The 69781-nt window shown below is 49.3% G+C and overlaps 3 protein-coding genes across 6 annotated transcripts; 1 reads left to right on the forward strand and 2 right to left on the reverse strand.

The window, feature by feature from the left end:
• The first annotated feature begins 13489 nt into the window (after positions 1-13489).
• Positions 13490-24252, forward strand: ILVBL (ilvB acetolactate synthase like). 4 transcript variants are annotated; one of them, XM_030820581.1, is made up of 16 exons: positions 13490-13633; positions 14204-14348; positions 15699-15900; positions 16032-16159; positions 16245-16383; positions 16471-16582; positions 19205-19304; positions 19755-19852; positions 19968-20104; positions 21280-21414; positions 22709-22823; positions 22910-23079; positions 23160-23230; positions 23310-23381; positions 23560-23665; positions 23799-24252. In XM_030820581.1, the coding sequence occupies exons 2-16, from the start codon at positions 14214-14216 to the stop codon at positions 23975-23977; spliced, it is 1899 nt and encodes a 632-aa protein (XP_030676441.1). In that variant the 5' UTR covers positions 13490-13633; positions 14204-14213; the 3' UTR covers positions 23978-24252. The 4 variants fall into 4 exon arrangements, with proteins under 4 accessions (XP_030676441.1, XP_030676442.1, XP_030676443.1 ...); XM_030820582.1 differs by having other exon boundaries at positions 13529-13909; XM_030820583.1 differs by having other exon boundaries at positions 13529-13905.
• SYDE1 (synapse defective Rho GTPase homolog 1) lies at positions 24248-31899 on the reverse strand. The gene is made up of 8 exons (XM_030820579.1): positions 31748-31899; positions 29875-30216; positions 28935-29579; positions 28549-28763; positions 27843-27969; positions 27458-27618; positions 26680-26905; positions 24248-25654 (listed from the first exon to the last, which is right to left on the reverse strand). The coding sequence occupies exons 1-8, from the start codon at positions 31833-31835 to the stop codon at positions 25251-25253; spliced, it is 2208 nt and encodes a 735-aa protein (XP_030676439.1). The 5' UTR covers positions 31836-31899; the 3' UTR covers positions 24248-25250.
• A 21024-nt stretch (positions 31900-52923) lies between these two features.
• LOC100589326 (olfactory receptor 1I1) lies at positions 52924-54153 on the reverse strand. Its single transcript, XM_030821858.1, has one exon. It carries the CDS (start codon positions 54140-54142, stop codon positions 53006-53008), a length of 1137 nt encoding a protein of 378 aa, XP_030677718.1. The 5' UTR covers positions 54143-54153; the 3' UTR covers positions 52924-53005.
• Between the last annotated feature and the right edge of the window lie 15628 nt (positions 54154-69781).

Here is a 69781-nt window from a genome sequence, read left to right on the forward strand (position 1 = left end):
GCCCTAAAATACAGAAGAGGAGACAGTATGGCAGGAAACCTCTAAGATGGCTCCCAGTGATCCCACCTCCTGGTACTCATGACCTCATATAATTTCCTTCTCTTGAGTAACTTGCTTCTGACCAATAGAATATCAAAATGTTGAGTGGATGCCATTTCCATGACTGTGTTACACAGATCCTGGCATCCTTCTTGGCAGCAAAATCTCTCTCTTGCTGGCTTTGATGAAGCCAACAGCCTATTTGGAGAGGCAAGAAACTGAGCGTAGCCTACAGCCAACATCCAGTGAGGAACAGTGGCCCTTAGTCCAACAGTTTTCAAGTAACTTAATTCATGCTAAAACCACATAAATAAACTAGAAAAAGGGTCCTTACCCACTTGCGCCTTCAGATAAGACCACAGCTCTGGCCAACCTTTTGATTGCAGCCTGTGAGTAGCTGTGCCCCAACTAAGATTCCTGATCTATAGACACTTTGAGATAATAAACCTGTGTGGGTTTTTTTTTTTTAAATGGAGTCTCACTCTGTCACTCATGCTAGAGTGCAGTGGTGCGATCTCGGCTCACTGCAACCACCACCTCCTGGTTCAAGTGATTCTCCTGCCTCAGCCCCCTGAGTAGCTGGGATTACAGGTGTGTGCCAACATACCCAGATAATTTTTGTTTTTTTAGTAAAGACGGGGTTTTATCAGGGGTTTCCACTTTTGCGTCTTCCTCATTTTCTCTTGCTGCTGCCATGTAAGAAGTGCCTTTTGCCTCCTGTTGTGATTCTGAGACCTCCCCAGCCATTGGAACTGTAAGTCCAATTAAACCTCTTTTTCTTCCCAATCTCAGATATGTCTTTAATAATAGTGTGAGAACAGACTAATACAGGTGGTTCCTCAAAAAGTTAAAAATAGATTTAGCATATGATCTAGCAATTCTACTTCTGGGTGTACATCCAAAAAACCTGAAAGCAAGATCTTGAAGAGATATTTGTACACCCATATTCAGAGCAATATTGTTCACAATAGCCAAAAAAGTTGGAAGCAACCCAAGTGCCCTTCAGTGGATGGATGAATAATCAAAACATGGTATAGCACATACCACCATACAACAGAATATTATTCATTCTTAAGAAGAAGGAAATTCTGACACAACATGGATGAGCCTGGAGGATAGTATGCTAAGTGAGATAAGCCAATAACAAAATAAGAAGTACTGTATAATTCTACTTCTATGAGGTACTCAGATAATTCAACTTCTGTGAGGTACCTAGAGCATTCAAATTCATAGAGACAGAAAGTAGAACACTAGCTGTCATGGCCTAAGGGAGATGAGAATGGAGAGTGAGTGTTTAATGGGTATGGAGTTTCACTTCTGCAAGATGGAAAAGTCCTGATAATGTGTGGTGGTCATGGTTACACAACAGTGTGAATGTATGTAATGCCAGTGAGCTGTAGACTTAAAAATGACTCTACTGGTAGTGGTTTATGTTATGTGTATTTTGCCACAATTAAAAATAAAAATTAAGTTAAAAGAGATATGCAATGAAAGGCAGCCAGTTAGCAACATTGAGTTGGCGAGAGAAGAGTTTATTTGTCTCGTAGATATCTTGGTTCTGAAATATCTAAATCACCTCCCTAAACAGGCAGAGCTAGATGAACTGGTGCCACTGCATACAATGTACATGCACCTCCTTCTTCTCATACACGGACCATCCCTATCCAAGAGACATAGCCTAATGATTCATCCAATCGCTGGTCTGGTTTGAAATATAACATTCCTCCACTGAGCTCTGGTATGGTTTCTCACGGTCTGGTGGCCTACAAACTTAAAAAGCTCCCCCTGGTCTACATGCAGTATAAGTGGTAAAACCATAGTAAAACAAACAAACAAACAAACAAACAAACAAACAACACTTCTGCCCCCAATTTCCCAAACAATAAAAAACCTCCACTTCAATGGAAACGTGGGAAGCACACAAAAGTCAATGAACTGCAACATGAAATTTTCATTATGCAGAAATTAACTAGGTGTGCAGTGGTTCCTGCTTGTAATCCCAGCACTTTGGGAAACTGAGGTTGGAGGATTACTTGAGGCCATGAGTTTGAGACCAGCCTGGGCAACATAGTGAGACCCCATCTCCACAAAAAAACAAAACATTATCTGGGTGTGGTGGCGTGTGCCTGTGGTCCCGGCTACTCAGAAGGCTGAGATGGGAGGATTGCTTGGGCCCAGGAGATTGAGACTGCAGTGAGCTATGATCGTGCCACTGTACTCCGGCCTGGGCGACAGAGAAAGACCCAGTCTGTAAAAAACAAAACAAAACAAATACAAATTTTATTAGGCAGAAATTGTGAAGACTCCTTGAAGGGCGGCCTTGCCAGAGAGTAAGTGCTTAGTCCGTTGTCCTCCATGGTCCTTGGTTTTGCCCCCAGTGGGGCCCTTAATTGTCTTCTATGCCCCAGAGCCATTTCTGAAGCTTTCTCATTTCTTGCTGGTACAGTTTTGAGGGGGTTCATGATTCAAATTTGGGGGATTTTTTTTTTTTTGAGACAGGGTCTTTCTCTGTCACTTAGGCTGGACTGCAGTGATGTGAATATGGCTCACTACAGCCTCAACCTTGTGGGCTCAAGGGATCCTCCTACCTCAGGCTCCCATGTATCTGGGACCACAGACATGCACCCCCATGCTCGGCTAATTTGTTTTATTTTTTGCAGAGATTGGGTCTCACTTTGTTGCCTAGGCCAGTTCTCAAACTCCTGGGCTCAATTGATTCCCCTGCCTTTGCTTCCCAAAGTGCTGGGATTATAGGCATGAGCCATTGCTCATGGCCAAGATTGTTATTTTATTTTTCCGAGATGGAGTCTCCATCTGTTACCCAGACTGGAGTGCAGGGGCACAATCTCGGCTCACTGCAATCTCTGCCTCCCGGGTTCAAGCGATTCTCCTGCCTCAGCCTCCCAAGTAGCTGGGATTATAGGCATGTGCCATCACGCCAGGCTAATTTTTGTATTTTTAGTAGAGATGGGTTTTCACTACTCGGCCAGGCTGGTCTTGAACTCCTGATCTCAAGTAATCCACCCGCCTCAGCCTCCCAAAGTGCTAGGATTACAGGCATGAGCCATTGCTCCCCACCAAGATTTTTTTTTTTTAATGTCAAATAATCACAGTCAAAAGACTGTGCCAAAGCAGTCCAGACTTATAGTTTCTTTGACAATGCAGATCTCAAAAATTTAGTAGACTTTCCATCTTCTTGTCTCCAGGCAGGCCCACATGCAAGGAGCAAGAGCCAATTATCAATATCTTCTCTGGCATAGTTCTTAAACCTTAACTCTGTCCTCCTTTATTTCCTAGCCTCTATGCCTGAACCTTGGTACTCTCTTATCTTTTTTTTTTTCTTTCTTTCTTTCTTTTTTTTTTTGAGATGGAGTTTCCCTCTTGTTGCCCAGGCTGGAGTGCAACGGCATGATCTCGGCTCACTGCAACCTTCACCACCCAGGTTCAAGCCATTCTCTTGCCTCAGCCTCCTGAGTAGCTGGGATTACAGGCACGCACCACCACACCCAGCTAATTTTTGTATTCTTAGTAGAGATGGGGTTTCACCATGTTGGCCACCACGCCTGGCGATATTCTCTCATGTTAGTGACAGCTACTCTTAGCTTTTTGAAAGGCAGAGTTTGGAGGGGAGGCAGTACTCTTGCTTCTGGGCTGACTCTTACAGTCTAGAAGAGACTGCCAAGTGGGAAGCGGCTGAGAACCCGCTGCCTCATCAGAGCCATCTTGCATGGATGCTTCATTTTGTGGGTACAGGAGGTGTTTTGCTTTGAAGCCCTGTGAGGCCCTGAATCACCACAGTCAGTTCATTTCAATTGTAGCCTGAATGGAGAAAGAGCCTCCCTTGATATAATTCTTTTTTTTTTTTTGGAAACAGTCTCGCTCTCTGGCCCAGGATGGAGGGCAGTGGCGCAATCTCAGCTCACTGCAACTTCCGCCTCCCAGGTTCAAGTGATTCTCCTGCCTCAGCCTCCTGAGTATCTGGGACTACAGGCGCCCACTGCCATGCCTGGCTAATTTTTTGTATTTTAGTAGAGACAGTGTTTCACAGTGTTGCCCAGGCTGGTCTCGAACTCCTGAGCTCAGGCAATCCGCCCACCTTGGCCTCCCAAAGTGCTGGGATTATAGGCGTGAGGCACCACACCCAGCCTCATTGATATAATTCTATTCCTTTCCATCTCCACTTCTACAGTACATCTCTCTCTTTATTAATAGTAGTCAGAAGTAGTCAACACACACACACAAATAGTCTGGGCTCTTCCAATGACATCTCCAAAGCTTGGAGACTCCATCGGTGCCTGCTCTGTCATTCAAGACATCACAATTTTACCTAGTGGTCTGCCATAATGTAACATAGATCACCAGATCCTCACCTTGTATCTGTGTCTTCATGACCTGCTGTCTGATGGTCAAGTTAATGCCTTATAGTTCAGGTTTTTATTACAGCAGAACCCCAGTTCTGGTTCTTAGTAGGGCAAAACCCCACATCTGGTACTTATTAGGGCAAAACCCCACTCTTGGTGCTAACTTTTATTTTAAATTATTGTACAGTATGAGCTGCTGTAACAATGAGACCCTAAAATAGAGTAGTTTAACCTGGATAGAAGTTATATCTTGCTCACGTACAGGTCTGGAGGTGGGTAGTTTAGGGCTGGTAAAGTGCTTTCCTTAAATCATAGCTTCCATGTCTGAGTCCAAAGTTGCTTCTTTAGCTCCAACCATACTGTTTTTTTGAGACAAGGGTCTTGCTGTGTCACTGAGGCTGGAGTGCAGTGGCATGATCTCAGCTCACTTTAACCTCCGCCTCCCAGGTTCAAGTGATTCTCGTGCCTCAGTCTCCCGAGTAGCTGGGACTACAGGCGCATGCCACCATGACTGGCTAATTTTTGTATTTTTAGTAGAGATAGGGTTTCTCCATGTTGGCCAGGCTGATCTTGAACTCCTGGCCTCAAGTGATCCACTCACCTCGGCCTCCCAAAGTGCTGGGATTACAGGTGTGAGCCGCTGTGCCCAGCCTAACCACACATTTTTATCCCAGGCTATAGGAGAAACTTAAAGGCTCAAAGGAACATATACATTTCCTTTAAAGGGCACGATGGGCCGAGTGTGGTGGCTCATGCCTGTAATCCCAGCCCTTTGGGAGGCCGAGGTGGGTGGGATCGCCTGAGGTCAGGAGTTCGAGACGAGCCTGGCCAACATGGCGAAACCCTGTCTCTACTAAAAATACAAAAACTAGCCAGACATGGTTGTGGGTGCCTGTAATCCCAGCTACTCAGGAGGCTGAGGCAGGATAATTACTTGAATCCAGAAGGCGGATGTTGTAGTGAGCCAAGATCGTGCCATTGCACTCCAGCCTGGGTGACAAGAGTGAAACTCCACCTCAAAAAAAAAAAAAAAAAGTATGACATAGTGGACTTTGGGGTACTTATTATACCCAATGGAGTACTATTTAGCCATACAAAATGAGATCCTGTCATTTGCAGCAATTTAGATGGAACTGGCATATTCTCACTTATTTGTGGGAGCTAAAATTAAAACAATTGAACTCTTGGAGATAGAGAGTAGAAGGATGGTTACCAGAGGCTGGGAAGGGTAGTGGGGGGTGGGGCAGAAGTGGGGATGGTTAATGGATACAAAAAAAATCTTGTGTTCCCCATAAATAGATATACCTACTATGTACGCACAAAAATTAGAAACTAAAAAAAAAAAAAAAAAGTTACATCAGTGCAGCATGGGAAGTAAAAAAAAAAATGAAAAGAAAAGAAATGTGTCTAATATCAAACAGCAACTGAAAGGCAAAATTAGGATTCAGCCCCAATACTCTTCACAATCTTAGCCAATTCACTGGGAGCCAAGATCCTGTGGTTAGTACTAAAAAAAAAAAAAAAAAAAAAAACCAAACCCAAAGGAAATGAGGGATAAGAGAAAGGAAAGGAAAGGGAGACAGGAGCAAAGATCTCCTTCCCAGGTAGTCTGATGGGAGCCTCAAGAGAAAAATAAAGGTTTTTTTGTTTTGTTTTGTTTTGTTTTTTTTGAGACAGAGTTTCACCCTTGTTGCCGTGGAGTGCAATGGCGCAATCCCAGCTCGTTGCTATCTCCGCCTCCCAGGTTCAAGCGATTCTGCTGCCTCAGCTTCCTGAGTAGCTGGGATTATAGGCACCCACCACCACACTCAGCTAATTTTTTGTATTTTTTAGTAGAGATGGGGTTTCACTATGTTGGCCAGGCTGGTCTCGAACTCCTGACCTCAGGCGATCCACCCGCCTCAGCCTCCTAAAGTGCTGGGATTACAGGTGTGAGCCACCGCGCCCGACTGAGAAAAATAAAGTTTTAGAACAATTTCTAGATTCTGTGTATTCATGATTAGCTAATATAACTTTCTCTCTAGGAAGGAAATAATTATTACTAAGGGAACAATAATTCTTATACCGTGTTCCATTAGGCATGACTAAAGAGGTCCATATTTTGGAGGATGACTCTCTTCTCTGCCAATAATAATTGCCTCTCTTTTTATAATACATAAAGTATAATATCAAATAAATGCTTATTACATTGCTGAGTAGTATTCCATGGAATGGATGTGCCATAGGACATTTAACCATTCACTTCTCGAGGAATATTTTGTTTTTTCCAGTTTTTGGCTATTACCAAAAAGCTTCTGTGGGGTCAGCTCATCCCAGGATGTTGGATTTCAATTTCAATTTTTCTTTTTTTCGAGACAGAGTCTTGCTCTGTCACCCAGGCTGGAGTGCAGTGGCGTGATCTCAGCCCATTGCAACCTCTGCCTCCCAGGTTTAAGCGAATCTCCTGCCTCAGCCTCTTGAGTTGCTGGGATTACAGGCGCGTGCCATCAGGCCTGGATAATTTTTGTATTTTTGGTAGAGACAGGGTTTCACCACGTTGGTCAGGCTGGTGTCAAACTCCTAACTTCAAGTGATCTGCCTGCCTCGGCTTTCCAAAGTGCTGGGATTACAGGCGTGAGCTCCTGTGCCTGGCCTCACTTTTTCTTTTTTTGAGAAAAGGTCTTGCTCTGTTGTCCAGGCTGGAGTGCAGTGGTGTGATCACAGCTCACTACAGCCTCAAACTCCTGGGCTCAAGCAACATCTCAGCCTCCCAAGTAGCTGGGACTACAGGTGTGCACCACCACACCTGGCTAATTTTAAATTTTTTTGTAGAAACGGAGTCTTTCTAAGTTGCTCAGGCTGGTCTCAAACTCTTAAGTGATCCTCCTTCCTTGGCTCCCCCAAAGTGTTGGGATTACAGGCATGAGCACCCAGCCTCATTTTCAATCTTAAGGGGCATGTTAAGCACATTGAGAGTTGTGTAGGATGACTCCATTTTTCTTTTTAAATTTTGGGAACCTGTTCATTTATAAATTACTAACAACTCCTTTAGTAATGTTTTTGTGGTTTCTGTGGATTGTTAATTTTCCCCAGTGGTGAGAGCTTGTTGGTTTTCATTTATTTGCTTGAGTGGATGGAAATACCGGTTCTATCACTCCCTGTTAGGCATTACCTCCCACAGGTGTGGAGCCAGGTATGACTCACACCTCATGACCATGGTTGGAAGCCTACGTGATGCTGTCCTTGGCTCAAGGAGATGAGCCAGGATTAGGGGCCTGCATCAGTTTAGAAGGAGCTCTAAGTGCCTTAGGAGCCTTCTTGAAGGCTGTAGGAGCATTTAGAAACACAGAGATTTCATGCCCACCGGGAAGAGTCAGGAAATCTGGGAACCAGTTTAGTTCTGAACCACTTGCTGAGACTTGCAGAGATCACCCTCCTCTGTGTCTCACGAGTCATCAAAGAGAGGAATTGACATTGATGATCGCTTCCCTCTGTGACATTTCCAGACTCTATACTTACTTCGAAACTCATAAAAATAAGCATTGACAAGGATATGAGGGTGTGGTAAGTGCATTACTTCCCCAGACTTGAAACACTTAACAGTAGCGTTTCCTGCGAGTAACATCAAAGACGCCTTTGAATTGCACAGGCAGAAATTGAGTCCCTTTTGGCTAATATCCGGAATCTACAATGAACTCAAACAAATTTACAAGAAAAAAACAAACAACCCCATCAAAAGGTGGGCAAAGGACATGAACAGACACTTCTCAAAAGAAGACATTTATGCAGCCAAAAAACACATGAAGAAATGCTCATCATCACTAGCCATCAGAGAAATGCAAATCAAAACCACAGTGAGATACCATCTCACACCAGTTAGAATGGCCATCATTAAAAAAACAGGAAACAACAGGTGCTGGAGAGGATGTGGAGAAATAGGAACACTTTTACACTGTTGGTGGGACTGTAAACTAGTTCAACCATTGTGGAAGTCAGTGTGGCGATTCCTCAGGGATCTAGAACTAGAAATACCATTTGACCCAGCCATCCCATTACTGGGTATATACCCAAAGGACTATAAATCATGCTGCTATAAAGACACACGCACACGTATGTTTATTGCGGCACTATTCACAATAGCAAAGAGTTGGAACCAACCCAAATGTCCAAAAACGATAGACTGGATTAAGAAAATGTGGCACATATACACCATGGAATATTATGCAGCCATAAAAAATGATGAGTTCATGTCCTTTGTAGGGACATGGATGAAACTGGAAAACATCATTCTCAGTAAACTATCGCAAGGACAAAAAACCAAACACCGCATGTTCTCACTCATAGGTGGGAATTGAACAATGAGAACTCATGGACACAGGAAGGGGAACATCACACTCCGGGGACTGTTGTGGGGTGGGGGGAGGGGGGAGGGACAGCATTAGGAGATATACCTAATGCTAAATGACGAGTTAATGGGTGCAGGAAATCAACATGGCACATGGATACATATGTAACAAACCTGCACATTGTGCACATGTACCCTAAAACCTAAAGTATAATAAAAAATAAATAAATAAATAATGAAAAGAATAATCTTTAAAATTTGTAAAGTACACTAAAAAACTGCATAGAAGAATGTCATTTGGCCAGAAACATGAATGCTCTTTACACACACAACGTTCCTTGTCCTGTCTTACACAATATTACTACAGAATTACTGAGAAGAGATATATTTGTATATACCCTAAGAAATGTAAAATAAGTTAGAGGGAGAGTTAATGGCAGTGACATTTCTCATGGTATGAAAAAAATAAATTGCTTGAATACAAGGAAACCCTAATAAAATGTTTTCCTTAGGTTAATAATCAGAAATATGCAAAAAAAAAAAAAAAAAAAAAAAAGAAATTGAGTCCCTTTTCCAGTTGTCTTTCAAACCTTCTGGTTACTTCAAGGGATCACTTTGGTTTGGTGCCAGTGTGTCTTTAAACAATTCTATTTATTTATGGACAGTATGTGTGTGCATATAAGTATCTATTTATTTACACATATATGTATAAAATTATATGTATGTAATTTTAGTTTTTAAAGGATCATGCAGTAAAATTGAAATTTTTAGAGTTCAGTTCAATGAAAATTCTAACATAGGTAACCACTATCATAATTAGAATTTTAACACATGCAGCCACCATAATACAAAACAGTTCTATCACCCCCAAAACCTTCTATACTACCCCCTTTATTCTAACACCCTTCCCTAACCCCTGGCAACACTGATCTTTCCTCCCATAGTATGGTTTTGTCACTTTTGGAGACTATCATATAAATGGATCATATGGATGGTAGATTTGAAATTGGCTTCTTTCTTTTTGTTTTGAGATGGAGTTTTGCTCTTGTTGCTCAGGCTGGAGTGCAATGGCACGATCTTGGCTCACTGCACTCTGTCTCCTGGGTTCAAGTGATCCTCCTGCCCCAGCCTCCTGAGTAGCTGGGATTACAGGCACCCACCACTACACCTGGCTAAATTTTTATATTTTTTGTAGAGATGGGGTTTCACCATGTTGGTCAGGGTGGTCTCGAACTCCTGACCTCAGGTCATCCACCCACCTTGGCCTTCTAAAGTGCTGGGATTACAGGCATGAGCCCCACCCCCGGCCAAGATTGGCTTCTTTCAATCAGGCTACTTATTTTGAGATTCGTCCAAAGTGTCGTGTGTTTCTCTGCTTTTCTGTTTTGCTGTATTTTATGTTTTTAGCAAGACAGAGGGTCTTGCTCTGTCTCCCAGACTGGAGTGCAGTTGCACAATCATGGCTCACTGCAGCCTCAAACTCCTGGGCTCAAGAGATCTTCCTACCTCAGCCTCCAGTATCTGGGACTACAGCTGCATGCCACCATGCCTGGCTAGTTATTTATATATGTATGTGTATATATATATATATATATTTTTTTTTTTTTTTTTGAGATGGAGTCTCGCTTTGTTACCCAGGCTGGAGTACAATGCCACGATCTCAGCTCACTGCAACCGCTGCATCCTGGGTTCAAGCGATTCTCCTGCCTCAGCCTCCTGAGCAGCTGGGATTACAGGCACCCACTACCACACCCGGCTAATTTTTTATATTTTTAGTAGAGCGGGGTTTCACCATGTTGGTCAGGCTGGTCTCGAACACCTGACCTCAGGTGATCCACCCGCTCAGCCTCCCAAAGTGCTGGGATTACAAGCGTGAGCCACTGCAACTGGCCTGTCGTGTTTTAGTAGTTTGCCCTCTTTATTGCTGAGCAGTGTTTCATGGTATGGGTGAATCGCAGTTTGTTTAACCATTCCTCTCTTAAGGGGTATTTTGCTTTTTTGTTTTTTGTTATTTTTTCCAGTTTTCAGCTATTGCAGATAAAGCTCCTATGAATAATCACGTGCAGATTGTGTGTGGTTGCATATTGTTCAAAATCCTCTCTGGCTTTCCAATTCACTTAGAATAAAATTTGCAGTCCTCATGCAGTCTGTCAAATCACACCTGTCTGGACTTTGTCCAGCCTTTGATAGCGTCTCCTCCCTGCCTCCTCTGCTCTCTTTCTTCCAGCTATCCTGGCTTTCCTGAACTTTCTCTGCACATGCAAAGCCCATCCCATTTGTAATGAGTTGAATGGCAGACCCTAAAATGTACATTCAGAACCTGCAAATGTGACCTAACTTGGAAAATGTGTTTTTGCAGAAGTAGTTAAGTGAGGGGTCTCAAGATGAGCCTATCCTGGATGAGGGTGGTCCCTAAATGCAATGACAAGTGTCCTTATAAGACATAGAGGAGGAGGGCCGGGCGCGGTGGCTCACGCCTGTAATCCCAGCACTTCCGGAGGCCGAGGCAGGCGAATTGCCTGAGGTCAGGAGTTCGAACCACTCTGGTGAATATGGCGAAACCCCGTCTCTACTAAAAATACAAAAAATTTAGCCGAGTGTTGTGGCGTGTGCCTGTAATCCCAGCTACTCAGGAGGCTGAGGCAGGAGAATTGCCTGAACCCAGGAGGTGGAGGTTGCAGTGAGCCGAGATCGCGCCACTGCACTCCAGCCTGGGTGACGGAGTGAGACTCCGTCTCAAGAAAAAAAAAAAAAAAGATATAGAAGGAGATGCAGGCACAGGGAATAAGGCCGTCTGAAGATATACGCAGAAATTGGAGTGACGCAGCCATAAGCCAAAGAATGCCTGGAGCCTCTTGAAGTTGGAGAAGGTAAGCATCCTCCCCAAAGATCTTGAAAGAGTGTATGGCCCTGCTGATGCCTCCACGCTGAATTTCTGGCCTCCAGAAGTGTAAGAGAATTAACTCCTGTTGTTTCAAGCCACCCAATTTGTGGTAATGTGTTATGGCCATCAAAGGAAATTAATAAAACACCTCAGGGCCTTTGCATGTGCCATCTCCTCTACCTGGATTACTCTTTCTCCAGATCCTTGTGGGGCCCATGTCCTCACTTCCTCCTGGTCTCTCTGCTCAACTGTCACCTCCTTAGAGAGTCCTCCTGCTGGTCCTAAGAGAGGCCCTTACTGTATCCCTCTAACTCAATAATTTGTTGCACTTCTCTTTAACTATCAATCAATTTAGATACATGGTATTTGTTGCCTCCCCTGCCCCACCCCCACCCCCACCTCTTTTTTTTTAGAGACAGGGTCTTGCTCTGTTGCCCCAGCTGGAGTGCAGTGGCACAATCACAGCTCACTGTAGCCACAACCTCTTGGGTTCAAGCAATCCTCCCTTCTCAGCCTCCCAAGCAACAGGGATAACAAGCACGTGCCACCATACTCAGCTAATTTTTTTTGTTTTTGTTTTTTAATTTTTTTAGGCAGAGTCTTGCTCTGTTGCCCAGGCTGGAGTGCAATGGCGTGATCTCAGCTCACCGCAACCTCCGCCTCCCGGGTTCAAGTGATTCTCCTGGCTAAGTTTGTTTGTTTCTTTGTTTTTTTGAGAGACTGGGTCTCACTTTTTGGCCCCGGTTGGTCTCAAATTCCTGGCCTCAAGCGATCCTCCTGTCTTGGCCTCCCAAAGTGCTGGGATTACACACATGGGCCACCATGCCAGGCTTGTTTCCCTTTTTAAAAAAATCACTTGTCCTCTGTGTATATTTGTTTCAGGGACTGTTGAATAATCCAGCTTTCGGCTGAGAAGCTTTTTGGACATTTGCCTAGTGACAATCTTCCTTTATCTGGGGAGAGATTGGTCAGATAATTAGTCTTAGAGCATGTTAAAGCTTTGTCTCCCAAGAAAGAATTTACATCTATTACAACACCTTTCTCTCTCTCTCTGGAAAATTGTATCCTTGTTATTAAGACTTGTTTTTTTTCCTTTTTAGCTTTACAGAAAAGCTGCAAAGATAGCAAGATAATTTTTGTCTACTCTTTATCCAGCTTCCCTGAATGTTAACATCTACCATAATACATTTACTGAAACAAAAAGATTAACACTGGTTCATTACTATTAACTCCAGACTTTATTTGGATTTCACCAGCTTTATCCACAAATTTGTCCTTTTTTTGATTCCTGGATCCAGTCCAGGGTACTATATTGAATTTAGTTGTCACAGCTCCTTTCCCTCCTCTATGTGGCAGTGCCTCAGTCTTTCTTTGTTTTTCATGACCTTGACAGTTTTCGAGAGGTCTGGTTAGGCATTTTGTAGAATGTGACTCAATTTGAGTTTCTTTTGCTTGCTACTATACCTATTATACAAAAAATATACACATATATATATACATGCACAAATATTTATAGTGTGGAAAATATACGTAACATAAAATTTACCATTTTTTAAGTATTATTATTATTTTGTGAGACATGGTCTGGCTCTATCGCCCAGGCTAGAGTGCAGTGGTACGGCCCCGCTGGTGTGGAAAGCGAGCTGTCTTCGGAGGGCCTGAACCTACGGGCTTGCACTGTGGGGCCAATGGAAGGCTGAGGAAGGTGGGCCCCCAAAGGTCTGGGCTCCTGAAGCCGCTGAGGGGCGTGGCCTCCTGGTTTTAAAACAATAAAATGGGTGTGAGGCCTGCAGTGCGAGCCAATGAAAGGCGAGGGGAGGCGGGGTCTATGAGCGAGGCGGCCAGTAGAGGCAAGACTTTCGGGTGACCCCGGAGCGTGGCTCCGACTGTGCGCATGCGCATCGGGCCGGACTACGGGGCGCCGCTGAGCCAAGTGGGCGACCCGGGCACGGCCAAGCTCCCGGGTCACGTGACACAGAGGGGGCCGAATTCTGCTGGAGGCAGCGCCATATCCTGGAGGTGAGGGTGAATAGCCTCGGGGGTCGAGCTAGTGTGGGAGAACCACATCCTGATGCGATGTGACCTCGAACCAGCCTGGCCCGGGGTCGAGGGTCAGGCTCGGGCCCGTGCGCTCTTTAAGGGAGAGGCGTGGCTTGCGTGGAGGGTCGTGCCTGCTAACCCGGGGGCGTGACCTCGTGCCTCTTGGTGACGTAACGTGGGGCGGGCTCACTACTGGCGCTGAGATTTGGGGTCCGGTTGTGGAAAGAGAGGCGGGGCGTCTGCCTATCCATTGACAGGTAGGTAAGTGGAGGATAACTGTGTGTTGCTGTCGTCGCCACCTTGACCTGTGGTGGCTAGTTTGGGTGGGAGTGGTGGTGATGTAAAGGACTGGGGCTTGACCTTGTCACAGAGAGGCATGGCTTCACCGCGAGCCCAGGCGCACAAAGGGCGTGGTCTGGCAGGGTTGAGGGCGTGGCCGCACAGAAACTGGCGGCAAGGGGCGTGGCCCTGGATCCGGCTGCGAGCAGGGGCGCGATTTCTTCCGGATAGGTTCCCTGTCGCGCTCAAGTCTGGGAAGTGCCCTTTCTCTCTTAGGTACCACCTCATGGAGACCCCCGCGGCCGCCGCCCCCGCCGGGAGCTTATTCCCCTCCTTCCTGCTCCTGGCCTGCGGGACGCTGGTGGCCGCGTTGCTGGGCGCCGCTCACCGCCTGGGGCTCTTCTATCAGCTGCTGCACAAGGTGCGGGGCACAGAATGGGAGGTGGGCTGGGGACAGTCAAAGAGGAAGGGGCCTCGTGATGCTGCTTCCAGCTCACTCATTGTGCAGGGTGGGAAAGCGAGCCCCGACTAGTCCAGAGGGACTGATAAGAGGTTCTGTCCAGGGCCCTGTCTCCATTGCCACGCTGTGTATGGGGGCCTGGACTTTGCCACTGGTGAGAGAGAACACGGAAGCTGCCGCTGCTGGGGCACTCGCACCCCACCTACCTCCTTCCCTAGTGACTCTTTTCACAGAACAGATGGACAGCACTCTGATTGTGCTCCCTAACCTGGATGGGATAAATGGGGCAGAGGGCAGGTACCAGCGAGGGGGTGGCAGTGACAGTTTCGTAACAGTTGTCCTCTGCTGAGCTCAGCACTGTAGACTTTCTTACCTACCCCTTACCTTTCCCTTGAAAGTAGGTGCTGTTCTTTCTGTCTTCATTTTCTGCAAGAGGAAGCTGAGGCTCAGAGAGATTGTGTGGTGGTTTGGAATAGGTGACATGTTTGGAGAGAGCTGACCCCACAGGCCTCCCCCTGAACTCCTTGCACCTCTGTTTGAAATTTACCCCTTCCCCAGACCCCCTCCTCAACCCTTTCTCTCCTAGCAGGGACCAAGCTTGACCTCTCCCTCTCCAAACCCTTCTCTACTCCTTCCTCTGCTAGCCAGGAGTGATGCCACTGAGCTTCAGGACTTGCGAGATTTAAAGCAAGCCTTGGATGTGCAGGGCTGTGAGGCAGCTAGAGTTGGGAGACCTCGGCAGTCTGTGCCAGCAGCTCACTCCCATGCCAGGCACATGGTGGCTGGCAGCCTGTCAACTAAGCCCTGGGCCTGTTTAGCGTCCATCAGGAGGGCATCAGGGAGGCTGGGATCAGGAGCCTAGCTGCCAGGCTCTGCAGGGATACTGGAGGACAGGCAGGAGTCACAGCAGATGGCTCCCTGCCATCTGCTCTGCGTGCATTGTGTCCCTGGCCAAACCCTCTAGGTTATATAACCCTCTCCTCTCTCCCTGATTGCCCTGCCATCCTGGAGACAGGCAGTGTAACAGTGGGGCACTTAAGAGCGTGGGTTCTATTGGACTTTCAGTCTTACTTGGGCAAATCTCGATGTCCTCAGCTGTAAGAGGGATGTAATGACAGGGGGATCTGATAAGATGTTATGCCTTGCTTTGAGCCTGGCATGTAGTATAATATATGCCTAACCAAGACCAAGCTTCTCTTGACCTCTCACCCTGCTCCTGCCCCCTTACCTGGGGCAGGGGGATTGCCCCCTTTCCCAGCTGCCCTCTGCCCTGGCCTTTAACTTTATTGCTCCACCTGTCCTTGGGCCCAGGTGGACAAGACAAGTGTCCGGCATGGCGGAGAGAACGTGGCCGCTGTGCTGAGGGCCCATGGCGTGCGGTTCATCTTCACACTGGTCGGTGGGCACATTTCCCCGCTGCTGGTGGCCTGTGAGAAACTGGGCATCCGTGTGGTGGACACACGCCATGAGGTCACGGCCGTCTTTGCTGCTGATGCTATGGCCCGCCTGTCCGGTGAGGGCATTGCAGAGAGGGCTGGGGACTGGTTGGAGTGTGGGATAGAGTGTCTGTGAGGGTAGGGGTTTTTCAGAGGTGGGAGAATGGCCAAGAGAGTGGACATGGCTGTGATGGGCTCTGTGTTCCAGGAACGGTGGGCGTGGCGGCAGTGACAGCAGGCCCTGGCCTCACCAACACGGTGACTGCGGTGAAGAATGCTCAGATGGCTCAGTCCCCAGTCCTGCTTCTGGGTGGGGCCGCCAGCACTCTGCTGCAGGTACCCAGTCCTTGGGGGCTGGTGGGGGCCTAGGGGGGCTTGAAGGGCTCATGTGGTTACCCTGCCACACCTCTGTCTTTGCCAGAACCGGGGTGCGCTCCAGGCTGTTGATCAGCTGTCCCTTTTCCGGCCACTCTGTAAGTTCTGTGTGTCCGTGCGGAGGGTGCGGGACATCGTGCCCACCCTGAGGGCCGCGATGGCTGCCGCCCAGTCGGGCACCCCAGGTAGGTGGAGGATGGTGATGCTGAGCAGTGCTGGGGCTGAGGGGCTGGGGATATGTTGCGGACTCAGCGTCCTCCCTGCCCCTGCAGGTCCGGTGTTTGTGGAGCTGCCCGTTGACGTGCTGTACCCCTACTTCATGGTCCAGAAGGAGATGGTGCCAGCCAAGGCACCCAAGGGCCTCGTGGGCCGAGTGGTCTCCTGGTGAATAGCCCCACCCCTGCCATTCCCTCCTCTATCCCCTTTCTCTCCTGCAGCTTCCAGCCCATGCCCATCCTCCTTTGATTCACATGTGGACTGGGAGGAGACAGCTGGGGGGAGAGCATTCCAGGTAGAAGGAACAGCATGTGCAAAGGTCCTGAGGCAGGAATGAATTGGGTGGGTGGGGAAAGCAAGGTGGCCCTCGTGGAGGCAGCAAAGGGGAGAGGCTCAGGACAGCCTTTCTCCTCCTCCATCATCTCTTCTTCTTCCTCTTCCTTGTCCCTCTTCCTTCCTCTTCTCCCTTCCCCCCACCCACCTTTCCCATCGTCCTCTCCATTTTCCTCCTCCTAAAGGATGATCCTTGAACCTTGGAAGGGAGGTTCATTCTTACATTTACAGAGGAGGAAGCTCAGAAAGGTGAAGTCACTTGCCCAAAGTCACACAGCTAAGAAGTGGCAGAGCCCAGGCCGGGCACAGTGGCTCTCACTTGTAATCCCAGCACATTGGGAGGCCGAGGTGGGCAGATCACGGGGTCAGGAGATCGAAGCCATCCTGGCTAACATGGTGAAACCCCATTTCTACTAAAAATACAAAAAAAAAAAAAAAAAAAAAATTAGCCGGGTGTGATGGCGGGTGCCTGTAGTCCCAGCTACTCGGGAGGCTGAGGCAGGAGAATGGCGTGAACCTGGGAGGCGGAGCTTGCAGTGAGCAAAGATCGCGCCACTACACTCCAGCCTGGGTGACAGAGCGAGACTCCCTCTCAAGAAAAAAGAAAAAAAAAGAAGTGGCAGATCCCAGACTCGAGCCCTCTCCTTCCTCCTCCTTTCCTTCCCTCACATTTTTGTCCTTTTCTTTTCTTTTTTTTTTTTTTTTTGAAACAGATTCTTAGTTCTGTTGCCCAGGCTGGAGTGCAGTGGCACGATCTCGGCTCACTGCAACTCTGCCTCCTGGGTTCAAGCGATTATCCTGCCTCAGCCTCCCAAGTAGCTGGGACTACAGGTGCCCGCCACCACACCTGGCTAATATTTGTATTTTTAGTAGAGACGAGGTTTCACCATGTTGGCCAGGCTGGTCTCAAACTCTTAACCTCAAGTGATCCACCCTCCTTGGCCTCTCAAACATTACAGACATGAGCCACCCCGCCTGGCCTGTTCTCCTCCTCTTCCTCCTTTCCTTTCTCCTCCTCCTCTTCCTCTTCTTCCTCCTTCTCTCCCTTCCCCTCAGTCCCTTCCCTTTGCCTGTCCTTGGCCCTTCCTTTCCATACATTTAGCGAGCGGCAGCCATGTGCCAGGTTCCAGGACAGGCACGGGGCATCATCAGTGGACAAGGTAGTCAGGCTCCTGTACTCTGGATGTGTGTGAAGCGCCTGAGGGTCAGCTCAGGCAGTAGTGATTTTGTTCTATGGCCTCTTTATTTTTTTGAGACGGAGTCTCGCTTTGTCCCCCAGGTTGGAGCGCAGTAGTGCGATCTCGGCTCACTGCAACCTCCACCTCCCGGGTTCAAGTGATTCTCCTGCCTCAGCCCCCCGAGTAGCTGGGAATACAGGTGCAGTCCACCATGCCCAGCTAATTTTTGTATTTTTAGTAGAGATGAGGTTTCACCATTTTGGCCATGTAGCCTCATTCTTAATGCACTTTGCCCCCTGGCTTCCCAGTCAGTCCCTCCCCTTGTTCTCCTCCTTGCCCCTCTCTCTTGGGCTGCCTCTCACGAGGCTATCTCTTATCTTGCCTTTTTTGTTTTGTTTTGTTTTGAGACAGGGCCTCACTCTATCACCCAGGCTGGAGTGCAGTGGTACAATCATAGCTCACCACAGCCTTGAACTCCTGGCCTCGAGCAATCCTCCCGCCTCAGCCTCCCTTGCCTTTTCTTTACTTGTGGGGCTTCCCACGGTTCCATCCTTGGCTGCTTCTGTGCTGTCTTGGCCTGTCCTTAACGGTGAAAGCAGAGGCTTCTGACTCTGAGCTCCGACTGTTTCCTGCCAATGCCCATGTGTCTGTCTTTGGCTGGATAGAGCACCCCCTGAGGGCAGGGCTGGGCAGGATCTATCCTTGTGTCTCCAGGGCCCTGCACAGGTCCTTCAGGAAGGTTGGGGCCCTGGGGCCCAGTGAGCAAGGAGACCGAGAAGGCCCTGTTTGAAGCAGGAGAGGACAGTGTTCAGAACTCCTATGGATCGAGTGTTATGCAAAGCGCCTCATGACCTAAATGGACAGATCCTTGAACCTGGGGAGGGAGGTTCATATTTACATTGACAGAGGCAGAAGCTCAGAAGGGTGAAGTCACTTGTCTTAAGTTGCACAGCTAGGAATTAACAGAGCCAGGACGTGAGTTCACATCTGTTGGACCCACAGGCTTAATCCTGGCATGCTGAGCCTACGTTCCTTGCTTCTGGGGGGCTACATGGAGTTGGGGTGGACCCCAGAGGCTACCGAGGGCAAACAGGCAGTTGAAGACCTCGCCACTAGGGTTCATCTGTCCCTGAGGTGTCACTCATCCACCCCATCCCCATGCCACTTTACTCTTGGCTTTTCTCCTGGCCCCTTTCCCGGCCCCTCTCCTCGCTCAGATCCTGGAATCCTTGTAGTTAGTTAATTCTGGCAACTTGGTTCTTTCCCCTCCCTTTTGCAGGTATTTAGAGAATTACCTGGCCAACCTCTTTGCAGGAGCCTGGGAGCCTCAGCCCGAGGGACCGCTGCCCCTGGACATCCCCCAGGCTTCCCCGCAGCAGGTGAATTGCCTCTCTTTTGTGTCTGAGGACCCTACCCAGCAGGGCCCCCGACCCTCTCCCTGAGTCAGTATTGGGGCCTTAATCTTGCGTGCTCATGGCGACTCAAGGGCAGCCCTTTGGCTGGACGCTGTGGCTCACAGCGGTAATTCCAACACTTAGGGAGGCCGAGGCAGGCGGATCACTTGAGGCCAGGAGTTCAAGACTAGCCTGGCCAATATGGTGAAACCCTGTCTCTACTGAAAATACAAAAGTTAGCCAGGCATGGTGGCACGTGCCTGTAATCCCAGCTACTCTGGAGGCTGAGGCAGGAGAATCGTTTGAACCTGGGAGGTGGAGGCTGCAGTGAGCTGAGATGCCATTGCACTCCATCCTGGGCAACAGAGTGAAACTGTGTCTCAAAAAAATAAATAAATAAAAAGACAGCTCTTTGATCCCCACCTCTCGCTTCAGGTTCAGCGCTGTGTGGAGATCCTGAGCCGGGCCAAGAGGCCCCTAATGGTGCTAGGGAGTCAGGCCCTGCTCACCCCGACGTCCGCCGACAAGCTTCGGTGAGAAGCCCCAGCCCTGCCCTTGTTTTCACGTTCCCAGTCCCTGGTCCTCGGGTGCTCTTGGGGAGGCGGGAGGCCCCGGCCACACTGACCTCTGCTCTGCCTGGACTCCCAGGGCTGCCGTGGAGACCTTGGGTGTTCCCTGCTTCCTCGGAGGGATGGCACGGGGGCTGTTAGGCCGCAACCACCCCCTCCACATCCGGGAGAACCGCAGTGTGGCCCTGAAGAAGGCAGATGTCATTGTCCTAGCAGGTGGGCCTGAGCCTCTTCCTTTCCCTCCTTCTCCCAGGAACCCCCTCACCCTGTTACCCAGCTTCACACAAAGGAGGAAGAACGTCTAGTGGGCACCTATTGTACTTGGTACACATTTTCACATAAAGCGCTTTGAACCCTAACCAGACGCATAATAGGTGTATCAGTTAGCTACTGCCCTGTAACAACCATCCCCAAACTCAATGGCTAAAAATGCATTTCTGATTTCTCAAGACCCACCTATAAGGTAGGTGGTAGCTGTGGTTTTGGCTGGGCTCATTCGTGAGTCTGCACTTGCGTTAGGCAGGAAGGCAGCTGTGCTGATCCAGGCTGGGCTTGCTCACCCGTATGGGGATTGGCTGGCCCTGCAGCTCGTCTGGGATGGCCTCAGCTGGGGTCATAGGGTTCTTCACCCCTGTCTCCATGGCCCCCTTGTTTCTCATCCTCCAGTAGGCTAGCCTGGGCTGGCCGACTTGGTGAAGGATGAGAAAACTATGGGGCTGGGAGAGTGCGGTTATTCAAGAGAGAGTGAGTGGAGGCTGTGTGGCTTCTTGAAGTAGAGTCTGCAAGAATGGGGGGGGGGTGGGGGTCCTGAATCATCTGGAGGTGTCTTCACTCAGAGGTCTTGCAATTGGCGCCAGCTCTTGGAGGGGCTGTGGACTAGGGCAACTACACAGGTCTCTATGTGTGGCTCGGGTTTCCTCCCAGCATGATGGCCTCAGGGTAGTCAGACTTCTTAGACAGAGAGCACACTCCTTGGCCCCACCCAGGCCTCTAAAAGTGAACAAGGAAGAAACTGCATATCTTCTGACCCAGGCTTGGATGTCATGCTGTGTCACTTCTGCCACCAGATTCAAGGAAAGGGGACCTAGGCTGCACCTCTCTCCATGGGAGGCATGTCAAGGTGACCTTGTACAAATGGATGTAGGGTGGGAGATATTATGGCCATCTGGGAAAATATAACCCGCCTCTGCCCTATCCTGTTGGCCAAAGCATGTCATGAGGCCAGTCCAGATTCAAGGGGTGTGGGGAGCTGCAAGGTCACTGTAGGTGGCACAGGTGCAGGGAGACTTGGTGAGGAACAGGGACTCTTTTGCATCCAGTCCACCACAGTGGATCAAGTAAGGTAGAGGACATGGGGCCTCTGCCTACTGCATTCCTGTCCCCCATACCAGGAACTGTGTGTGACTTCCGCCTATCCTATGGCCGTGTCCTCAGCCACAGCAGCAAGATCATCATCGTCAATCGTAATCGGGAAGAGATGTTGCTCAACTCAGACATCTTCTGGAAGCCCCAGGAGGCTGTTCAGGGTGAGCCCCGTAAACCCCCCGTACACATATGTCCTCCTCCCAGTCGCTCTCCTCCTGGTTTCTGCTGCAGCTGGCTTGAGCCTGGTATGGTGATTGAGGCCCAGACCTTGCCCTAGGGGTAGCCAGTCAACCAGAGACAAATAGTTGGCCCTCAAACTGATGAATGCTTCTTTCTTTAAATTTTTTTTTATTTTTATTTTTTAGAGATGACGTCTCGCTCTGTCACCCAGGCTGGAATGCAGTAGCGCAATCACAGCTCACTGCAGCCTCAAACTCGCAGGCTCAAAGCAATCCTCCCATCTCAGCCTCCTGAGTAGCTGGGACTACAAATGTGCACCACCATGCCAGGCTAATTTGTTAATTTTTTTTTTTGAGGAATCAGCATCTCACTGTGTTGCCCAGGCTGGTGTCGAACTCCTGGCCTCAAGTGATCCTCCTGCCTCGACCTCTCAAAGTGCTGGGATTACAGACCAGAGCTACTGTGCCCGGCCTGATAGATGCTTCTGTAGGAACAAATGGTGGGGTGGACACAGAGGGAGGCTTGAAAACGTGCATGTGATCATGTTCCCTCCCACACTGCCCACTGCCCTCAGGACAGAGAGCACACTCGTTGGCCCCTTAGCCTCTCTGTCTTCCTGCCGTATCTCTGCCCTCCCCTTATTTCAGTTCCCTTAGACTTGAACTTGGTTCATCGTTCTGAGGATGCTGACTCCCCTGCAGCCTAGGCGACAGGACACTCTTGTGTTAAGCAGAGAAGTGGCACCGTTGCATCTGTGTTGGGAAGGTCCACTCAGCAGCCGTGGACGGCAGGCTGGAAGGGGGCTGGGTGGAGGCCAGGGGGGCTGCTAAAAATGGCCAGGACAGAAGCGATGAGGCCTGAACTGGAGATGCACAGCGGGCTGTTTGTTAGTTCACTTCAGTAACGTTCGCCGTGCTCTTCCATGTGCCTGGATTTGAGAGATGTGCTTGGTGGATGTAGCTCTTTTCATTGAGTGTTTCCCAGGCAGAAGGAGGTAGAGGGAGGGGACGAGGCCAGCTTGGGTTTGTCACCTGCCTTGTGCTCCTTAACCCTTGTTTCTTGGGCCTTGTCCTCCCTTTTCACCTGGGCTGCCCTCCCCTGGTTCTGGCAGGTTCTGGGGTGTTTCACCTGTTTTTTTCCTAGGAGCACCCCTGGCCTGCTTCCTGTCTGCCTGCTCGGATGCTGCTGCTGGCTTCCTGCTGTTTTTGAGGCCTCTGGTGCTGGAAGAACAGGAGGAAGCCAGCTCCTCACAGCTGTGTCCTCTTCCTTCCCCAGGAGATGTGGGTTCCTTCGTGCTGAAGCTAGTGGAGGGCCTTCAGGGCCAGACATGGGCCCCAGACTGGGTGGAGGAGCTGCGGGAAGCCGACCGGCAGAAGGAGCAGACCTTTCGGTGGGGCCTGGGTGGAGTGGATGTGGGAAGGGGGTTCCCGGCAGACCTTGCTGCCAACCCTGGTGACCTTCGCTGTCCTGTCGCAGGGAGAAGGCAGCGATGCCTGTGGCCCAGCACCTGAACCCAGTGCGGGTGCTGCAGCTGGTGGAGGAAACGCTACCTGACAACTCAATTCTGGTGGTGGATGGCGGGGACTTCGTGGGCACTGCCGCCCATCTGGTACAGCCCCGCGGCCCCCTGCGCTGGCTCGATCCTGGTAAGGAAGGGCCCCCGCCTGGGGCAGTGGGCACCATCCATCCGCACGCCTTCACACCCACCTGCTCTTGGTCCTCTTAGGGGCCTTTGGGACTCTGGGAGTTGGCGCAGGATTTGCACTTGGGGCCAAGCTGTGCCGGCCGGATGCTGAGGTGAGGCACCGGAGTTGGGAGACTGGCTGCCCTCTAGGCCCTGATCCACCCTAACCATCCTGGGTCCCCTCCCCACTAGGTCTGGTGCCTGTTTGGGGATGGAGCTTTTGGCTACAGCCTCATCGAATTTGATACGTTCGTCAGACACAAGGTGACTGGGCTGGCCTGAGGGAAGCTTAGGGCCTGGGGTTCTGGGAAATGTCACCAGGGGTGGGCTGAGGTGGGGAGGGAGCTTCCTGTCTGGCAGAGGCCCTGTCCCTGTCTCTGTCCTCTGGCTGGCCAAGCCATGGGGCTGAAGGCTGCGGCCTGCCTTCATCTTCTTCCTGTAGATCCCAGTGATGGCCTTGGTAGGGAATGATGCTGGCTGGACGCAGATTTCTCGGGAGCAGGTGCCCTCTCTGGGCAGCAACGTGGCCTGTGGCCTGGCCTACACTGGTGAGGGGGCCTCAGTGAGGTTGGGAGGACAAGAGGCTGTTTCAGTCCCGGCTGGGTTTGTGTTCTTCTCCTGGGCTGGCTGCATGTGCGGTGGGCTGAGTCCTTGCCACCATCCGACTTAATCTCCTTTTAGATTATCACAAGGCAGCCATGGGTCTGGGGGCCTGGGGCTTGCTGCTCTCACGGGAGAATGAGGATCAGGTGGTCAAGGTGCTGCACGATGCCCAGCAGAAGTGCCGAGACGGCCACCCGGTCGTGGTCAATATCCTCATTGGGAGGACGGACTTCCGCGATGGCTCCATTGCTGTATAGGGCCTTGTGGGTCGGGATGCTTGGCTGCCTTCCTGCCCCTGGACTGTGTCCAGCTGGTTTGGAGTCTCATCATTGCTTGCCCTGGGCCTATCCCATGAGGGCCGATGACTCCACAACCTCCCTGAGGAGGGGATGGAGGGGTCAAAGCTCAGAGAGGCTCTCTTGTGAGCTCTTGGACCCTCCTCTCCACGGACTCAGCTGTGCTCTTTGTCCCCTCTCTTATGGAGACTGAATAAACCACCTCTGGCCCACGTAGGCTCAAGTACTCAGTCTCAGAACCTGTGCATATTGATTTATTATCCACAAAGATGGAGGTGCGGAAAAGAAGAGGGAGACAGGAGGGAACCGTACTCTCCCACTGTAACTCTGGGGCCCACTGAGGCACCATTATTGGGGATTTCAGGGTGGCTGGGCACTGCAAACTGCTGCCTCCTCTGTGGTCCCTGAAAGAGCCCCACACGCCTGCTCCAGACGTGTCCACGCACACCAGTCCTCACAGACACACACACACATGCATGGAGGCAATAAATATGTTCCGTACCAGACTGCCCCCAGCCTGACGCTTCGGGGGGCCCCCTCCAAAAGGGAGGGGTTTAAGTGCTCAATTTTTTTCAGGGGGGGACAAGGAGATGGGGATTGGAAAGGCCAGACTCTGTTATCTCCATTTGCTGACTAGAGGCCAATCGTGGGGTCTTCCCGGGAAAAGGGTAGGGGAAACCAGCTGTTTATAAGCCCCAGGCTACCCCTGTGTCCATGCTGGAACCCAGGATAGGGGCTGCCCCCCACAAACAGTGCCTCATGCTAGTCTTTGTGTCGTCCAAGGGAGGGAGAAACAGAGTGCAGTGCTCAAAGCTAATACTGATTTGGTTGGCAGCAGCAAGAGGGCCGACTAGAGGTGACTCACCACACCAGGGTGATGCTCACCGTAACTGGTGTTGCCCCGGCCAAGGGGAGGCAAGAGAGGCCAGCCTAGCAAGCGCGAGAACTGCGTTTTTGGCAACAAAAGGGGAAGCCCTTGGTGCTCAGGAAAGATGGTCACAACCGCTGGTCCCTAGAATCCCCAGTCCCCAGACTTCGCAACTAGTGTCCAAATACTGGGCCCTGGAAACTGGGAATGAGTCTCAGCCATACACGCGACTGGTCCCGTGGTAACTCGCTGGCAACCAGGAGCTCGGCCTGAGCAACAGGTCTGGCTTTCCTTGGTCACCAGGGCACCCCCTTAGCCACCGGGCGCCCGGTCCTTAGTAACCGGGGTCCCGCCCCGTCCTCTGGCTCAGAGGCACACGTTGATTTGCTTGGAGAGCTCTCTCTCCAGATCCAGGATGAGGGCGTCGAAGTCTTTGAGATTCAGGTGCGGGTTGAAGGGCGCATCGAAGTCGTCTTCGAAGTCACCGGTGACCCTCGGCTCGCCGACCTCCTCGTCCTCGTCCTCGCTGTCACTGCCCGTCACGTGGTCGTAGTCTGGCCCGGACAGGAAATCCCGCCCACAGGGCAGGAAGTCCCGCCCGCAAACGCTCCAGTCGCCGGCGTAGCGGTTGCTCGGGGGGCTCTCTGGGCCTCCTCGGCCGCGGGGCCGAGTCACCACTTCGGGGTCTGCCAGCGGTAAGTGCAGAGGTGGCTGTCGTTTGGGTCGCAAGTACGGCGCGACATCTGGAGATTCTCGGGGCAGGCGGGGATCTGAAGGGAGACAGGGTAGGTCATAGAGGCGACAGCCGACCTCTGATTGGCTGCTTAGGGAACTAGGCTCCTGATTGGCCTGTGGAAAGAGGCCTTCGACCATTTCAGGGTTTCGCTGGCAGAGCTAGGACTGGTTGCTTAGGCAACTAGACCTCTGATTGGCATGTCAAGAGGCAGGGCCTCTGACTGCATCAAAGATGGGTAGGGGCAGGTGCCCTGGATCATGCCTGTAATCCCAGCACTTTGGGAGGCCTGAGGCAGGCGGATCACTTGCGATCAGGAGTTCAAGACCAGCCTGGCCAACACCGTGAAGCCCCATCTCTACTAAAAATACAAAAATTAGCTAGGATTGGTAGTGCATGCCTGTAATCCCAGCACTGTGGGAGGCCTGAAGTAGGTGGATCACTTGAGGTCAGGAGTTCAAGACCAGCCTGGCCAACACAGTGAAACCCCCTCTCTACTTAAAATATAAAAATTAGCCAGGACTGGTGGTGCGTGCCTATAATCCCAGCTACTCGGGAGGCTAAGGTGGGAGAATCCCTTGAACCTGGGAGGCAGAGGTTGCAGTGAGCTGAGATCACACCACTGCACCCCAAGATCATGCCACTGCACCCTAGCCTGGGCTACAGAGCAAGACTCCATCTCAAAAAATAAATAAATAAATAAATAAATAAATAAATAAATAAATAAATAAAAAGATGAATTGGCTCCGTGGGGCAAGGTGATTCAGTTTATAATCCCAGTACTTTGGGAGGCTGAGGCAGGAGGATGGCTTGAGATCATGCGTTTGAGACCAGCTTGGGCGATATAGAGAAACCCTGTCTTTACAAAAAAATGAAAATAAAAAAAAGACAAAACAGACAGATTGGTTGGATCTGAACTGGTTGCCGAGGCAACCAGTTACCAGTTTACTCCATGGGGGGTGTAGCCTGCTTCAAGCCCAAGACACTGATTGGTCCCCTAAGGTGGCATCACTGCAGCAGCCTGGCTCAGATTGGTGGTGCAGGCCCTGGGCATGAGCTCACCTGGCCAAGACTGCAGCAGGTAGTGCAGCACCTCGATGTGGTGCTTGAAGTCCACTGCACTGGCAAGGCTTGGGCCGGAGCTGCGGGCACGAGGCCTTGTGGGCGCCTGGCGTGCCGGCAGCAGCACAGGCCCGAAGCACACGGCCAAGTTCTGTGGGGTCATGCGGTTGTAGGCATGGAAGGAGGAGACGAGGCGCAGGTGGTCCAGGAGAAGCGTCAGCGTGGCCTGGGAGAGGGTTGAGAGGATGTAAGTCAGACAAAGTCAGGCCCCTGTGGCACCTACCTGCAAGAGACTAAGGTGGCTAGAGTAGGGAAGCAGGTTCACGGTCTCAGAGCTGGGATGTGGTCAGGTTAAGACTAATATCATTAGATATTAGTATTATGAGCCTATTTTGTTGGAGGGAAGACCGAAGCCAAAGGCAACTAAGCATTAGAAAGGCAGAGCTGCCATGAATCCCATTTTACAGATGAAGGTATTGAAGCACAGAGAGGGACGGGACTTGTCTAGGTTCCCTCAGCCAGGAACTTCCCTTGTAGGTTGAAAGACCAGTGTTCAGCATGCATTTTTGACACATCCTGGCTGTGTGACCTTGGGCAACTGTCACCTGCTTTGGGCCTCAGTTTCCAAATCTATGAAGTGGGATGCTAATAGCACCTATTTCTTGGGGATATGATGATGCTGCCAGCTCATGCCCATTGCAGGCCCAGGCATGGGTGAAACATTCTGTTGGTATCAGCCCACTCTCAAGTCCCATCACTCCCACCAGGCCCAACTCACCCTTTCCACATCCGGCAGGCAGCTGAGGAGCCCTCGGGTGCCCTCAGTGGTGGGGGGAGCTCTGTTTGGGGGGTCCCGGGCCATGGCCTCCAGTACCACCTTATACAGGGGCTGGGTGATGAGCGGGGTGGGCAACTCTCGAAGATAATCCTTGAGGATGCCTGTGAACACAGGGCCCCCTCTGGTCAGGGCACCACTGGCTTCTAAGGCCAAGGAGGGCACAGCTAAGGGGGAAGAGGAGGTGGGTGAAAGCAAGGTCAGATAGGAGGATTGAAGGGTGAAAGCAAGGTCAGATAGGAGGATTGAAGTCCCAGAGGAGCCCCAAGGCCTTGAAGTGAGGCATTGAATGGGGGTGAGCAGGCAGGGGAGAGGGGGCCATGCTGACCAGTGATGACATTGATATCGGGGTACAGGTCCTCAGATAGGCAGACCGCTGCACTGTCCCGCTCAAAGGCATCCCGAAGCTCTTTCTTCACTGCCGCTGAGCCACATAGACGGTACAGTCCCACTACCTGGGGGTGGGAAGAGAGAGTGGATGTCTTCTTGCCGGGGCCACAGACTAATCAGGGCCCAGTGGGGTGAGCACTGGAATTCTGGGCCACGGCAGCAATGGGCACTGTGGGCTGGGAGGTTGGAACTACCTTGACAACCTGGCCTTGTAAACCCTCTGCCTGGACTACTTGTCTTGGCTGCCATCTCCTTTGACTTAGGAAACTGACGCTTCTTTGAGGAAGCTTTCCATGACTACCCCAGGTTTTGTTTTAAGCTCTCCCAGACCCTAGGTACACCCCGCCCCAACTCTAGTCCCAGTTATAGTTTTACATTTGTGAATGACTAGAGTCGTATCTTTCCCCCCATCAGACTCTGAGCCCCAGGAGGGCCTGGATCCTGTTATTACATCAATGGATGACCCATGGGTTCTGCCCAGGGTGCTACAGTCAAGAGGGGGGCTTCTGCCCTTGTCTAGCCTGGGATTGGAGCTAGGAGTGACTCAGGCCTGGGGATAGGGGTCTGGCATCTGTACATAGGGTGTCCTGAAGAGTGGGTCTGAGGTCTGCGGGCCAGAGGGTTAGGGTGGGGTGGGTGCTCACCCGCAGCCCTCGGCGCTCGATCTGCCCAACGCACTTCTGGATGATGAGGGGCACTTGGCCGGGGGGCCGCTCTCGCTCCACCAGTAGTGGCAGGGGCAGCCCGAAGACGCGGGGCTCAGCTGTGGCAGGGGCTTCCTGCTGCTCCGACAGGGTCAGCTTGGCATACAGCAGCCCCTGGGGCTCCAGGCGCACGGCCAGCTGTTGGGCCTGGCACCCTGAGGACCAAAGGTGGCCTGAGCTGGGTGTGCTCTGAAGCTTCATGTATCCCGGCCTCCCTACTCCAGGCCACACCTTCCGCCCGGAGCCCAGCCCCCTAGGCACTCTGCGGGGTTGGCAGTGGGGTTTGCGGGTCCCTGCCCCTCCTCCCCCGCAGCCACATGTCCTACCTCGGAAGACCATGGGCAGCAGCACGGTGCCCTGGGCACAGGGCCGGTGCCTTCTCACGCCAGGGTCCCACGCAAGCACCAGGGCGCGCAGGAGCCTGGCGGCCTCCAGCTCCAGGTGGAAGGTGTGGTCCAGCCGCAGGAAGTCCGGACCCCCTCGCAGTGGCCCCGTTCGGGCCCGGGCCTCCCCATCCACTTGCAGTAGGCAGCAGAGGTCTCTGGGGGTGGCCCCTGGTGCTGGCCGCAGCCCCCCAAGACCGTACAGGTGCAGGCTGAGGCGGCCCCAGAGTGCGGCCGGGGGTGCCCGGGCTGTGGGACCCACCTCGTAGGGCTGGAAGGAGGTCGGTGATGGGGGCCCAGCTGGGCGCTCCGGTGAGTCCCCGTCGCTGAGGTAACCGGCCCTCGGGCTCCGGGTGCCCCCAGGCCCTGCTGCCCGCCCGGGGCCCCCCACGCTGCTGTCCAGGTGGTAGCGGCTGATGACGGAGCCCGCAGGGGCAGCCCTCTCGCGCTCCCGGCCAGCCCGGGGACCTCGCAGGCTCAGGCGGCGCCGCAGTTCAGGCAGCTTCTTCATCTTTATGGAGAGGCGCCTGGCGGGGCCCGGGGACTTGGTGCGGGAGGCTTTGGTTGGGGGGCTGGAGGGGGCTGCACCTGTGTGGAGAGCAGACTTCAGGGTCCAGGAACCTGGGCTTAGGGGAGGAGGGTGAGGCTGGTGCTCCCCTGAAGGGAAGGAGTGTGAGGCTGGTGTCCCTTTGAGGGGGAGGAGGGTGTGAGGCTGATGCTCCCCTGAGGGGAGGGGGTGTGAGGCTGGTGCTCCCCTGAAGGGAAGGAGTGTGAGGCTGGTGCTCCTCTTGGGGGAGGGAGTGTGAGGCTGGTGCTCCCCTGAAGGGAAGGGATGTGAGGCTGGTGCTCACCTTGGGGAAGGGGATGTGAAGCTTGTTCTTACCTTGAGGGGCCAGGCCCTCTGGCTCAACTGAGCCTGGCTGTGGTCCCGGGGGCTCAGGTGCTGGAAGTCTAGGGTCTTCCTCAGGAATGGGATTGTACCAGATCTCGCCGGCAGGCTCCCCACTGCCAGGTACCCCAGGCCCTAAAGAGGTGTCCTCAGCTGGCTTGGCCCCACCCAGCACCCATCGGCGGCTACTGGGCTCCAGGCTTTGCAGGTAGGCTCCCCGTGCAGGGCTCCTTGATGCCTCGGGGCTGGAGGGCCCCTCTGCTCCAGCCTGGGACCCTTCGGGAGCCTGGGGCTCTGGCTCTGGAGGGCTGGGCTCTGGGCGCTGGGCTGGGCGGCCTGGCGGAGAGCAAGGGGAGTGAGACCCAGCCCCTCACTGCCTGCAGAGCAGCCCTGTGCAATTGATCAGTGGGTGGGATGCTGTGTATGGCCCTGGCCCGCCCCTGATAAGTCACTGTTCCTTGGATCCTGCTGTTTTGTTTGGAATAGGCAGCCACAGGCTAGCGATCTCAGTTATCAGCTTAGAGCACCCCCTACTCAGTCCCTGGCATCCCAAAAAGGGACTCTGTCCCTGCAGCCTCAGGGTTCTAAGTCAGGCTTCCTGGGGCCCATAGGTACTGCGTTCCAGTCTCCACTTCCTCTCCCCTCTCAATAACCGTGGCATGGAGCTTTGCACCTGTGTGGCCTTGGGCAAGTCGCATCCCTCTCTGAGGCTCAGTATCCTCCTGTGAAACGGGGGGGATGTGATTTCCCTATCCAGGGAGGCTTCCAGGAGCCTTTTGGAAAAGTACACAGCCCACAGCAGGCACTACGTGCTCAGGAGTGAGGAGCTGGTTTCTCTATTCCCTGCAGCACAGTCACTCCCAGTCCCCTGCCCCTTTTAGCCTCCCTCCTGTCTTCCAAACTCTGTCGCCATCCTGGAATGGGACCTTGTCCCTCAGCCCAGGCCAGACCCCCCACGCTCAATGCCTTGGGACTTCCCCTTCTCTCCCTCCTCTCCTCTCTCATGTCCTGGGCTGTTTCCTGTGTGTGTTTGTGTTTGGGCATCCCTGTCCCTTCTCCCTGCCCTGGGAACATTGGGAATCTTTGGGAAGGCCTGGGGGGAAGGGGAACGTCCATGGAATGGTCTGGCCTTCCTCCTTTAACTCCTTCCTTCCTGGGTCCTCCTATCCCACGCAGCTGTTTCTCTAAGGTCTCTACTTGCTACCCTGCTGAACTCCTCCTCTGGTCACCTCTGATGTCCACCCCCTAGGGTCTCTGTTGGTAGCATAGTCCAAAGAGCTGTTTAAGTCACTGGCCCTGGGCACATGACCCAATTGCTCTGTGCCTCAGTTTCCCCATCTGTATAAAAGGGACAGTTTCCTGGGGCTAAGGCAGGCGCAGTTGCAGTCACTGTTAGTAGGTGGGAGGCGAGGGGGCAACTACTCTGATTGACGGGCCGCCCCTCTCTTTCCTTTGCAGGAGTACGCCCCCCATCTCCCATCCTGCGCCTCCAGGGCTCCCGATGCCCCTTGCCCAGCCCGACTGGGCCCCAGTGTCCTGGCCTCCCAGCCCCTCCTCCCCTCCACCCTTCAGGCCCTCAGTCGCGGCCCCATTTCCTGTCGTGGGCGAGGCCCCCTCCCGGGCCTCCCAAGGAGCCCGCAGCGCTGGCATCCCCGGCCAGCTGCACATAACGGTCCGCGCCCCCCTCCCTCCTAGCCCCTTCCTTCCAGGAACCCTACCCTCCCCTGGCTGGAGGCACCCCAGTCTGCAGCGAGGTGCGGGGGGCTCCGCCTGATCCCTCCCACCGTCTGTCCTCGGGGCCCTGGGACCCCACTCTTAGGCCGGGTGGGGCTCGGCGCCCCCTCTTCCCCCACTGATCTCCGCTTACCGCGCTCCTTGGCGTCCGACTTTTTCCGGGGAAGTTTCTCCCGGCCCCGCAGGCGGGAGAAGGTTTTCCTGAGTAGCGGCTCGGCCATGCTGCGGCCCGGGCCGGGCCGAGCCGAGTGCGCGCCCCGGGCTCCGGCCGCGCCGCCCCGCGCCCTCCCCGCCCCGCCCGGGCCTCCCCGCCCGCCCCCCGCCCCGCGCCAGCAGGAAGCACATTCCGGGAATGCTTGGCCCAAACTTTTTTTTTTTTTTTTTCCCTTTCCCGCGGCCCGAGCAGGCGATGCTGGGAGATGTAGTTGCCTGGGGCCGAGAGGGGATGGAATGGGGGCTCCGGGTGCCCGGATCCGCTCCAGCTTAGATGCGACGTGACGATCGTGGCGCAGGCCCGATCCCTGGTCTTCCCTCTCACCCACCCTCCCTGGATGGGACTCTGGGTGATGGCATCCAGGAAGTTCTCTTGGGTCTGTCTCCAAATCGCAGCCTCCGCGTATCCCCTCTCTCCTTCCCAGGTACTGCTTCAACCTGGTGCAAGCTGTAGTGTCATTCGTTTCAATAACCGTCCCCACTACCCACCCCACCCCAAGCTTCTTCCTTGGTCTCCCCATGCCACTCTTTCCCCACTCAATTCCCTCACCTCCAAATTCCAGTTACTACTGCTGTTTGACAAACCATCCCGAAACGTAATGATGTAAAACAACCACGTCGTGATTGTGAAAGGAAAATAAATCTTGAGACCTCCAAACCACTGAGCCAAAAGGAAGAAGTCAAACTGGTAACTGTGTAGGGCAAACCTGCCTCCCATTCTATTCCTAAGTAAGATAGCTACAAGGTTAAAAAAGCTAGCTGGGCGCAGTGGCTCGCTCCTGTAATCCTAGCACTTTGGGAGGCTGAGGCGACGGATCACTTGAGGTCAGGAGTTCGAAACCAGGCTGGCCAACATGGTGCAACTCCATCTCTACCAAAAATATGAAAAGGAAAAAAAAAATTGGCCAGGCATGGTGGGTGGGCGCTGGTAATCCCAGCTACTTGGGAGGCTGAGGCAGGAAAATTGCTTGAACACGGGAGGTGGAGGTTGTAGTGAATCAAAATTGTGCCACTGCACTCTAGCCTGGTCATCAGAGCAAGATGCCCTCTAAAAAAGAGAAGAAGAAAAGAAAAGAAAAGAAAAAGCTACATACCTCCCTCACAATTTGCCTACAAGGAAATTCCTTATGGACAAAGGACAGGCAGAACTCAAAATTGTCCCTCTGCTCACATGAGAGAAATGCATATCTGATTGCTTCCTTACCTATTTGTTTCACTAAGCCAGACTAAGGCATAAGTGACTATCTCTGTAAATTGCATATTCAGAAAGGCTAGTCAGAAACTCGAAAGAATGCAATCGTTTCTGTCTTATCTACTTATAATCTGGAAGCCTTCTCCCTACTTTGAGTTGTCCTGCCTTCCCAGACCAAACCCACGTGCGTCTTACATATATTGATTGCTGTCTCGTGTCTCCCAAAAATATATAAAACTAGACCAAGCTGGAGTGCAGTGGTACCACCACAGCTCACTGCAGTCTCAACCTCTTGGGCTCAAGTGATGCTCCTGCCTCAGCCTCCCGAGCAAATGGGACTACAGGCATGTGTCACCATACCTGGCTAATTTCCCTACTTTTTGTAGAGATGGAGTCTCATCATGTTGCCCAGACTGGTCTCAAACTCCTGGGCTCAGCTGTGTGTGGTGGCTCACGCCTGTAATCCTAGCATTTTGGGAGGCCAAGGCGGGCGGATCACCTGAGGTTGGGAGTTCGAGATCAGCCTGACCAACATGGGGAAACCCCGTCTCTACTAAAAACACAAAATTAACCGGGGATGGTGGTGCATGCCTATAATCCCAGCTACTCGGGAGGCTGAGGCAGGAGAATCGCTTGAACCCGGGAGGCGGAGGTTGCGGTGAGCTGATGTTGTGCCATTGCATTCCAGCCTGGGCAACAAGAGTGAAACTCTGTCTCAAAAAAAACACAAAAAACAAAACTCCTGGTCTCAAGTGATCTGCCCGCCTTGGCCCCCCAAGTAGCTAGGATTACAGATGTGAATCAAGGTAGTGGCCCTGACTACCCTGGGCTTACGCTGTCAGGAGCTTCTAAGTCTGTGTCACAGGCATGTCCTTAACCTTGGCAAAATAAACTTTCTAAATTTATCAAGACTTGTCTCAGATACCTTTTGGTTTACATGATACTCACAGATGCTGTGGTTCAGTTTGGACGGGGAGAGTTAGGCTAGGGGGTGACTAAAAATGGTGGGGGGTGGTCCTGAATCATCTGGAAGCGTCTTCACTCAGAGGTCTTGCAATTGATGTCAGCTGTTGCTGGGGCTGTGGACTAGGGTAGTTACACAGGCCTTCCCTTGTGGCTCGGGTTTCCTTCCAGCATGGTGGTCTTGGGGTAGTCAGACTTCTTAGCCACCCAGCCCTCTAAAAGTGAACAAGGAAGAAGTTGCATATCTTCTGACCCAGACTTGAGTGTCATGCTATGTCACTTCTGCCACCAGATTCAAGGAAAGGGGACACAGGCTATACCTTTCTACATGGGAGTCATGTCAAGGTGACCTTGTACAAGTGGATGTAGGGTGGGAGATATTGTGGCCCTCTGGGAAAATATAACCTGCCTTAGCCCTACATTTCATTCTCCATATATTACCCACAGTGGACTTAAAACTGAAATCAGATTATGGCACCATCCTGCTGAATAGTGTTCCTGTGACTGCTCACCTCACCTAGAATAAAATTCAGATTCCCAGCATGGTCTCACAAGACTTCCAGCCTCATCTCTTTGTCTGTCCCATTCACTCACCATGGCCTCTTTTCTCGTTCTCCTTCATATCAAGCTGTTTCTGCCTCAGGTCGTTTGCACACACAGTTCCTTCTGCCTGGGAAGCCCTGGTTCTTCTGAGGCCACCTCTCTCTTTTCCTTTAGGTCCAATGGCACCTTCTAGGGAGACCCTTTCTTTCCACCACCTCTGTCTAGTCAGTATCACATCACTCAGTTTCCTTTCTTCTAACACTTGCCACAACTTGAATTTAACAGTCCCAGTGGTTTGTTCTAGTTTATCTGCTTCCTTGTCCAGACTGGGGCTCCACCAAGTGATCAAGTGATGCTTGTCTCTGTTGTTCACTGCTGAATATTCAGGTAGGAGATCAGGTGTCAGGTGATGGAGGTCTGTATAGGAGGGGGTGTCCAAGAGGCCTGGAAGGAGCATGTGTGTGTTTGGTTTTAATGTATCTTGGTGTGATTCTCTGTGTTTATCCTACTTGGAGTTTGTTGAGCTTTGTGGCTATGTAGATTCATGTCTTTCATCAATTCTGGGCTTCTGGGAAGTTTTTTGGCCATTATTTCATCAAATATTATTATTATTATTTTTTGAGATGGAGTCTCACTCTGTCACCCAGGCTGGAGTGCAGAGGCGTGGTCTTGGCTCACTGCAACCTCTGCTTTCTGGGTTCAAGTGATTTTCCTGCCTCAACCTCTCAAGTAGGTGGGGTTACAGGTGCCTGTCACCATGCCCAACTAATTTTTGTATTTTTAGTAGAAATGGGTTTTTGCCATGTTGGCCAGGCCGGTCTCAAACTTCTGACCTTAAGTGATCTGCCCACCTTGGCCTCCCAAAGTGCTGGGATTACAGGCATGAACCACCCACCATACCCGGCCTCATCAAATATTCTTTCTGCTCCTTTCACTTCTCTCCTTCTGGGACTCTCATTATGATTGGTATACTCATTATACAACTGTTGATATACAGTTCTCCTAGGTGCTGTTCACTTTTCTTGGAAGTGTGTATTTGGGGGGCATCAGTCTGTAAAAGGGTGGAGTGCACCCTCCTCCCTATGAGATCCCTGCGCAGATGCCTTTGAGGCAGCTATTGACAGTGGGGAAAGAAGTCAGGGGTCAAGACGATAAATACCTCTTTACAAGTTGAGGGTAGAGGCTGCAGGACTAAGGTCCCAGTGGGGTACTTCAGAGTCTCAGAGGAGCTGGGGTCTGACATGGGAGTGAGAGCAACCCTTAGCCCCACCCATATGGCACCCACATACCACATAAATATTTATTATTATTATTTTTTATAAATCTTTTTGAGTTTTTGTACTTTTCCTGTTGTCTTTATTTGCCTGCATGTAGCCTATTTAATTCACCATTGGCTCTGATTCTTTCTTTGCAATCAGAAATCTCCATAAGTGAGAACAGATTATCTGCAAATTGTATGTAATGAAATGGTTATGAATTCTAAGTTTCACAATGATGTTTGTATGCTTATTCCTGTGGATTTTGCTAGTTGCTGTAGAGATTTTAGAGCCTGTATGTGTACATTTTCTTTTTTCTTTTCTTTTCCTTTCTTTTCTTTTCTTTTCTTTTTTTTTTTGAGACATAGTCTTGCTTTGTTGCCCAGGCTGGAGTGCAGTGGCTTGATCTTGGCTTACTGCAACCTCTCACTCCCTGGTTTAAGTGATGCTCCTGCCTCAGCCTCCTGAGTAGCTGGGATTACAGGCACACACCACCACACCCAGCTAATTTTTATATTTTTAGTAGAGATGGGTTTTCACCATGTTGGCCAGGATGGTCTTGATTTCCTGACCTTGTGATCCTTCCACCTTGGCCTCCCAAAGAGCTGAGATTACAGGGGTCATCCACCGTGCCTGGCCTATTTTCTTTTATTTTAAAAAAATATATTTTCATGGCCGGGCACAGTGGCTCGTGCCTGTAATCCCAGCACTTTGGGAGGCCGAGGCGGGTGGATCACGAGGTCAGGAGTTCAAGACTAGCCTGGCCAAGATGGTGAAACCCTGTTTCTACTAAAAATATAAAAATTAGCTAGGCATGGTGGCAGGCACCTGTAATCCCAGCTACTCGGGAGGCTGAGGCAGGGGAATCGCTTGAATCTGGAGGGTAGAGGTTGGAGTGAGCCAAGATCGTGCCACTGCACTCCAGCCTGGGCAACTGAGAAAGACTCCGTCTCAAATTTTTTAAAAATTATTTTCATGTTATTTTTATTTACTTTATTATTATTATTTTATTTATTTTTCTTGTTCTGTTGCTCAGGCTGTAGTGCAGTGGCACTACCACAACTCACTGCACCCTCAACCTCCGAGGCTCAAGTGATGTTCCTGCCTCAGCCTCCCAAGCAACTGGAACTACAGGCATGTGCCACCATGCCAGGCTGATTTTTCCATTTTTTTTTTGTGGAGATAGGGTCTCATCATGTTGCCTAGACTGTTCTCAAACTTCTGGGCTCAAATGATCTTCCCACTTTGGCCTCCCAAGTGGCTGGGATTACAGGTGTGAGCCACTGTCCTTGGCCTTATTATTTTTAGAGACATAATCTCCCTCTTGTCACCCAAGCTGGGGTGCATTGGTGTGATCATAGCTCACTGCAGACTTGAACTTCTGGGTTCAAGCAATCCACTTGCCTCAGCCTCCTGAGTTGTCTAGGCCTATAGACATGCACTGCCATACCCAGCTAGCTTTTAGATTTTTTTTGTAGAGACAGGATCTTGCTATGTTGCCCAGGCTGGTCTCAAACTCCTGACCTCAAGCGATCCTTCCTCCTTGGCCTCTCAAAGTGCTGGGATTACAGGTGTGAGCCACTGCACCTGGCCATGTGTGTGTTTTCTTTCCCCTAAATATTCTCACTGGCTGCAGGTCTGATGTGCTGTGCTTTTGGTACCTGGTGGATTAACCAGCCCCAGACACATATAGACCAATTAGCTGAAAGACCAAAAGGCCATTTCCTGTCAGGTTTGGGCAGAGCTCAGCACCTCTGTGGTAGTCAAGGGGAGTTGATGGATAAATACCCCAACTCCCTCACCCTTGTGTGGGATGATTGAGGTTCATGTTCTACACTGACCCCTAGTGTTCACCTATGGGATTGAACTCCAGCTGTCCACTGTAGAAACCTGCTTATCAATACACCCTTTGCTGACTTCCTTCCCTTCCCTCTCCCACATATCCACCCCACTTACAGTATTTCCTGTTTATTTCCTAAATACTTGAATCCTTGTCTCAGGGTTGGCTTCTGGCAGACTCCAAACACAGACATTCTGTCTAGGCCTCTGTTTCATGTGCAAAGGGAAGAATAAATTAGGCTGTTTTCAAGGCTATGGGCATGGGGCGTGGTTCCATGGGGCTACATCTCCATTCTACCAGCTCCCTGGGGTGCTCAGTTCCTGGGGGATGGGAGATAGAGAAGGTTTTGGGGAGCAGGCCCCAAGCTTCCTCCTCCCGCTGTGGTCATTCCCATTTGTTTCCACACCTGAGGCTTGCTTCTATCTGGCATCTTCCAGGAGAAGAAGGTGAATACGTCAGCCTGCCTAGGCCTGCCTGGCTAGAAGTCAGACCTCAAAGGAACCAGCAAAGAGGTGGCTGCCCAGCGACATCTATCAGAATAGCATTCAGGAGCTGGAGGGAGAGGGGATGATTGTATATAATGAAATGGTTATGAATTCTGTTACCATAAGGCAGCTTCCTGAGGCAGGGCATAGTCTCACCTGGATGACAGTCAGTGTTACAGCACTGCTTGACCAGAGCCTCCCATTGGCCCTTGGAAAAGTCTGGCCAGACAGCTATAGAGCTGAAACTGAGGTGCAGGAGGGGTCCCTGGTTGCTCCATGCCACCTCCAGAGTGGTCTCTGTTTATCAGCTGCAAGGCTGTGGAGCTTTCCTGCTGGCTAGGCCCCTGCACAGCCTCAGGGATAGACTCAGCAACTGGGCACTTGCAGCCATGCCAAGAGCTCTCCCAGCTGGACATGGTGGTTCACACCTGTAGTCTCAGCTATTCCAGAGGCTGAGGCAGGAGGATCACTTGAGCCCAGGAGTTTGAGGCTGCAGTGAGCTATGACTGCACCACTGCCTCTAGCCTGGGCAACAGAGCGAGACCCTGTCTCTCCCTCTCTCTCTCTCTTTTTTTTTTTTTTTTTTTTTTTCTTGAGACAGGATTTTCACTCTTGTTGCCCAGGCTGAAGTGCAGTGGTGCGATCTCGGCTCACTGCAACCTCGGCCTCCCAGATTCAAGCGATTCTCCTGCCTCAGCCTCCTGAGTAGCTGGGATTACAGGCGCCCACCACCATGCCTGGCTAGTTTTTGTATTTTTTAGTAGAACTCCTGACCTCAAGTGATCTGCCCTCCTTGGCCTCCCAAAGTGCTGGGATTACGGGTGTGAGCCACTGTGCCCAGCTGAGGCTCTGTCTCTTAAACAAAGCTTATCTGATGTCCAGCTCCCGGGCCTGGGGTGCTGGTGTGGACCCCCTAGACTCTACAGGCTGGGTGTACCAGAGGAAGCAGGAGCAGCCTGCAGAGAGGTGGCCGCTCAGGTGAGGACAGGTGGCTGGGTGGGCAGGGCTTTGACAGAAATCCCACATCATCCTTAGCTCCTGCCTCCTTCCTCCCATGCTTCTGGGCTCTCCTGCACACTCCAAAGTAAAGTCTGGCCCTTGTCTGGCTCCTGAAGAGTTGCCTTCAAGCTGGTGGAGTATCCTGTGTGATGAGAGTCTCTTTGTATACCTGGAGGTCACACCAGAGAGTTTATGCCTTGGGCCTTGCTGTATCAGTTTGACCTCTCGAGGGGCTTGAGGCTGAGTAGCTAAGGTCAGTCACACAAATGGTCAGCCATACTATGTGGCTGTTATGGGCTAAATCAAGCTTGTTTAACCCGCCACCCACAGGCTGCATGTGGCCCAGGAAGGCTTTGAATGTGACCCAACACGAATTCGTCAACTTTCTTAAAACACTATGAGATTTTTTTTTTTGCCATTTTTAGCTCATCAGCTATCGTTAGTGTTAGTGTATTTTATGTGTGGCCCAAGACAATTCTTCTTCCAGTGTGGTCCAGGGAAGTGAAAAGATTGGACACCCATGGGCTAAATTATGTCCCCTTCAGTCCCTTGCCAAATTCCTATGTTGAAGTCTTAACTCCTGGTCCCTTAGAATGTGACTGTATTTGGAGATAGAGTCTTCTCTTCCTCCTTGGCCTCCCAAAGTGCTGGGATTACAGGTGTGAGCCACTGCTCCTGGCCATGTATGTATGTATGTGTGTATTCTTTCTCTTTCTTTTTCTTTCTTTCTTTCTTTCTTTCTTTCTTTCTTTCTTTCTTTCTTTCTTTCTTTCTTTCTTTTCTTTTCTTTTCTTTTCTTTTTCTTTCTTCCCTTCCTTTCCTTCCCTTTCTTTTCTTTTTCTATTTTTTTTTTCAGGGTCTCTCTCCATCGCCCAGGCTGGAGTACAGTGGTGCGATCTCGGCTCACTGCAACCTCCACCTCCCAGGCTCAGGTGATTCTCCTGCCTCAGCCTCCTGAGTAGCTGTGATTACAGGCCCGTGCCACCATGCCCAGCTAATTTTTGTATTTGTAGTAGAGACACGGTTTCACCATATTGGCCAGGCTGGTCTTGAACTCCTGACCTCAAGTGATCCCCTGACCTTGGCCTCCCAAAGTGCTGGGATTACAGGCGTGAGCCGCCACGCCCAGCCCCGCATGTATGTATTTTTCTTCCTCCAATTTTCTTTCTCGTTGGCTGCAGGCCTGACACGCTGTGCTTTTGGTACCTGGTGGATTAACCAGCCACAGGCACATACAGACCCATTCGTTGAAAGACCAAATGCAGGTGGAGGGACTGGTCAGGTTTGGGCAGAGCTCAGCACTTCTGTGGCAGTCATGGGGAGTTGGTGGATAAATACCCCAGAGCTAGAGACAGAGGTAAGTAATTACGTTAAAATGACGACTTTAGGGTGAGTCCTAATCTAGTAGGACTGGTGCCTTACGAGAAGAGGAAATTTGGACACAGATGTGTGCACACATAGAAGGAAGACAATGTGAAGTCGCAGGGAACGGACAGCCACTTACAAGGCCTGGAGAGAAGCCGCAGAACAACCCTACCAATGATCTCAAATTTGACCTTGAACTTCCAGCCTCCAGAACTATGAGAAAATAAATTTCTGTTGTTTAAGCCTCCCAGGCTGTGGTATTTTGTTATGGTAGTCCCAGGACACTAGTGATCCTCCATTATCTGCAGGGAACATGTTCCAAGACGCCCGGTAGATTCCTGAAACCATGGGTAGTACAGAACCCTAGCTATACTATGTTTGGTCGATCTCATAACTGCCATGGCTAGTAAGGGACTAATGGGTGGGGTGTTTACAGTTTAGATGTGCCAAACAAAAGGGGGATTGACATCCCGGCTTAGATGGAGCAGAATGGTGCAAGATTTCATCACGCTACTCAGAATGGCATGCAATTTAAAATGTATGAATTGTGGCCGGACGCAGTGGCTCATGCCTGTAATCCCAGCACTTTGGGAGGCTGAGGTGGGCAAATCACCTGAGGTCAGGAGTTTGAGACCAGCCTGACTAACATGGTGGAACCCCATCTCTACTAAAAATGCAAAAAATTAGCTGGGTGTGGTGGCGGGCACCTGTAGTCCCAGCTGCTCGGGAGGCTGAGGCAGGAGAATTGCTTGAACCCAGGAGGTGGAGGTTGCAGTGAGCCAAGATTGTGCCACTGCACTCCAGCCTGGGCGACGGAGTGAGGCTGTCTCAAAACCCAAAATCAAAAACGTATGAATTGCTAGCACAACAGGGTGACTGTAGTAAAAAATAATTTAATTGTACATTTGAAAATAACTTGCAGAGTATAATCAGATTGTTTGTAACACAAAGGATAAATGCCTGAGGGGATGGATACCCAATTTACCTTGATGTGTGCATGCCTGTATCAAAATATGACGTGTAATTCCTAAATGTATACACCTACTATGTACCCACAAAAAAACTTACAAATTGTTTATTTTTCTCTCTCTCTCTCTTTTTTTTTTTTTTTAGATGGAGTCTCACTCTGTTGCCCAGGCTGGAGTGCAGTGGCGCGATCTTGGCTCACTACAAGCTCTGCCTGCCAGGTTCACGCCATTCTCCTGCCTCAGCCTCCTGAGTAGCTGGGACTACAGGCACCCACCACCACGCCCAGCTAATTTTTTTGTATTTTTAGTAGAGATGGAGTTTCACTGTGTTAGCCAGGATGGTATCCATCTCCTGACCTCGTGATCCACCCGCCTTGGCCTCCCAAAGTGCTGGGGTTACAGGCGTGAGCCACCTCGCCTGGCCCAAAGTGTTTATTTCTCAAATTTTTCATTTAGTGTTTTTGGACTGCTGTTGACAGTGGGTAACTGAAACCTCATGAAAAAGCGGGAACTATTGTAATACAGTGGCCAACCTCCAATAAGAATCCAGAACACCTCCCAGCACTTTGGGAGGCCGAGGCAGGTGGATCACGAGGTCAGGAGTTCAAGACCAGCCTGGCCAAGATGGTGAAACCCCATCTCTACTAAAAATACAAAAAATTAGTGGGGCATGGTGGTGGGCGCCTATAATCCCAGCTACTCGGGAGGCTGAGGCAGAGAATTGCTTGAACCCGGGAGGCGGAGGTTGCAGTGAGCCGAGATCGCACCACTGCACTCCAGCCTGGGTGACAGAGAGAGACCCGGTCTTAAAAAAACAAAAACAAAAACAACAACAAAAAACAAATAAAAAACAACCCAGAACACCAAGGCTTGGGTCAGCTCCTCTGGTTAGCAACACTCTGCACCTGTTGTTACACATCGTGGCTGTGAGAATTAAGCATTGTCTGCACAGCTCCACTGGGAGGGAACAGCTGGAAGCTCATGCCTGGTGTCTCCTAGATGCTGCTCTATCTGCCTTTTACCTTTGCAGATTTTTTTTTTTAAACGGGGGCCAGGTGTGGTGGTTTACACCTGTAATCCCACTGCTTTGGGAGGCCAAGGAGAGAGGATCGCTTGAGCCCAGGAGGCAGAAATTGCAGTGAGCTGTGATCACACCACTGCATCCCAGCCTGGGTGACAGAGCCAGATGCTGTCTCCAAAAAAAAAAGGGGTCTTGCTCTGTTGCCCCATCTGGAGTGCAGTTGTGCAATTCTAGCTCACCGCAACCTTGAACTCCTAGATTTGAGTGATCCTCTGACTTCAGCCTCCCAAGTAGCTGAGACTACAGGTGTGCATCACCACGCCTGGCTAATTTTTAAAATTTTTTTGTAGAGACGGGGTCTGGCCATGTTGCCCAGGCTGATCTCAAACTTCTGGCTTCAAGTGATCCTCCTGCCTCAGCCTCCTAAAGTGTTGGGATTATAGGCATAAGTCACTGTGGCTGGTCCTTTGCAGATTTTAATCTGTATCTGTTTACTGCAATAAACCATGAGCATAACAACATTACTGAGTTCTGTGAGTCTTTCTAGCAAATCATTAAAGGTGAGGGATGCCTTTGGGACCCCCAACCACAAAGGTTTACACAAACAAAACCACCTCCATTTCCTGCCAAGTTCCTGGCAAATGGACAATTGGGAGGATTGTCCCAATCCATCTCTGCGACCTTCAGCCCAAATCTTAGTGAATCTTTCTTACACTTTCCAGGAAGTGGCCACTCCTACTGGCTAGTCCGCTTTTCACTGCCCAGAGTCCCACATGGGGGCTGCTCCCTCCTCCTGGGACAGGCCTTGAGTTGCTCCAAGCTGCAGTGTGACCTTGGGCAAGTGACCCACCTGGGAGGCTACCAGCATCATGAGGGAGGGAGAGGCTGGGTTTTGAGGTCACACCAGCCTGGGCTGGATTCCCCCACTCTGCCCCTGATCTGGCATGTGGCTTTGGGGTGGTCACTTTTCCTCTCTGAGCCTCAGTTCCTGAATCTCCGGATTTACTTTGAATCACCCAATAAAATTTCACACAGAGAGAAGGAAGTGTTCTTGTGCTTTTTTTTTTTTTTTGAGACAGAAAGTGTTCTTGTACTTTTTTTTTTTTTTTGTCACCCAGGCTGGAGTGCAGTGGTGCAATCTTGGCTCACTGCCACCTCCGCCTCCTGGGTTCAAGCGATTCTCCTGCCTCAGCCTTGAGTAGCTGGAGCTACAGGTGCGCACCACCACACATGGCTAATTTTTTTTTTTTTTTTATAGAGACGAGGACTCACTGTGTGGCCTATTCCAGTCTCGAACTCCTGGCCTCAAGCCATCCTCCCACCTTGGCTCCCAAAGTGCTGGGATTACAGGCATGAGCCACTGCGCCTGGTCTGTTCTTGTACTCTTAATACAGGCCTGGGCCGTGTGCAGTGGCTCACACCTGTAATCCCAGCGCTTTGGGAGCCAAGGTGGGAGGATGGCTTGAGGCCAGGAGTTCGAGACTGGAATAGGCCACACAGTGAGTCCTCGTCTCTATAAAAAAAATAAAAAAAATTAGCCATGTGTGGTGGTGCGTGCCTATAGCCCCAACTACTCAGGAAGCTGAGGTGGGAGGATTGCTTGAGCCCAGGAGGTCGAGGCTGCATTGAGCCATGATCACACCACTGCACTCTAGCCTGGGCGACAGAGCGAGACCCTGTCTCAAAAAAAAAAAAAAAAAAATTTACTGGATAAGATTGGCTCAAACCTCTTCCAGCATGCTTGCTAAGATTTTAGAGACTCTCCAGATTATTTTCTGTCTCTTGTTGTTGCTGAATTAAGGAGTCCCACCATCTTGCTGGTTTTGCTCTGTGGGATGAGGCACCTGGCTTCTGAATTTCAGCAGAGTCCCAGTCCCGCAAGGCACCTGAGTGTGGGACAGGCATAATTGAAGGTTGGGGGTATCAAAGGAGGAGTACACCTCTCACTTAACCTTGACCATAGGTATCTTTGTTCCAACTCAGCAGCCTACTTTGGCTGCCCCATCTGGTATTTCTAAAGCCTTTCCATCACACTGCCTCACTCATTCATTCATTCATTCATTCATTCAGAAAATATATTTTGTGGCTGGGTGCGGTGGCTCATGTCTACAATCCCAGCATTTTGGGAGGCTGAGGTGGGTGGATTATTTGAGGTCAGGAGTTCGGGACCAGCCTGGCCAACATGGTCAAACCCCGCCTCCACTAAAAATAGAAAAATTAGCCGGGCGTGGTGGCGGGCACCTGTAGTCCCAGCTACTTGGCAGGCTGAGGCAGGAGAATCACTTGAACCTGGGAGGCGGAAGTTGCAGTGAACCAAGATCGCACCACTACACTTTAGCCTGGGCAACAAAGTGACAGTCCATCTCAAAAAATAAAATAAAGAAAAAAAGTTTTTTTTGTTGTTGTTGTTTTTTTTTTGTTTTTTTTTTTCTGAGACAGAGTCTTGCTCTGTTGCCCAGGCTGGAGTGCAGTGTCATGATTTTGGGTCACTGCAACCTTTGCCTCCCGGGTTCAAGCGATTCTCCTGCCTCAGCTTCCTGAGTAGCTGGGATTACAGGCACGTGCCACCACGCTTGGCTAATTTTTGTATTTTTAGTAGGGATGGGGCTTCACCATGTTGGCCATGGTTGGCCAGGCTGGTCTTGAACTCCTGACCTCAGGCGATTGCCTGCCTTGGCCTCCCAAAGTGCTGGGATTACAGGCGTGAGGCACCGTGCCCGGCCAGAAAACATGCGTTGAGTGGCTACCGTACTAATCATAGGGGCACAGAGGTGCAAAGATAAACAAGATAACAATTTCAGCCCCCAGCTCCCAGCTCAGTCAAATGGGTGAAACAGACATTAATCAAAGGATTACACAAACTAATATAAAACCACTGCAGTGAGGAGGCTGGGTGCGGCAGCTAACACCTGTAATCCCAGCACTTTGGGGGGCTGAGGCAGGTGGATCACTTGAGGCCAGGAGTTCGAGACCAGCCTGGCAAACATGGTGAACCCCGTTTCTACTAAAAATACAAAAAATTAGCCAGGTGTGGTGGTGCATGCCTGTAATCCCAACTACTCGGGAGGCTGAGGCAGGAAAATCATTTGAACCCAGGAGGTGGGGGTTACAGTGAGCCGGGATCGCCCCACTGTACTCCAGACTGGGAGACAGAGCAAGACTCTGTCTCAAAACAAAACAAAACACCCCACAAAACCACTGCAGTGATGGAGAGATCACTAATGATGAGAGTGATGATGAGAGAGGGGATAGTGAGTGTAACATTAAGGCAACTGATGTAGCTGGGCAAGGGGTGGAGGTTAGGGGAGGCTTCCTTGAGGAAGTGGAGTTTGTACTGATATCTGAATGCCAAGCAGGAATTTACTTGGGAGGGGTCGGGAAGAGGGAACAGCATTTGCAAAGGTCCTGTGGCACCAGCTCCTTATCTTCTTCTGATGGTTTTCAGCCCACTTCACCTCTCACGTTTTGGTCTTTCTTGGTCCCCTTAACTCTTGTCACTCCCATCCCTCTATACCAGGGTTGGCAACCTATGGCCCATAGGCTAAATTCAGCCACTGAGATAAAAATAGTTTTGCATTTATTTTTATTTTTATTTTTTTAAAGTTTTTTAGAGACAGTGGTCTTACTCTATCCCCCAGGCTGGAGTGTAGTGGTGCAATCATAGCTCACTGCAGCCTTGACCTCCTGGGCTTAAGTGATCCTCCTTCCTCAGCCTCCTGAGTAGCTGAGACTACAGGCATGCACCACCATGTCCAGCTAATTTAAAAATTTTTGTAGAGATGGGGCGTCTCACTATGTTGCCCACTCCAGTCTCGAACTCCTGGCTTCAAGCAATCCTCCTCCCTTGGCCTCTCAAAGTGCTGGGATTACAGGCATGAGTGAATGCACCTGGCCTAGAGTAGTTTTAACGTTTTAAAAGTGGTTGAAAACAAACCCAAAGGCTGCACGGTGTGACGTGTACTATGATATGAAATGGAAGCTTCTGTGTTTATAAACAAACTTTTAGTGGAACACAGCCAAGCCCCATTCCTTGATGTCTCATCTATGGCTGCTTTCGCCAGACAGCAGCAGAGTTCAGTCATTGTAATGGAGATGGTAAGGTCCCTAAGGCTGACAATATTGACGACCTGGACCTTGACAGAAAAAGTTTGCTGACTCCAGATCTATGGCGTGGATCACTGGCAGGTTCATTCTGAAGCACAACCCCACCGCCTATCCTCCTTAAACCTTGTCATGGTCCCACTCCCCGTGGTCCACAGACCGTGTTACTCCCAGTGCCCTCCAGTGGCCCCCTGCAAACCCAGCTCCCCTGTCACTCTGGGCTCAGGCCACACCAGTCTCCGTGATTTCGTTAAACAACACAGGCTCCTTCTCATCATGGAAGCTTTGCACCTGTTGTGCCCTTCCAGGGGGAGATTACACCTAAGGGACATGGACCTGGGCCAGTTCACAGCTAGAATACAAGTTTCTGGGAAACCCCTCCCCCCCAAACAAAAACAAAAACAAAAACAAAAAAAAAGTTTTAAATCCAATTTGTGAAATGACATTATTGCCACCTAGTGGCCACTTCTCTAACTGTAGTTTTCAGAGCTTTTAGGGCGGTTGGGAAGGTTCCCTCCCGGACACAGTGGCTAGAGCGGCACCCCAAATCTGGTTCTCCTGTATCTCTGTACCTAAAGCCTAGTTGGGTCCCGGTTATCTACAGGTCCCCCATCTAGCCCAGTGATGCTCAAACTTTTAAATTACAAACTTTTTTTTTTTTTTTTTGAGACGGCGTCTCGCTCTGTCACCCAGGCTGGAGTGCAGTGGCGCGATCTCGCCTCACTGCAAACTCCGCCTCCCGGGTTCACGCCATTCTCCTGCCTTAGCCTCCCGAGTAGCTGGGACTACGGGCGCCCGCCACCACGCCCGGCTAATTTTTTGTATTTTTAGTGGAGACGGGGTTTCACCGTGTTAGCCAGGATGGTCTCGATCTCCTGACCTCGTGATCCGCCCGCCTCGGCCTCCCAAAGTGTTGGGATTACAGGCGTGAGCCACTGCGCCCGGCTTTTTTTTTTTCCCTTAAAAACAAGAGTCTCATTATTCTGCCCAGGCTGGACTCGCACTCCCGGGCTCAAGCGATCCTCTGTTCAGCCTCCTTAATAGCTGGGACTTCAGGTGCACTCCACTGCACCTGCCTGCAGTGATGTTCAGACTTTAAGGATCATATGAATGTCCGGGGGAATTATGATCAGTAGGTGTGGGACAGAGTATGAGCCTTCATTCTAACAAGCACGATGATTCTTCTGGTTCATGTATCACTTTGGGTAGCAGGCTCCAGTTTTTCTGTAGAAAATAAGTCGTTAAACTTGCTTGGTAAAGGGACGAACAGTAATTTTTTTTTTTTTTTTTTTTTTTTGAGACAGGGTTTCGCTCTGTTGCTCAGGCTGAAGTGTAGTGGTGCAATCACAGCTCACTGCAGCCTTGAACTTCTGGGTGTGCGATCCTCTAGCCTCAGCCTTGTGGGTAGCTGGGACTACAGGTGCACACCACCGCACCTGGTGAATTTTTAAATTTTTATAGAGATGGGATTTCACTGTGTTGCCCAGGCTGGTCTCAAACTCCTGGACTCTAGTGATCCTCCCCCTCCAGCCTTCCATAGCGCTGGGATTATAGGCATGAGCCACTGTACCCAGCCAGAATTTCATATACTTTTAATCTGTCATAGAATCTTCTTCTTTTTTAAAATTAATTTTTTTCCTTTTTCTTTTTCTAGTATCCAGAATCTATTCTATTCCAGAAGAAGTAGTCCTCCCCCCACTCCCCCTCTCCCCTCCCCCCTCCCCTCCCCCTCCCCCTCCTCCCCCTCCTCCCCCTCCTCCTCCTCCTCTCCCTCTTCCCCCCCTTCCCCCTCCTCCCCCTCTTCCCCCTCCTCCTCCTTCTCCTTCTTCTTCTTCTTCTTGATGGAGTCCTGCTCTATCGCCCAGGCTGGAGTGCAGTGGCACCACCTCGACTCACTGCAACCTCCGCCTCCCGGGTTCAAGTGATTCTCCTGCCTCAGCCTCCCAAGTAGCTGGGATTACAGGTGCCCACCACCACACCTGGCAAATTATGGATTTTGAGTAGAGATGGGGTTTCACCATGTTGGCCAGGCTGGTCTCGAACTCCTGACTTCAGGTGATCTGCACACCTCGGCCTCCCAAAGTGCTGGGATTACAGGTGTGAGCCACCGTGCCCGGCAATATTGTTTTTTTTTTTTTCCATTTAAATTTAAATTTCTTAGCTCTGCAGCATGTAATAAGATCAGCAGATTTGCTTGGTGTATTCAGGTTTTTTCTGATCTGATTCTAAACATCATTTTCATCAAGTCTGCTCTAGGATGGTTTCTGTTTGACCTCGCTACATTATTGAGCTTTACCTTTCGCTTTACTTTCCTCTGTGAAAAAGTGTTTACTATAGGTGGTGCAAAGTATTGCTGTTGCCATGCTTCCTTCTTTTTTTTTTTTTTGAAATGGAGTCTCGCTCTGTTGCTAGGCTGGAGTGCAGCAGCACGATCTTGGCTCACTGCAACCTCCGCCTCCCAAGTTCACGCCATTCTCCTGCCTCAGCCTCCCAAGTAGCTGGGACTACAGGTGTGCACCACCACGCCTGGCTAATTTTTATATATATTTTTTAATTGAGGCAGAGTCTCGCTCTGTCACACAGGCTGGGGTGCAGTGGTGTGGTCAAGGCTCACTGCAAGCTCTGCCTCCCGGGTTCAGGCCATTCTCCTGCCTCAGCCTCCAGAGTAGCTGGGACTACAGGCGGCCGCCACCATGCCCGGCTAATTTTTTTTTGTTTTTAGTAGAGATGGGGTTTCACCGCGTCAGCCAGGATGGTCTCGATCTCTTGACCTCATGATCCGCCCACCTCGGCCTCCCAAAGTGCTGGTATTACAGGCGTGAGCCACTGTGCCTGGCCAAATTTTTGTATTTTTAGTAGAGACAGGGTTTCACCATGTTGGCCAGGATGATCTCGATCTCCTGACCTTGTCATCTGCCCGCCTCGGCCTCCCAAAGTGCTGAGAATACAGGCATGAGCCACTGTGTGCGGCCTGCCATTACTTTCAGTGGCAAAACCGCAATTACTTCTGCACCTACCTTGTAGGGCTCTTGCTTAATACTTACTGAGATTGTACGTATAAAGGAGTTAGCATTGTTCAGATAATAAATCTCGGTTGTCATCATCATTATTGTCATCACGCTGATACCCAGTAAGCGAATCCATGCAATTTAAATCCTTCATCCTTTTCTCCAGTTCTAACTCAGGGTCCCTTGACCAGAATACATGGTCAATCGTAAACTTGAGAGGATGTACTGGGACACAGGCTTTGTAGGCTGCTGACATTTCTTAAACTAACTGTATTTGTTTTCTAGCAATGTCGTAACAAAGTACCACAAATCAGGCCAAGTGTGGTGGTTTACACCTGCAATCCCAGCACTTTGGGAAGCCGAGGAGGGCAGATCGCTTGAGGCCGGGAGTTTGAGACCAGCCTGGGCAACATAGTGAGACCCTGTCTCTACAAATATATATAGCTGGTTGCAGTGGCATGGGCCTGTAGTCCCAACTACTCAGGAGGCTGAGGCGGGAGGATTGCTTGAGCCCAGGAGTTTGAGGTGAGGTTTCACTTTAGCTATGATTGCACCACTGTACTCCAGCCTGGGTGAAACAGTAGATCCTGTCTGTCTCTAAGAGAAAAAAAATTTAAAAAGTACCATCAACTAGGTGACTTAAACAATAGAAATTTATCGTCTTACAGTTCTGGAGGTTAGGAGTCTGAGATCAAGGCGTTGGGCCAGGTGCAGTGGCCCACGCCTGTAATCCCAGCACTTTGGGAGGCTGAGGTGGGCAGATCATTGGAGGCCAGGAGTTCAAGACCAGTCTGGCCGACATGGTGAAATCCCATCTCTACTAAAAACACAAAATTAGCTGGGCGTGGTGGTGGACACCTATAATCCCAGCTACTTGGGAGGCTGAGGCAGGAGAATTGCTTGAACCTGGGAGGTGGAGGTTGCAGTGAGCCAAGATCGTGCCACTGCATCCAGCCGGGATGACAGAGCAAGACTCCATCTCAAAAAAAAAAAAAGAAAAGAAAAAAGAAAAAAGATAGATCAGTTGTCAGCAGCTTTGACTCCTTGGTTCCTTCTGAGGGCTGAGAGGGATAGCCTGTTCCACGCCTCTCCTGGCTTCTGGTGGTTTGCAGGCAGTCCCTGGAACTCCTTGGCTTGTAGGAGCATCACCCCAATCTCTGCTTCCATCTTCACGTGGAGTTCTCCCTGTGTGTGGGTGTCTGTGTCCAAATCTCCCCTTTTCATAAGGACGCCAGTCATATCAGATTAGGGACCACCCTAATGACCTTACTGTAAACTAATGACCTCTGTAAACACTCTATCTTCAAATATGGTCACATTCTGAGGTCCTTGGGGTTTGTACTTCAACATATCTTTTTTATTTTATTATTATTACTTTTACAGACAGGGCCTCGCTCTGTTTCCCAGAGCTGGAGTGCAGTGGCAGGAACATAGCTCACTGCAGCCTCGACCTCCTTGGCTCAAGAGATCCTCCTGCCTCAGCCTCCCGAGTAACTAAGATGACAGGTGCACGCCACCACACCCAAGTAATTTTTTCTTTTTTCATTTTTATTTTTTGTAGTGATGAGATCTCACTATGTTGTTCAGGCTGGTCCTGAACACCTAGCTTCAAATGATTCTCCCTGCTCAACCTCCCAAAGTGCTAGAGTTTACAGGTGTGAGCTACTGTGCCTGGCCTCCCACGTATCTTTTTTTGGGAGGCACAGTTCAACCCATAACACTAACTTTTTAAGCGCCCTGGGCCGCCTGATCTGCTGTGGCTGACCCTGCATGTAGAATCATACTGGGTTCAGAGTCAGGCGATGGATGTCACAGGAAACACATAGATTTTGGAACTAAGCTAGGGTCTGTGTTCCCAAACTACGATTGATTGACCATCTGCATCAGAGTCCCCTTGACTGGGGGTTGTGGGGAGACAGGAAGCCTGTTGGGAACTGAGAAAGTAAGCCCCAACCACAGTCATAGCTACAAGTGGAGGTCTCAAGATCCCCCAGGAGGCTGAGGCTTGCTGGCCAACTAAGCGAACAGCACGTGAGCTAATCTCACTTGCAAATATTTTCAAAGTTCTTCCACAACACTTAGGAAACACTGGCTAATACATGGGCTGTCTGTATCTATCTATCTATCTATCTATCTATCTATCTATCTATCTATCTATCTATCATCTATCTATTGATCGATTGATCTATCAGTCGATCGACTGACCTACCTACCTACTTATCTCATCTGTCTATCCATCTATCTATCCATCTATCTATCTACCATCTATCTACCTATATCATCAATCAATCAATCAATCAATCAATCATCTATCTGTCTGTCGATAGACTGTTCTATCGATCGGTTGACCTACCTACCTACCTAACTACCTACCTACCTACTTACCTACCTACCTACCTATCTATCCTATCTATGTATCTATCTATGTATCTATCTGTCTATCTATCTACATATCTATCTATCATCTATCTATTGATCGATTGATCTATCAATCGATCGACTGACCTATCTGTCTATCTATCTATCTATCTATCTATCTATCTATCTATCTATCTATCATCTATCTACCTGTATCATCTATCTATCAGTCAATCATCTATCTGTCTGTCGATAGATAGATCTACCTACCTATCATCTATCTACCTGTATCATCTATCTATCAATCAATCAATCATCTATCTGTCTGTAGATTGATCTATCGATCGGTTGACCTACCTACCTACCTACCTATCTATCCTATCTATCTACGTACCTATCTATGTATCTATCTATGTATCTATGTATCTATCTATCTATCTATCTATCTATCTATCTATCTATCTACATATCTTATCTATCCACTCTATCTACCTATCTTATCTTATCCTATCTATCTATCTATCTATCTATCTATCTATCTATCTATCTATCTATGAATGACAGATCTTGCTCAGTTTCCCAAGCTGCTGAAGTGCAGTGGTGCAGTCATAGCTCACTGCAACCTTGAACTCCTGGGCTCAAATGATCCGCCTGCCTCAGCCTCCTGAATAGCTGAGACTACAGGTGTGCACCACCATGTCTTGCTAAAGTGATTTTTTTGTGTATGTGGAGATAGGGTCTCTGTATGTTGCCCAGGCTGGTCTCAAACTCCTGGCCTCAAGCGATCCTTCCACCTTCGCGTCCCAAAATGCTGGGATCACAGGCTTGAGCCTCCACGCCTGGCCTTTGTCAATACTAAAATGAGTGTAGCTACATCTCTTGTTTTCAACTACTCTTATCCACATAGCAATCCTAAAAGCCTGATCCCCCAGGAGGCTAATTTCAGGCCACTTTGATCCTTGCTATTCTGATCTTTATGGGGAAGATAAATCCTGGGGAAAATGCACACCTTTCCTTTGGGTGCTCATACACTTTGTTCATCTCTTTATGACACATTTATCGTGTTGTACTGGAAGGATTTATTCCGTGTCTCTGTTCCCAGCTAGACTCTGAACTCCTCCAGGGTAGGGGATGGGATGCATCTCTGTGTCCCTAGCACCCAACAGTGATGCTGCAACATGATAAACATCCAATAACTGTTCTGGCCTAGGACAGGGGACGGCCACTTTGCCGATGAGCTTCCCCAGGGCTGCCTTCATGTCCTTGTTCCGTAGGCTGTAGATAAAGGGGTTGAGCATGGGGATGACCACCCCACACATTAGGGCGGCTGCCTTGTCCTTCTGGGAGGAGCTGGGGGATGTGGGCTGTAAGTACACAGCAAAGATGGTCCCATAGAACAGTGACACCACAGTGAGGTGTGAGCCACAGGTGGAGAAGGCTTTCCACTTGCCCCGAGTGGAAGGGATCTTAAAGACTGTCCAGAAAATGCGGATGTACGAGAGGAGGATGCAGGAGAGTGGGCTGGTGCCCATGACAATGCCAAAAGCAAAGATCACCAGCTCGTTGGTGTGCGTGTCTGAACAGGAGAGCTTCAGCAGGGGCATGAGGTCACAGAAGAAGTGGGAGATTTCAGAGCTGGCGCAGAAGGTCAGTTGAGCCATGAGGCAGATGTGTATGCGAGACTGGAGGTTGGTGATCACCCATGATGCCCCCAGCAGCAGCCCACAGACGCAGGGGTACATGAGAACCAAGTAACGCAGTGGGTGGACAATGGCCACGAAGCGGTCGATGGCCATTACTGCCAGGAGAAAGCTGTCCATGGTCCCGAACAGGTGGAAGGCATACATCTGGGTGAGGCAGCCCGCAAAGGGGATGGCTCTGCTCTGAGTCTGGATGTTCACTAGCATCTTGGGGACAGTGGTGGAGGATAATAGGATGTCAACGAGTGAGAGGTTGAAGAGGAAGAAATACATGGGTGTGTGGAGGTGAGAGTCCGTGATGATGGCCAGGATAATGAGGGCATTTCCAATGATGGTGAGCAGGTATGTGGAGAGGAACATTGTGAAGAGGAGGGTCTGATGCTCTGGCTTTTCTGAGAGTCCCTGGAGGAAGAATTCTGAGATTTCGGTTTGGTTTTCTGATTCCATGTATGGTCTGTGTCTAGTGGGAACAAAAAGGGAGAAAAACCACACAGAGCCAGGGGTCAGAGATGCCATTCTGGTCCCAGCTTCCCACGGAAACCTATACTGTTCTGTGAAAATTCCATCAAATCCATCGAATTCCTTTGCGTTCAGTTATCCTCAAGCCATCTTCAGTGGGCTTCTGTTGCTTCTCAAGCCAAGTCATTCATCCCTGAGACAGTCAGGGTCTCAAGGATCTAACGGAGTCGCTCATAGTCAACTTGGATGTTCTCTATAAACACTTTTGCTTCGTTCGGTGGAGCAAAGCTTCATAGAAAACAAAACCAAGTGGCCCATGCCTGTAATCCCAGCACTTTGGGAGGCCGAGGCAGGGGGATCACCTGAGGTCAGGAGTTCGAGGCCAGCCTGGCCAACATGGTGAAACCCCATCTCTACTCAAAATCCATAATTTGCCAGGCGTGGTGGTGGGCACCTGTAATCCCAGCTACTTGGGAGGCCGAGGCAGGAGAATCACTTGAACCCGGGAGGCAGAGGTTGCAGTGGACTGAGATTGAGCCACTGTACTCCAGCCTTGGCAACAACAGCAAAACTCTCTCTCTCAAAAAAAAAAAAAAAAAATATATATCATAAGTCAAAAATGCATTGAACATACCTAACCTACCAAACATCACAGCTTAGCCTAGCCCACCTTAAATGTGCTCAGAACACTTACGTTAGCCTATAGTTAGGCAAAATCATCTAATACAAGATCTATTTAATTTAATTTAATTTAATTTATTTTGAGACGGGGTCTCACTCTGTCACCCAGGCTGCAGTGCGGTGGCACGATCACAGCTCACTGCAGCCTATACCTCCTGGGCTCAGGTGTTTCTCCCACCTCAGCCTTCCTAGTAGCTGGGACAGGTGTTTTTATTTTGCCCTCAGCAATGATAATATCTGTAATGGGTTAAACCTTCTTAGGAGCCAGTTTCTTTCTTTTTTTCCCTAGCTATTGGCTGCTTAGCATGATTTTTATTTTATTTAATTTTATAATCTTATTTTAAGTTCCAGGATACATGTGCAGGACATGCAGGTTTGTTACACAGGTGAATGAGTGCCATAGTGGTTTGCTGCACCTATCAAGCCATCACCTTGGTATTAAGCCCCGCATGCATTAGCTATTTATCCTGATGAGGAGTCAGTTTCTTTTTTTTTTTCTTTTCTTTTTTTTTTTTTTTTTTGAGATGGAGTCTTACTGTGTCACCCAGGCTGGAGTGCAGTGGCACAATCTTGGCTCACTGCAACCTCCGCCTCCTGGGTTCAAGCGATTCTCCTGCCTCAGCCTCCTAAGTAGCTGGGATGACAGGCGAGCACCACTATGCATGGCTAATTTTTGTATTCTTAGTAGAGATGGGGTTTCACCATATTGGCCAGACTGGCCTTGAACTCCTGACCTCATCATCTGCCCGGCTTGATCTCTCGAAGTGCTGGGATTACAGGCGTGAGCCACCACAGCCGGCCAGGAGCCAGTTTCTTAATGCACAGGTCTTACAATAACTCCCACAGGGAGACTGTGTTAGCTACAATTTACAGTGAGCAGACTGGGGCTGAGCAAGCTGCCAGGGGCACTCAGCTTGCAAGTGCCTGATCTCGCCTTTGAATTTAGACTTATTTTCACTCTCTCATACTCCATTGCCTCCCTAAGAATGGCCACTCTCACCTTTTTATGAGGCATTTCGAAGCTAAATTCTGTGCTGTCAACATGTGCAAGGGAAAAATATTCAATTACAAGCATTTACACGTGTTTCTTTTTGAGACAGAGTCTCACTCTGTCACCCAGGCTAGAGTACAGTGGCACAATCTCGGCTAACTGCAACATCCGTCTCCTGGGTTCAAGTGATTCTTGTGCCTCAGCCACCCGAATAGCTGGGATTACAGGTGGGCATCACCACGCCCAATTAATTTTTGTATTTTTTTTTTTTTTTGAGACGGAATCTCGCTCTGTGGCCCAGGCTGGAGTGCAGTGGCGCAATCTCGGCTCACTGCAAGCTCCACCTCCCGGGTTCACGCCATTCTCCTGCCTCAGCCTCTCCGAGTAGCTGGGACTACAGGCGCCCGCCAGCACGCCCGGCTAATTTTTTGTATTTTTAGTAGAGACGGGGTTTCACCGTGGTCTCGATCTCCTGACCTCGTGATCCGCCCGCCTCGGCCTCCCAAAGTGCTGGGATTACAAGCGTGAGCCACTGCGCCTGGCCTAATTTTTGTATTTTTAATAGAGATGGGGTTTCGCCTCTACTAAGCCTGTTGGCCAGGCTGGTCTTGAACTTCTGACCCCGTGATCCGCCTGCCTTGGCCTCCCAAAGTGCTAAGATTACAGGCAAGATTACATGCTAAGATTACAGGTTGACAGCACCGCGCCCAGCCGATGAAAGAGGTTTTTAAGGAAGGTTAGCAGCATAATCTCCTTGGTAACCCCAAGAGGCTTTCAGCAAAGCCCTATGTTATTTTCTGAGGCTTTTTAGTGTTGGACTTGAGGTTTTTGCAGTGCAATGCTTGGTTTTCTCTAGGCTGGATAGAATACTGTGATTCCTTTCCTGGCAACGTATTTGTAGCAGTCCTCAGTTGTTTACTTGGGTTGCATAGAGCAGCGGTTCTCAACCTTGAGCGTGCTTCAGGGTCACCTGGAGGGCTTGTTAAAACACAAAAAGCGGGCCGGGCATGGTGGCTCACACCTGTAATCCCAGCACTTTGGGAGGCTGAAGTGGGAGAATTGCTTGAGGCCAGGAGTTCAAGACCAGCCTGGCCAACAAAGTGAGGCCACCCCACCCCTGCCATCCCGCCCTGGATCTACAAAAAATAAAACAATTTGCTGGGCATGGTGGCATGCATCGGTAGTCCCAGCTACTCAGAAGGCTGAGGTGGGAGGATCCCTTGAGTCCAGGCGTTCGAGACCAACCTGGGCAACATAGTGAGACCCCCATCTCTACAAAACAAAAAATTAGCTGAGCATGGTGGCACACACCTGTTAGTCCCAGCTACTTGGGGGGCCAAGGTAGGAGGATCTCTTGAGCCCAGGAGTGCGAGACCATCCTGGGCAAAATAGGAAGATCCTTGCCTCTATAAAAATAAAATTAGCCAGGCATGGTGGTGTGTGTCTGTTATCCCAGGTACTTGGGAGGCTGAGGTGGGAGGATCACTTGAGTTTGGGAGGTCGAGGCTGCGATGAGCTATGATAATGCCACTGCATTCCAGGCTGGGCAATAGAGCGAGACTCTGTCTCAAAAACAGAAAGAACAAACAAACAAACAAACAATGCCTCCCGCCCCACCCCCCACTCCCAAACTCATCGCACACAAAAAGCTAAGCCCTTTCCCTGAAGTGTCTGGTGTAAGAACGAGCACTTCTAGACAGTTCCCAGAGGATGCTGGTACTTCTAGCCCAGGAACCACACTTGGGGAGCTGCTGCATTGGAGAAACCTGTTTCTCAAGACCTTTTCTATCTGTGCAGGTGTCCTGCAGCTGCAGACCCTCAGTGCTTCTCCTCCACATGTCCTGCCACAGAGGGTCTGCCGTCTGCATGCTTTGTCCACTCAGAGAGTCTAGACTTGGTCTCAGTCTCTTCACTCTCTTTCGGCATCCAGGAAGGAGAAATATTCCTCTCCCACAATCCTCCACCCCCACCCCCAGCTCAATCCTTCCCCATCCCTCACCTGCTTACCAGGATGGCATCACCAAGGGGAGGGTCCCAGGAAGCCTCCTTCTCCCCCAACTGCTAGAGGATCCCGAGATCAGCACTAAACCCCTAGGAAGGGCATGGGGGCTACTCACCTGTGATCGCTGGGGTTAGCCTGATGTCTGTGGGAAGGATTCATAGGTGTACCCCCCCAAGACTCTGCAGGTGGGTGGGGGAGCCAGGGAAACAGCAGGGTATTTATGGTCTGGGGACTCTAGGAGACTTCATCCCCACAGCTCCTTGTTAAGGAAGCGGATGCTAATTATTTTGTTTCTCCTCTGCCACATGTGACCTGTTCTTTTGGAGATGGGTGTGCTTTGGGATCATGGAGTGGGTAAGAAGGGGAAACAGCGACTAGGGATTCACTCTCACTAGGACATTTCCCTAGGGTCCCCTTCCAGCTCAGGCTGAGCTTCATGGAAGCTCCCAGGCAGAGAGGTCTGGGGACTCCCAGACTCCAGTAGGGCACTCAGATGCCTGAATCTGAGAGGTCCTTTCATTCATTGCACTATGGAAGAAACTGTTTGGTTCATCAATGAAAGCTTCAGAAGAGTATCAATCAATAAATCAATCAACATTAAATAAATTTATCAAACACTTTTTTTTTTTTGAGATGGAGTGTCACTCTTTCACCCAGGTTGGAGTGCAGTGGAGCAATCTCGGCTCACTGCAACCTCCCCCTCCTGGGTTCTAGCAATTCTCCCTCCTCAGCCTCTCGAGTAGCTGGAATTACAGGTGCCCACCACCATGCCCAGCTAGTCTTTGTATTTTTAGTAGAGACAGGGTTTCACCATGTTGGACAGGCTGGTCTCAAATTCCTGACCTCAAGTGATCTGCCCTCCTCGGCCTCCCAAAGTGCTGGGATTACAGGCGTGAGCCACTGCGACCGGCCTATCAAACACTTCTTGATCACCTGCTGTAGGTCAGGTGTTCTGCTTGGCACTGGAGTTGGATATGGTGGCTCATGCCTATAATCCTAGCTACTTGGGAGGCCAAGATTGGAGAATCCCTTGAGCCTAGAAGTTTGAAACCAGCTTGGGCAACACAGCGAGACCATATAGCTACAAAAAATTTTAAAAAATTAGCCAGGATTGGTGGTACATGCCTGTGGTCCCAGTTACCCAGGAGGCTGAGGCGGGAGGATCACTTGAGCCCCGGAGGTCGACGCTGCAGTGAGCTGCGATTGCACCACTGCATTCCAACCTGGGCAATGGAGTAAGACCCTGTCTCTTAAAAAAAAAATCCTTCCTTTCGGCCACACAGAACATATGTAGGATACTTGTTGAAATTCTCCTAGGGGCTTTAGTAAATATTAGAATTACTTTCCCTAATAATATTGGCTGTTGGACTGTTGGCTCTTGGAATGTAACTCTGTGGGGAGGTCAGCTTCAAAGCAAGAACAAGGCAGACCAACTTCACGTTGGACATATGGGGATATGAGCAGATGCCAATCCTACTGTCATTATTTTTTAAAAATTAAAATTATTTTCAGAGGCTGAGCATGGTGGCTCACACCTGTAATCCTAGCACTTTGGGAGGCTGAGGCAGGTGGATTGATTTAGCTCAGGAGTTTGAGACCAGCCTGGCCAACACAGCGAAACCCTGTCTCTACTAAAAATACAAAATTAGCTGGGCGTGCCTATAATCCCAGCTACTCAGGAGGCTGAGGTGGGAGGATCCCTTGAGCCTGGGAGGTGAAGTTTGCAGCAAGCCAAGATCACGCCACTGCACTCCAGCCTGGGTGACAGAGTGAGACCTTGTCTCAAAAAAAAAAAAAAAAAAAAAAAATCAATTTGAGCCCAAAGGTTGGGGAAAAACCCAGCTAAAAAGTCCACAGGGTGGCCAGACATGTTGGCTCACGCCTGTAATCCCAGCACTTTGGGAGGCTGAGGCGGGCGGATCACTTGAGGTCAGGAGTTCAAGACTAGCCTGGGCAACATGGTGAAACCCAGTCTCTACTAAAAGTACAAAAATTAGCTGGGCGTGGTGGGTGGGCATCTGTAATCCTAGCTACTTGGGAGGCTGAGGTAGGAGAATCTCTTGAACCCGGGAGGCGAAGATTGCAGTGAGCTGAGATCGTGCCACTGCACTCCAGTCTGGGCGACAGAGCAAGACACCATCTCAAAAAAAAAAAAAAAAAAAAAAAAAAAAAAAAAGTCCCAGAGGGTGAACAAACTGTTGCCACTGTCCGTGGTTCTGAAAAAAAAGTATTTTGCCCAAAGCTGTGGTAGGTAGGACATTGGTGTCTCCCATCCGAACTCTCCTGGGAATTCCAAAACCAGTTATAGAAGGAAGAGTGAAGAGACAAAGAGGAATAAAAGATATATTCAGGAAGAGAAAAGCCTTTCATTTTGATATGACTCTACAGAAAATGTTATCAAAAATAACATTTCCCCCCCTGGGAAACTGGTATGAGGCGGGGCCAGTTATACACACCCAGAGTCCAGTTTTCTAGTCATGTTGGTTTGGAGTCCAGTGCTGATTGTTTTGGGAAAACCTTAGAGTCTTTACGTGGCAACGAGTCTGGTACCAGGAAACCATCAATGAACATTGGGAGGGAGGAAGAAGGGGGTGGTCTACTTCATTCTATCCTCTCTAGGAGTGAGGTCCAGATTTCTTCTCTCAGCATCTTGGGCTTCAGCCACTCTCCTCCCATTTTTCCAAGCACAATTGCTTTTTTTTTAAAATCCAACACCTAAAAGGTTTTTATATAGTCCGTGATTTTCTTCCTTGATTAAAGTCTAGGAGAGATGGGGATTCCTGTATTCTTGCAAGGGTCAAGGGATCGTGATGTGGCAGTGGTCAAGTAGAACAGATAGTCTTTTAAATTTTTATATTTATTTAGTTATTTATTATTTTACTTTAAGTTCTGGGATACATGTGCTGAACGTGCAGGTTTGTTACATAAATGTACATGTGCCATGGTGGTTTGCTGCACCTATCAACCCCTCATCTAGGTTTTAACCCCTGTGTGCATTAGATATTTGTCCTAATGCTCTCCCTCCCCTTGCCGCCTACTGCCTGACAGGCCCCAGTGTGTGATGTTCCCTTCCCTGTGTCCATGTGTTCTCACTGTTCAACTCCCACTTATGAGTGAGAACATGTGGTGTTTGGTTTTCTGTTCCTGTGTTAGTTTGCTGAGAATGATGGTTTCCAGATTCATCCATGTCCCTGCAAAGGACATGAACTCATTCTTTTTTATGGCTAGATAGTATTCCATGGTGTATATGTGCCACATTTTCTTTATCCAGTCTATCACTGATGGGCATTTGGGTTGGTTCTAAGTCTTTGCTATTGTGAATAGTGCCACAATAAACATAGGTGTGCATGTGTCTTTAGGGTAGAATGATTTATAATCCTATTTTTTTTGGATAGAGGTTTTTTTTTTTTTACAAAATATTATTATGTTTTTATGTTCCAGGGTACATGTGCAGGATGTGCAGGTTTGTTACACAGGTAAATGTGTGCCATGGTGGTTTGCTGTACCCATCAACCCATCACCTAGGTATTGAGCCTAGCATACATTAGCTGTTTTCCTTAATGCTCTCCCCACCCTGCCGTCCCCCAACAGGCCCCAGTGAGTGTTCTTCCCCTCCCTGTGTCCATGTGTTCTCATTGTTCAGCCCCTACTTATAAGTGAGAACATGTGGTGTTTGTTTGGTTTATTTATTTTTGAGACGGGGTCTTGCTCTGTCACCCAGGCTGTGAGTGCCATCATAGCTCACTACAGCCTTGAACTCCTGAGCTCAAGTGATCCATCCTCCCACCTCAGCCTCCCAAGTAGCTAGGACTACAGGTGTGTGCCACCATGCCAGGCTAATTAAAATTTTTTTTGGTAGAAATGAGGTCTTGCTATGTTGTCCAGGCTGGTCTAGACCTCCTGTCTCAGCCTCCCACATAGCTGGGATTACAGGCATGAGCCACTGTGCCCAGGGGAACTGATAGTCTTGATTTGGGTTCAAAACAGGCTCTAATCATAAAGCACTTGGGTGCAGATGGTTTATTTGGTCCCAGAAGTGGGGAAAGTGAAGCAGGAAATAAAGTACGTTACTAAACACATTATATTCCGTTTGTAGGAAACGGCTCCATCCTGCTGGGGGAACTCTCTGGGGTATCACATAGACTGCACCTTCAGAATCATTCCATTGAGGGAAGAGGTATGTGGGTATTTACCATTGACTCCTTTATTTGTTGAGGGTGGTACCTGGGGGTGTTAAATCCCCTGCTGAGCACACTCCCATGGTGCTGGAGAAGACGTCCAGGCAGCAAAGACAGAGGCAGTGGGGCTTCCACCAGCACATGTGAAATCGCCCACTGCTGCTGTAAGGTGAAACCAGAGGTGAGCCAAGGGGCTATGGGTTGAGGCATCTTCAGCATCTGCTCGGGGACCTGCTCTTAGGTGAGGAAAAGAGTGAGGTTTATTTATTTATTTATTTTTGCTCTGTCACCCAGGCTGGAGTGCAGAGGTGCGATCTCCGCTCACTGCAACCTCCGCTTCCCAGGTTCAAGCAAGCCTCCTGTCTCAGCCTCTTGAGTAGCTGGGATTAGCGGTGCGTGCTAATTTTTAATTCTTGTATTTTTAGTAGGGATGGGGTTTCACCATGTTGGCCAGGCTGGTCTTGGACTCCTGACCTCAAGTGATCCACCCTCCTCGGCCTCCCAAAGTACTGGGATTACAGGCATGAGCCACTGTGCCCGGCCTCACTGTGGTTTTGATTTACGTTTCCCTGATGATTAGTGATGTGCATTTTTTCAGATATCTCTTGGCCTTTTGCATGTCATTGGATAAATTTCTATTCAAGTTTTTAATCGATTTTGCAATCGAGTTGTTCCTTGGCTGTGGAGTTGTAGGAGTTTATTTTATATTTTGGTTATTAACCCTTTATCATTTATATGGTTTGCAAAGGGTGGGTGTTTCCTCCTCTCTCTTCCCATCCTCATTTCAGTTAGGCTTCTTTTAGGAACACCCTTTCCATTTCAAGTCTCTCTAATTGGATGCTATATTGTTTTCTTAGGTCTTCTGTAATAAAATAACATGAACTAGGGCAGGGGTCCCAACCCCAATGCCATGGACTGGTACTGGTCTGTGGCTTGTTAGGGACTGGGCCACACAGCAGGAGGTGAGCAGTGGGGCAGGCGAACAAACCTTCATCTGTATTTATTTATTTATTTATTTATTTATTTTTGAGATGGAGTCTCACTCTGTCACCCAGGCTGGAGTGCAATTGTGCTATCTCAGCTCACCGCAACCTCTGCCTCCTGGGTTTAAGTGAATCTCCTGCTTCAGCCTCCTGAGTAGCTGAGATTACAGGTGCCCACCACCACGACCAGCTAATTTTTGTATTTTTAGTAGAGACGGGGTTTCACCACGTTAGTCAGACTGGTCTCCAACTCCTGACCTCAGGCGATCTGCCTGCCTCGGCCTCCCAAAGTGCTGTGATTACAGGTATGAGCCCCTGTGCCCGGCCTGTATTGCCTATTTCAAGATAGCTAGAAAATGGAGGATCTTGAATGTAACTGCCACAAAGAAATGATAAAGATTTGGGTGATGGACATGCTCACTGCCCTGATTTGATCATTATGCAATGTACGTAGGTATTGAGACGTAACAGGTACCCATAAACATGTACAATTATTACGTGCTGATTATAAACAGAATTTAAAAATGCATTTAGTGTATGCTAAGTGTGCAGTAGCAGCACATTCACTCATCGCTCTCTTGCTAGCTCACTCAGGGCAGCTTCCAGTGCTGCAAGCCTGGTAAGCGCTCTATATAGATATATCATTTTTTGTTTTATATCTTATGTTTACTGTATTTTTTTTTTTTTTGAGACGGAATCTCACTCTGTCACCCAGGCTGGAGTGCAGTGGCGCGATCTTGGCTTACTGCAACCTCCACCTCCCGGGTTCAAGCAATTCTCCTGCCTCAGCCTCCCAAGTAGTTGGGACTACAGATGTGTACCACCACGCCCAGCTAATTTTTGTATTTTTAGTAGAGATGGGGTTTCACCATATTGGTCAAGCTGGTCTTGAACTCTTGACCTCATGATCCACCCGCCTCAGCCTCCCAAAGTGTTGGGATTACAGGCGTGAGCCACCATGCCAGGCCTACTGTACCTTTTCTATGTTTAGATACACAAATGCTTACTGTTGTGTTACAGTTGCCTACAGTATTCAGCACAGTAGCATGCTGTACAGGTTTATAGTCTAGGAGCAATAGACTAGACCGTATAGCCCTGGTGTGTAGTAGGCTATACCATTTAGGTTTATGTAAGCTCACTCTAGGTTACTGGCACAATGTTGAAATTGCCTAATGAAGCATTTCTCAGAAAGAATCCCTGTCATTAAGTGACACATGACTGTATATGTTTCTCTGAAACCTACTTATTTATCCATTTAAAAAAAAACTTGGCAGCACGTACATCATGGAATTCCTCCAGGCGAATAGATAGATATCTAACTCATTATTTTTAATAGCTACCTACTGGCTCATGATAGGAGTGTACTCTGATTATCCAACCCTTCCACCATTGAGGGCATACAGGTTATTTACAGTTTGTTTTTTGTTGCTACTACGAATAATCCCTTGATAAATATCATTCTATAGGGTGGATTCCCAGTGTGGAATTTCAACTAGGTATTGTTCTAGTAACTTCCCAAAAATGCAATAATAAATCCCATTCCCACGAACAACACATAGGTGTGCCCTTTTCAACACACAGTTGCAAGCACTGGGTTTCATTGCATTATTACTTTTTGAATGATTGCCAGTCTGATGAGTGAAAACTAGTAAGTCATCATTACTCTCATTTTCTTTATATATATATATATAATACTTAAAGTATAATATATATTATATATATATAAAGTATAATATATATTATACTTAAAGTATATAAAGTTATATAATAGCTAAGTTTAAATTTTTTTGAGATATTGTATGTTAATTGTTTTCTCCCTATTATTATTTATACTTTTTTTTTTTTTTTTTTATTATCTTAAAGTATATATTAATATTATACTTTAAGTATAATATATATTATATATATATATATAAAGTATAATATATATATATATTATACTTGTAATTCTAGGGTATTCATCTCCCTGGCTGATAGTGAAGTTGACCTCTTTTTCTTTTTTATCTTTTAACTTCACTAGCAGGAAAGACCCCTTTTCATTATTTTATTTTGTTTTTATTTTATTTTATTTTCAGACGGAGTCTCACTCTGTCACCTAGGCTGGAGTGCAGTGGTGCAATTTTGGCTCACTGCAACCTCCACCTCCCAGGTTCAAGTGATTTTCCTGCCTCAGCCTCCTGAGTAGCTGGGATTACAGGCTTGCGTCACTAGGCCCGGCTAATTTTTGTATTTTTAGTAGAGACGGGGTTTTGCCATGTTGGCCAGTCTGGTCTCAAACATCTGACCTCAAGCGATCTGCCCGCCTCAGCCTCCCAAAGTGCTGGGGTTACAGGCATGAGCCACCGGGTCTGGCCTGTTTATTTTAATTTTTTAAAGAGCTTCTCTCCTGTGGCTGCCCATTTCAAAGATTATTTGCATATTTGGACACATTTAGGTTATTTGTGTCTTATTTGCAGAAAATCTTTGTATTTTATGTGTATTGACCTTTTAGTTGTAACAACTGTTATCTGGCCCAGGACTTGCACAAAATATCATTAACCTTGACACATCTGCATGCTTGAACTGGTCTCTAGACCCCAGTACTTCAACCCTTGCTGCCTACTGGAATCACTGGGGCAGCTAGGGTTGATATTGTTGAAGCCTGGTGGCAGGGCCCAACTCCCCAAGATTTAGCTTTCAATGGTTTGGGAGACAGAAATCAGGATATTTTTATCACAGTAAGATTCACATAATATAAAAGTCATCATTTAAACCGTTTTAAAGTGTACAATTCAGTGGCTTTCAGTACATTCACAAGGTTGTACAACCCCACCTCTATCTAGCTCTAGAACACTTTCACCCCCTCAAAAGGAGACTCCATCCCCATGAGCAGTCACTCCCCATTCCCACTCCCTAGCCCATGGCTACCTCTAACCTACTTTCTATGTCTGTGGATTTATCTATTCTGGACACTCATGCAAATGGAATTATGCGCTATGAGGCCCTCTTTGTCTGGCTTCTTTCACTCAGCATCATGCTTTCTTTTCTCTTTCTTTTCTTTTTCTTTTTTGAGACAGGGTCTTTCTCTGTTGCCTAGGCTGGAGTGCAGTGGTGTGATCATGGCTCACTGCAACCTCCACTTCCAGGCAGCAAGTAATCCTGCCACCTCAGCCTCCTTAGTAGCTGGGACTAAGATGCACACCATCACGCCAGGCTAAGTTTTGCATGTTTTGTAGCGACGTGGTTTCGTCATGTTGCCCAGGCTGGTCTTGAACTCCTGAGCTCAAGTGATCCTCCTGCCTCAGCCTCCCAAAGTGCTGGGATTACAGGCATTAGCCACTGAGCCAGGCCTGTTTTCAATGTTTATCCACATTGTAGCATGAATCGGTACTGCATTCTAATGTTTTTGTTTTTGTTTTTGTTTTTTGAGACAGAGTCCTGCTCTGTCGCCCAGGGTGGAGGGCGGTGGCGTGATCTCAGCTCACTGCAACCTCCACCTCCCAGGTTCAAGTGATTCTCTTGCCTCAGCCTCCCGAATAGCTGGGATTACAGGCACACACCACCATGCCCAGCTAAGTTTTTTGCATTTTTTAGTAGAGAAAGGGTTTCATCATGTTGGCCAGGCTGGTCTTGAACTCCTGCCTCCTCAACCTCCCAAAGTGCTGGGACTACAGGCATGAGCCACTGCACCTGGCTGGTACTGCATTCTTTTTATGGATGCATAATACTCTGGTGTATGCATATGCCACATTTTCTTTATCCATTCATCTGTTGGTGGATATTTGAATTGTTTCCACTGTTTGGCTGTCTTGAATAATGCTGCGATGAACGTTTGAGTACAAGGTTTTCTTTGAACACCTGTTTTCAGTTCTTTTGGGTATATTCCTTAGATCAAAGTGGCTGGATCATATGCTAATTTTATGTTTAGCTCATCGGGGAACTGCCAAGCTGTTTTCCATAGCAGCCGCACTATTTTACATTTCTGTGACATCAGGAGGTTTTTTATTTTATTTTATTTTTTGAACTGGGCTCTTACTCTGTTGCCTAGACTACTAGAGTGCAGTGGCGCGATCATATCTCACTGCAGCCTTGAACTCCTGGGCTCAAGTGATCCTCCTGCCTCAGCCTCCCAAGTAGCTGGGATAGCAGGTGTGAGCCATCACACCTAGCTAACGTTTAAATTTTTTGTTGAGATGGGATCTGCTGATGTTGCCCAGACTTGTCCTTTCTGCCCTCCCCTCCCCTCCGTCCCCTCCCCTCCCTTCCGTCCCCTCCCCTCCCCTCCCCTCCTCCCTCCTTCCTTCCTTCCTTCCTTCCTTCCTTCCTTCCTTCCTTCCTTCCTTCCTTCCTTCCCTCTTCACAGGGTCCCACTCTGTCCCCCAAGCTGGAGTGCAGTGGCCTGATAATATTTCACTGCAGCCTCAAACTCCTGGGCTCAAGGGATTCTCTCACCCCAGCCTCCTGAGTACCTGGGACTACAGGTGCGCACCACCACGTTTGGCTTACACTTATTTATTAAGCCAGAGGCTACTCAGGTGACTTTTGAAGATTTGCCAAGTCCTGTTCATTGAACAGATACTGTGGGTCAGGGAAATCTTATTAAGATTTCATAGCAAGTCCTTTGTCCTAAGGAGATACGGCAGCTCTGGATTTACTTAGCATCCAATCAATGATCTTATCAAGAAATAAACTTATTTCCCAGTCCCAGGGTGAATCTTGGGGATGCTTTCATTTATTTTCTCCTCATTTTTGGTTCTAATGGAATTTTCTGGTTTGGAATTTGATCCCATCTTGACAGCCTCTGCAACTCAGAGCAAGAAAGACTCAGTTTTGAAACTCAGAATGATGAGTTCAAGGGGTTCAAGTTCATCCCACATTTTGCCAAGGACCTTATCATCCAATTATCATTCACTGGTGAATATCCTGGTCAACCCTGTCTTTGAACTTGGACTTCCATCAGGAGTCATTTGGCAACATCAAGGAAAAATCCTGCTGTTGGCGGTGCCCTTGTGGCACCAATTGAGGCCATCCCAATTAGTTAGGTGCCTCCTGCTTGAGGACACAGGTGCATTGTCACTTAGTTCTGCAGAGGCTCCAATCTTTCATCACTGTCATCTAATTTAAAAAATCACTGCCAGTAGGAGTTTATAGAGGATAAAAAAGTGCTCAGTGTACTATGTGTGGGGCTTCTTCTTTTTCCTTCCATTTTTATTTTAAGTTCTGGGGTACACGTGCAGGATGTGTAGGTTTGTTACACAGGTAAGCACGTGCCATGGTGGTTTGCTGCACAGATCATCCCATCACCTACATATTAAGCCCAGCATCCATTAGCTATTCTTCCTGATGCTCTCCCTCCCGCAACCCCCCGACAGGCTCCAGTGTGTGTTGCTCCTCTGCCAATTTGTTCATGTGTTCTCATAATTCAGCTCCCACATATAAGTGAGAACATGCAGTGTTTGGTTTTCTGTTCCTACGTTAGTTTGCTGAGGATAATGGCTTCCAGCTCCATCCATGTCCTACAAAGGACATGATCTTGTTCTTTTTCATGGCTGCATAGTATTCCATGGTGTATCTGTACCACATTTTCTTTATCCAGTCTATCACTGATGGGCATTCAGGTTGATTCCATGTCTTTGCTATTGTGAATAGTGCTGCAATGAACACAATGCATGCATGTATCTATAACAGAATGATTTATATTCCTCTGGATATATACCCCATAATGGAATTGCTGGGGCAAGTGGTATCTCTGCTGCCAGGTCTCTGAGGATTCGCCACATTGTCTTCCACAATGGTTGAACTAATTTACACTCCTGGTGTGGGGTTTCTTCCTGGGGCTCGAGAGAGAGAGAGAAGCTAAACAGTTTTGAGTGTCTCCTGTTTACATGGCATGAGTCTGCATCAGGAATTGCTACTGTGGTTCAGTGATCTATAGTCCTGAATTAAGACATTAGTCTTTTTTGGGAACATTGATCAAGGATACAAGAAAAATGGGCTGCTTAAGCAACAATGAATCCCTTTGTGGGATTCTACAACCAGAGCCTTATTTGGATGCTCTTGGAGAAGCTCGTTCCCCTGTTATTCAATTTTCAGGTAGTAACAATTTGATCTCATGGCCACTGATTTACCTTCTTTATTTATTTTTTTATCTATTTATTTTTATATTTTTTTGAGATGGAGTCTTGCTCTGTTGTCCAGGCTGGAGTGTAGTGGTGTGATCTCAGCTTACAGCAACTTCCGCCTCCTGGGTTTAAGCGATTCTCCTGTCTCAGCCTCCTGAGTAGTTGGGACTACAGGTGCCTGCCACCACGCCTGGCTAATTTTTGTATTTTTAGTAGAGATGGGGTTTCACCATCTTGGCCAGTCTGTTCTTGAACTCCAGATCTTGTGGTCCATTCGCCTTGGCTTCCCGAAGTGCTGGGATTACAGTCACGAGCCACCGCACTCGGCCTACCTTCTTTATTTATTTTTATTCTCATTGGAGGATGATCAGGGAATATTTATGGCCTATAAGGATGACTAACCCCAGGGAGAAACCATAAAGTTCCAATGGGATATATTCAAAATCTAAAAATATTAACTTAAAACGATTTAACTTAGAAATGATGAGTAGAAGAAAACAGTAATTTTTTTTTTCTGAGACAGGATCTCACTTTGTCCCCCAGGCTGAAGTGTGGTGGTATAATCACAGCTTACTGCAGCCTCGACTCCCAGGCTCAAGAGACCCTCCTGCCTCAGCCTCCTGAGTAGATGGTACCACAGGTGCACACCATCACCCAGCAAAATTTTCGCATTTTTTTTTGCAGAGATGGGGGTCTCACTATATTGCACAGGCTGGTTTCAAACTCCTGGCCTCAAGCAATCCACCTGCCTTGGCCTCCC

The sequence above is a fragment of the Nomascus leucogenys genome, chromosome 10 (genome assembly GCF_006542625.1).
Source record: "Nomascus leucogenys isolate Asia chromosome 10, Asia_NLE_v1, whole genome shotgun sequence".
NCBI classification, from domain to species: domain Eukaryota; kingdom Metazoa; phylum Chordata; class Mammalia; order Primates; family Hylobatidae; genus Nomascus; species Nomascus leucogenys.

Excerpts from the sequence above, each read along its gene's own strand:
- ILVBL (XM_030820580.1), top strand. The coding sequence starts at position 14,025 with ATGGCTTCACCGCGAGCCCAGGCGCACAAAGGGCGTGGTCTGGCAGGG. Across the intron at positions 21,415-22,708 it reads GCCCCAGGAGGCTGTTCAGG|GAGATGTGGGTTCCTTCGTG; the intron begins GTGAGCCCCGTA and ends TTCCTTCCCCAG. Across the intron at positions 23,080-23,159 it reads CCTGCGCTGGCTCGATCCTG|GGGCCTTTGGGACTCTGGGA; the intron begins GTAAGGAAGGGC and ends TGGTCCTCTTAG.
- SYDE1 (XM_030820579.1), bottom strand. The coding sequence starts at position 31,835 with ATGGCCGAGCCGCTACTCAGGAAAACCTTCTCCCGCCTGCGGGGCCGG. Across the intron at positions 30,217-31,747 it reads GTCGGACGCCAAGGAGCGCG|GCCGCCCAGCCCAGCGCCCA; the intron begins GTAAGCGGAGAT and ends GCTCTCCGCCAG. Across the intron at positions 27,619-27,842 it reads CGATATCAATGTCATCACTG|GCATCCTCAAGGATTATCTT; the intron begins GTCAGCATGGCC and ends CTGTGTTCACAG.
- LOC100589326 (XM_030821858.1), bottom strand. The coding sequence starts at position 54,142 with ATGGCATCTCTGACCCCTGGCTCTGTGTGGTTTTTCTCCCTTTTTGTT.